Below are 72,089 nucleotides of genomic sequence, written 5' to 3'. Positions count from 1 at the left end.
ATATAATTTGTTTTGAAATCGGACCTCAAATCGAGGTCTAAATCCCCAATTTTTGGAAAATCTAGGTTCTACCCAAAACACCCAATTTCCCCCATGAAAATAATTGATTGGAAGTTGAAATCATGTTAAAAGATGTTAATGATTGAAGAAAACTAGTTAAAAATGACTTACAATTGATTTGGAGAAGAAAGGTTGTTTGAAAAATCGCCTCTTATGTTTTTAGAGTTTTTGAAAAGTGCAAAATAACTAAAAATCTCGTCTATTTATACCCATCTTAGACCCCCGGTGCAGACCGCATAAAAAGGACAGCGACCGCGGAGCTCCACTGTGGACCGCAAGAAATCGAGCGCGACCGCGAAGACTTGGCCTTGCTCACCGCGAACGCACAAATCCCACCGCAGTCGCGAAGTCCCCACCGCAGCCGCGAAGCATCCACCGCGGACCGCGAGACCTGGATTCAGAGACCTGCAACTTCTCTAAATCTGCAATATTTTTCCTATGTGTAGAAACATCCCGAAACTCACCCGAGCCCTCGGGGATCCAAACCAAATGTCATACTAACTAAAAAAATCATATGGACTTACTCGTGTAATCAAATCATCAAATAACCTCATGAACATCAAATTAAATCTCGAGATCAATGAAATTTTCTCAAAACCTCTTTAAACATAAATTTTGTAATTTAAGTCCGAATCACGTCACATGACATCCGTTTTTCACCAAATTCCCCAGAAATGTCTTAAATCATATATAAGACCTGTAATGGGTGCCGGAACCAAAAATACGGGCCCGATACCATCATGTTCTAATCAAATTTCATTTCAAATTTCTTTAAACAATTCCAGAAAATAATTTTCTTTAAAAAATTCATTTCTCGGGCTTGTGACCTCGGAATTCGATTCCGGGTATACGCTCAAGTCCCATATTCTCCTACGGACCCTCCGGGACCGTCAAATCACGGGTCCGGGACTGTTTACCCAAAACGTTGACCGAAGTCAAATTAGCTCATTTTATAATCAAAACTTATCATTTTTCACAGATTATCATGTTTACGCTTTACGGCTACGTGCTCGGACTGCGCACGCAAATCGAGATGACTCTAAATGTGGTGTTCAAGGCCTCAGAACGCGGAAGTTCGTTTTAAAATAAGTGATGACCTTTTGGGTCATCACACTAAGATGAATAAGATTAGGAATGAAAATATTTGGGAGAAGGTGGGCATGACCCCCATGGGTGACAAGCTGCGGGAAGCAAGGCTCAGATGGTTCAGGCAAGTTCGGAGGAGAAGCCCAAATGAGCCAATGAGGAGGTGTGAGCGACTGGCTTTGATGGATACGACGAGAGGTAAAGGGCATCCAAAGAAGTATTGAGGAGAGGTGTTCAGGCAAGACATGACGCAACTCCAAATTACTGAGGACATGGCCCTAGACAGGAAGTTGTGGAGGTCGAGCATTAAGGTCCTAGGGTAGGATGTAATTATGAATATTTCTACGGAGCTTTAGAGAGAGACTAGTCTATTATGACTTAGTCTTAGACTGTTAGTGGTTAATGTTGAATCACACTATTCGTTCCTCTTAGTGTCAGACTTTATCTATTGGTTATTGTTTCGCTTTTCATCTATTTTTGGGTTCTGGCGATGTTGTTAACTGTTCCATGGTTTCTATTGATGGTACTGATATATTGCCTCTTTTTGTCTTCTTGGACCGAGGGTCTTTTGGAACAGTCTCTCTACCCCTCGGGGTAGGGTTAAGGTCTGCGAACTGATATATCACTTCCAAATCTGTCTCGTTAGCAAATCATGATGTTCTCTATTATCCACACCCGAAATCTCCACTCATATCAGTGTAGTTTCTAATAATACACACTATTGAGTTACAATGATGTTACAAGCCCCAATGATGTGATTTGGAAATTCAAAATTCCAATAGAATTGCTACCTTTTGAGTATGTGTTATTGAAACCTGTTAATGGTATACTTTATATTTGTGGACCATTATATTCCTATGTTTCTTATGTTTACTTGTGGAACCCTTTAACTAAGGAATTCAAAGCTATACCTAAGCCAAAAACTCATTTGGGATATGTTGCTGTTGAATTTGGCGTTGGTTATGTTCCTAAAACCAATGATTATAAAGTAGTAAGGATAATAAATCATGAGAGAAAGCCCGATAGGCGAATTCATGAAATTTACTCTTTGAATCGCAATTCTTGGAGAAAGGTTAATAGTTCACGCCCAAATAGTTGTGCAACTATTGATTTGGAGAAAGAAGTGATCATTGAGCCGAGTTATTCATATAATAGAAGAAGGGATCTATAATGTGAAGATCAAATAACTTGGAGAAATGAAAGAGCTAATTCTATGTTATTGACATATCCTGAAGATGATCTGATTTTATGTTACAATGGATATGAAGAGATATATTCGTATTATTATACATTATCTGCAAGAAAATTCGCCTTTGTTGGGAGCCTTGTTTCACTCAATAGAAATCATGACAATCTTAGTTAATAGGTGGAAATCCTTTGAATATTCTTGGTATTTGTGATTTGAGTTATATGAATCGACTGCATATTTTTTTTATACTGTCAGTGTATAGAACATAAGTTCTTTGCGTTTTGCTTTTGTTCTCAAAAGTTTTTGGAACGTAGTGAAAACATGGCATGTTAGGCCTTGAAGAGCTAGCATAATCTTTGTTATTGAGTAAGAAAGAAGCTTTTAGTGGTGGTTTTCCGTTTGGCTAATGTAGCTAGTGATCAATTACAATAAATAATGGTAATGTTTTTCCTACTAAAAAGATTTTAATTTAATTATAATTTTTAATACATAATTTACCAATTATATATAAATAAAATTATAAATAAGAATCTCTTAACATTAGAGATTTAATAGGGAATAACTTAGGGAAAATGCATAAATACCCCCCTAACCAATACCCGTATTCTCAACTACACACGTTTTCTTTGTGGGAATCTTATTACCCCTCCCTCTCCAAACTTATTTTAAATGGAATTATTTGCACCCTTAACGTTGACGTGGCAGAGTGTGTGAATTTCACTCTCCTAAGAAAAAATAATTTTCAAATTATTTTTTATTCTTTTTTACCATTTTTTTTCTTACTTTTTTTTTCCTTTTCCTTTTCCTTTTCCTTTTCCTTTTTCTTTGTATTTTTTCTTTTACTTTTTTTCGTTTCTTCTCTAATTCCGGCGGATATTCATTCACCGGCGACTTTGTCTAACCGTTTTTCTTCCATTTTTTCTTTTCACACACAAATTAAACTCTCAAAAACAAGATAGTTGTCGGCGTTCGCAGGCCTTGATTCTCCTTCATTATCTCTATCTGTATCCCAATTTTTATTTCCATACACTGTAGTAGATTGTATTCCAGTATAAATACTCATGTATTCAGTGATACTAGGTTTTGGGAGTGTATTGTATCACTATTTATGAATGTTCTCTTAAAATGAATTATTTGGTTTTCAAACTTAAATAAGAATATAGGTTAATGGGGTTGTCAGCTTGCCTAGTTTTGAGATAGGCACCATCACGACAGGTGAGATATTTGGGTCGTGGCAGTACAACAGGTATGTGCGGCAATAATCTCTATGCCACAAAAATAATATTTATATCTTTTACTATTCTACCTCTTCAGGAGGTGAGTTGTTATATTTCTTCATTCACTCTAAGGAATGAAAATGTGCTTCAAAAATAATTTTGAATATCTCATTATTTTGTTTAAGCACAGAAAGACACTGCTTCAAAATATTTTCCTACTTCAGGAGAAAATTTCAATTGTCTTACTACTTCAGGAGCAAATTTAAAATACAAAATATTGAGTATATATTCTCTCAATCATATTACCTCTTCTGAGGTGAATTGTAACATATTTACATCTAGAGCGCACTCATATTTACGAGCTTTATTAATATTGTCACATTCACTTTAGGGAATGGATTAATATTTATCAAAAGTTCTCATCCTTCAGGGAACGGAAAAAAATTATCTGAACGTGCATTAACTACACCAAATAGTGTGACGGCTTAGAACCTCTTTTAAGATAGTGCTACTTCTGGAGTAAATCGAGGCATGCATGTAATATAGAGAATATATTCTCTAGCTTATCTTCAATTGTAACCATAAAAGGCCTAAATTATTACTTCCGGTAGTCATAGGCATGTACCACTTCTAATGGTTAACAAATTTAGTTATGAAACATAGTCACTTTTGATGATCGTACTCTGATAGAGTTCAGATGAACCATGAAATTTAATCATAACGAGATTTAAGAAATATTGTCACTGCCGGTAGTTAAATATTTCGTGCAAAACTCTGCTGGAATTAGAAACCAAAGAAAAGTTTGAGCCAAATATTGCATATATGAGTCATTGCGAACTAACCTTCCTGCAGAATATTGGTATCATGCTTTTGATGGCTTTGGTGCCAAAATATTTTGTGAAAATGAGATTGAAGTGCTATAAATCACATTCCTTACCATGATGTACAGTAATAAAATTTTCACGATTAACAAGAAAGTACACAAGTAGTTGCTTGAAAGGTTAGCTAATAAAATTGCAAAATCAAACCTTCTCCCAATAAAGGATTCGTGGGCAGAGAGTCCTGACCAGTAGCTTTGTAATACTATGCCGTTTCAACAGGAAAACAACATCTGCATCTCTTGCTCTCAACCGATGCATTGGAAAAAAGGATATCGTGCCTTTGAATTACTTCATATTCCTGAAATGGAAAGTTAAATTCAAAGTAAGTATTTTAGAGGGTATAGTCACGTGCTGATAACGTGTTATAAAATAAAAACTATAAAGTAAAGAAATTAAAGGCAAGTATAAAGAGAGATTGATATATTATTCATTTTCAAACTGATGTACATAATGAACTAAAATCTTTTCTATTTATAGAAGAAAGGAAGTAGCTGTGAGGCTGTTCAGGAAGCATCTTCGAGGCTTTTCAGGAAGCAGTTGCAAGGCTTTTCTGAAAGTAGATACGAGGCTTTTCTTCAGCTACTTGTAAGCTGTCTGCATGAGGTACTCGCAACCTACCTGTTTAATAAGAAGCTGTTGCAAGTCATTTTATTGAGTTGCTTGCAACTTACCTGCATCAACTGTTTGGAGATAAACTTTAATGGAATACTAAATGGATAATTTTCTTCAGGAAAATTATTTACATCAAAGTAATAAATGAACATCCACAATATGTGACGAACCGATCGGCCGTCTTAAGAATTAACGTCATGATCCCCTATTAACTACTTTTCCCAAGTTTATTTATGCTATTTTGATTTGCCAGGGTGTTCGATTTTGAGTTTCGGAGAGTTTTGGGACACTTAGTCCCTAAATGAGAGCTTAAGTGTTGGAAAGTTGACCGTAGTCGGAACAGTATGAAGACGGACTCGAAATGGAAATCTGATGGTTCTGTTAGCTCCGTTGGGTGATTTTGGGGTTAGGAGCGTGTCCGGATTGTGTCTTAGAGGTCCGTAGCTAATTTAGGCTTGAAATGCCGAAAGTTGAATTTTTGAAGTTTCCGGTTCGATAGTGAAATTTTGATCCGAGGGTCGGAATGGAATTCCGGAAGTTGGAGTAGCTCCGTAGTGTTTAATGTGACGTGTGTGCAAAATTTCAGGTCATTTGGACAAGGTTTGATAGACTTTTTGATTGAAAGCGTGTTTTTAGAGTTTTTGGGATTCTTAGGCTTGAATCCGATGAAAAATAGGTGTTTTGATGTTGTGTTGAGCGTTCCGAAGGTTGGAACAAGTTTGGATGATGTTTTAGGATTGGTTGGCAGGTTTGGTTGAGGTCTTGGGGGCCTCGGGTGTGTTTCGGATGCTCAACGGACCATTTTTGGACTTGGAAATGCATCGGAGTTTTGCTGGTATGTGTTGCAGACATTTCTTCATCGCGATCGCGGGGAGAGTATCGCGATCGCGAAGGCTTAGGTGAGGCTGAGGGAAATTTTGCTCTTCGCGTTCGCGTGAAGAGGGATGCGAATGCGTAGCTTTGGGGCAGTGTCGAATCACGAACGCGTGGACTAGGCCGCGTTCGCGTAGAAGAAATAAGGCGACAGTGGTTGTTGAGTGTTTCTCTACGCAGTCGCGTGAAGCCAACCGCGATCATGTAAGTCTGAGGGAGCTAAGCATCACGTTCGCAGACGGGGTTCCACGTTCGTATAGAGTAACCTGAGGCGCATGAATTTTTGTTCTTCGCGATCGCGATTAAGGGAAAAGCTGGGCAAAATATAAAATTTCAAAACGAGGGTTTAGCCATTTTTGAGAAAACTTAAGCTTAGGAGCTCGGGTTTGAACGAGAATTTGAGGGATTTTCAGATATATCGATTGAATAACGATTCCTAACTCCTTTTTGCTTATAACCTATTAATCTAAACATGAATTCATCCTTTAATTTCGGAAATTGTATGAAAATTGGGGAAAGGTTCTTAGACCAAGAAATTGAGTTTTGATTGGGGATTTGACATCGGATTTGGATAATTTTGGTATGGTTGGGCTCGTAAGAGTACGAGTTTCTGAAAATATAAATTTTACCCGATTCTGAGATGTTGGCTCGAGAGGCATTTTGGTCATTTTACATAATTTCGCATATTAGCTTAGAATTTAATTGTGGAATCAGTTACTTGAGGTGTTATTTACATTATGCAATTGAATTGAATAGATTTGGGCCATTTGGAGTTGAGTACTCATGGCAAAGACGTGGTGTCGGGTTGATTTTGAGATGATTCGAGGTAAGTGGCTTGCCTAACCTTGTGTGGGGGACTTTCCTCTTAGGAGATGACATATTTGATAATTGATACGTGAGGTGACGAGTGCATACTTGAGCTAATTGTTAAAAACTGGTTTTACTTAAAGTATTTAAACTGAGTTCCTATTTTTCCCGTTTTATTCTACTTGCAACTTAGCCTGTTGTTAGTTTAGAAAATCATGCTTAGTTGACTTAATTGCCTATTTGCTTAAACTGCCTTAATTGCTTTACGTGAAGCATGTTAGGCTAGAATTAATTGTTTACTTAGTACGAAATTAGCATTTAATTTAATATTCTTGTGTTGCTACTGTGTGTTTTAAATTGGAACTACGGGACGGTATCCCGGGAGATCCCTTGTTCGTATTGATGACCTGGACTGAGGTGCGGGATACCAAGAGATTCCTGGCAAGTAGATTGAGGATACCGAGAGATCCTCAGGATACCAAGAGATCCCTGGCATATATTGAGGATACCGAGAGATCCTCAGGATACCAAGAGATCTCTGGCATATATTGAGGATTCCTAGTATACATTGAGGATACCAAGAGATCCCTAGTTATCATCCTTGCTATAAGTGGTATTTCCTTGTGGTTTGCCCTTTTATCTCTGTTTCAGTTATCATACTCTTATTATGCTATATAGGTTCTTAATATAGATTCTCAATTTTACTGCTTATCTTATCCTGTCATTCTATTATTTATTTAACCTCAGTAGGGCCCTGACCTTCCTCGCCACTATCAGACCGAGGTTAGGCTTGGCACTTACTGAGTACCGTTGTGGTGTACTCATGCCCCTTATGCGCATGTTTTTCATGTGCAGATCCAAGTACCGTTGCTCAAGCCTACCATCCTTGAGGGAGGCGACTGCTTTAGAGACTCCGAGGTACATCTGTCGCATCCGCAGACTAAGGAGTCCCTTTCTATTCCTGCCTTTAGTATTTAGCCCCTCTGTATTTCTCTATTCTTATTAGACACTCCGGAGTTAGAGCTATGTAGTATTTATCTTAGCTTGTGATTCGTGAGTTTCCGGGTCTTGGATTTAGATATTGGCTTTTGAGATCTATATATGGTGTATGCCGAGCGGCACATTTAAATACTATTATTGCTTTATTTCTGTTTTTAAATTGTTTTACTTCCGCAAGTTTGGTTATCTTCCGCAATTTAGACTTACCTAGTCGTAGAGATTAGGTAACGTCACGATGGTTCACGGAAGGCGAACCGGGGTCGTGACACAATAATATTTTTATAGCAGAACTATTATCTGCCATTTCTCTCCCTATATCTTTCAATGATTTATTTGTAATTTGGTTAAGTGGCAATGGCGCAACATTTGATGTGTAGATTAGGTGTAAGTCATGAATTTTTTGGAGATTTTGTTATATTTAGGGGCGCTTTTATTGCAATTAGTGGCGCTTTGGTAAAAAGAATTTTAAAAATAAAAAATTAGCGAAATGTAGAATAGTGGCGCTTTTGTTGCATTTAGCGACGCTTTAGTAAAATAAAATTTAAAATAATGGCAATTTTTTTGCATTTAGTAGTATTTTTGTTGAATGCGCATTGGTAAATCAATTTGAAAATAAAAAAAAAAGGTCAGAATTTATTTTAAAATAGTGGCGATTTTATTGCATTTAGTGGTGCTTTTGTTGCATTTAACAGTTCTTTTGTACTATTTTTTTAATAATAAAGTTAAAAATAAATTTTAAATAAATATTGCCACAAACACTTAAGAGCGTCATAAATTCCTTATGGATAGTGACTACATTATCAAAACCTTACTTGTTTTATGCATATTTTTCCAACAATTAAGCTACACTTTCTTGCAATTTTTACTATCTAATCTAAGCTATATCCTTTTTGGTTTTATTTCACGTTCAACTTGTTAATAAAATCCCTATTCTTAAGCGTCCCTACCAAATCTCTCTCCATATTCTAACGGAAAAAGCGAATCAATAACACTCCAAATTTACAATAAAATACTATAACTATTAGAACATATTTACTTTGGTATCTAATTTTATTAATGGGGAGATTTTCGCTTTTAGATCCTAAAATATTGACGAATTCTGATTTTGATACCTTGATATAGCTGGTTAAGCATACTTAACCTTCGATTAATAAAAAAAATGCACTCTTGATCCTTGTGCTCGTGAATCTACATTAAAGTTAACAAATTATTAACAATTAAATCATCTAATTATCCATACGTTATGCTAAATTTGTATAATTACTCCATATTTGGGTAATGTATAGCCTTTAAAAATAATCTAAATATAACATATTTTCTATTATATAGAAACGGTAAAGAAAGAATTGCAGCCCATGTCACTTGGCCTAATAGCCCAACCGAAAATGGCCCACATTTGAAGCTCTTACCCTATTTAGCCCATGTTTTACATAACTTGAAAGAAATTTTTCAGCCTTTAGCCCACTATTAAAGACATAGTTTTAGGGTTTTTGTTATTTTCTTCTTTCTTCATTCCCTTGTCTCTCTCACCGCCTCTCACTTCTTTCTTTCTAACACACATAGATCTCTCATCCTCTCTTAAAATTGGCCATTAGCAATGTATTATGCTTCTCTTACAAACACACAGCATCTGCTACATATCTGCCTCCCCCTTTTCCGCAGATTATCTTAGTCAATAGCTGAAGCAACTTCAATTTGTAAGGAGCACAGCAGCTTTATTCCCTCTCCTCTACCCCCCAATAGTTCTGCCATTAATGGCTTAAGAAGGCTCGGGCTCCTACTCCGTCGTCCATGGTGGCAAGCAAAAGGATATTGAAGATTTTTGAAAGAAACATGAAAATACACACAGATCTGAAAATAAATAGCTCTCAAACTTGATTTGCACCAAAAAATAACCACTAATGTTGGAAGATTTTGAAGTTTGAAGTTCTGGTCATTATTATTATGACCTTGAAGTGTCAAATCTGAAATTGGGTTTGTATAAAAATCATAACTATGTAGCAGTTTGTATCAACATTGTATACTAGTGATAATTGTGTATATGGATATACAAACACCTCTTATACACTATTATACATGTTTATACAAAGTTATACAGTATTGTATAATTGTGTATAAATATGTATATTTGTGTATAATATTGTATAATTATATATTTTTCAGTTTATAAGGATGTATATACATTGTTAGTGTGTAAGAGGCCTTTACAGAAGTTTGACACTTCTTTCTCATCTTCTTTTTCATGTAATGTGTTGTATGAGCGTTGGAGGGATTCTACAATTCATTTACCAAGTTTTTATTTTTCTTTTATCCTGTTGGATTGCTTCAGCAATTGCACATAAAAGTGTTTGAATTATGATTCAGCAATTGCTTCAGCAGTTTACAGAAGTATGTGCTTTTTTAAAAATCACAAGGACAAAATATGATTAAATATATACATTTGATGAATTATACATATACCTCAAATGCTGCTCTAGTCCTAAGATCAGTAAATTATGGCCATGGGAAATTATTTTCTTGAGTTCAAATTCTTGTTGCACCTTTCATTGTCTTATGGCATTTAACTGTAGCGAATAAACGTAAGAATCTCATAGTTTCTTCTTCGTCTCAAAAGCAAAAGAATCTCACGGATCTTCCATTTGATATTTTAATCAACATCATCAAAAGATTGCCATTCAAATATCACTTCCAAATCTGTCTGGTTAGCAAATCATGGCGTTCTCTATTATTCACACCCGAAATCGCCACTCATATCAACATAGTTTCTGATAAAAACTACACATTATTGAGTTACAGTGATGTTATAAGGCCCAGTGATGTGAAATGGAAATTCAAGATTCCAATAGAATTGTTATCTATAGAGTATGTTCTATTGAAACCTATTAATGGTATACTTTGTATTTGTGGACCTATATTGTCCCATGTTTCGTATGTCTACTTGTGGAATCCTTTAACTAAAGAATTCAAACCTTTTCCTAGGCCAAAAACTCATTTGGGATATGTTGCTGTTAATTTTGGCTTTGGTTATGTTCCTAAAACCAATGATTATAAAGTAGTGAGGATAGTAAAACATGAGAGAAAGTCTGATTCGTGGATTCATGAAATTTACTCTTTGAATCGCAATTCTTGGAGAAGGGTTAAGAATTCGTGCTCGAATAGTTATGTAGCTATCGATTTGGAGAAAGAAATGATCACTGAGGTGGGTTATGTGGGTTATTCATATAATTATATAAGAAGGAATCAGCAATGTGAAGATAAATTAATTTGGAGAAATGAAAGTGATAATCCTATGTTGTTGGCATATTATGAAGAGAGATATTCGTCTTACAATGCTGTAAGGAAATTCGCTTTTGTTGGGAGCCTTGTTTCACTCAATAGAAATCATGACAATCTTGGCTAATAGGTGGGAATCCTTTAAACATTCTTGGTATTTGTGATTTTTTAAGTTATATGAACCCACTATATAATTCTGTTTTATACTGTCAGTGCATAAAACTTAAACTCATTGCGTTTTGCTTTTCTTACCAAATGTTTAGTAGAGTATAGTGGGAAAATGGCATGTTAGGCCTTGAAGAGCATAATCTTTGTTATTGGGTAAGAAGCTTTTAGTAGTGTTTTTTTATTTGGATATTAAATGTAGCTAATGATCAAGAGCAATAAAGAATGAATCTTTTGGGCCTTTTATTTTCAACTTTTCAGTGTGGATTGATGTTTTTTAGGCAATGCCAAAGAAGCTTCTAGGAATGTGGATGCTGAATATTCGATAGATTATAATAGAAATTTATATAATCAACATTTTCACTTTTAGGAAGCACGACACTTCCCTGAATCCTGCATAAATGCGGAATGCTTTATGCACTGGACTGTTCTTCTTCAACAAATACTAGACTTATTTAAACAAATGACGCCCGAATAAGATGAAGTGTCTTATGAAGACATTCATGTGTGCTACTATGAAATTGTTCAATAATCGCCTTTAATGAAGGAGATTCCTCGTCAAGACAAATACGTTCTTTAAAATACAACACTCCATCTCAAAACTCCAGGAATCAATAGCTTCACCATCTTGTACTAAGCGAACCAAATGTTGAACATTTGGGGCTAGTCGAATGTTCGTTCTTTATTGTTTCTAGCCACCCTGGAACTAGTAAAGTAATCGGCTTCAAACTGCCAACAACCTCATAATTTCTCACGAAAGGGGTGCTCTGATGGTAAGCAACCTCCACTTCCAACCAAAAGGTTGTGAGTTCGAGTCACCCCAAGAGCAAGGTAGGAGTTCTTGGAGGGAAGGATGTCGAGGGTCTATTGGAAACAGTCTCTCTACCCCAGGGTAGGGGTAAGGTCTGCGTACACACTACCTTCCCCAGATCCCACTAGTGAGATTATACTGGGTTGTTATTGTTGTTGTTGTTGTTTTTTGCATTCCGCAACAAAGTCAAATCCCATAAGCTTAAATAACCTTTGGCCTTAATTGTTGGAAACTCTGATGATCCGTCTGAACAATAAATTGCTTACCAAAAAGATAAGGCCTCCATCTTTGAACAGCTAAAACCAAGGCAAGGATTTCCGTATCATAAGTGGAAAGCAACAAATTTTGAAGTTTCACTAAAGAAAGCAATAGGTCGATCTTGTTTCAAAACTGCACCAATTCCTGATCCTGAAGCAGCAGCAACAACAACAAGCAGCCCAGAAATTTCCCATAAGTGGGGTCTGGGGAGAGTAAGATATAAGCAGCTTTACCCCTACCCTGAAAGGGCAGAAAGATTGTTTCTGATAGACCCTCGGCTAGAGAACGGAAGAAAAAAAGTAATTGCAACAAATAGGAATAGCAATAAGATAAAATAAGACTGAAGCCTAGAAAACAGTTAAACTCGAGGTAGTAATAGCAATCTATAAATAAAAGAATATCATACTAACACGAATGCTAGCGAATTGAGTAGGACAAAGAGAAACGCTGAACTGCCTACTAGCCTTCAATTACAATTTTTTTTGAAAAATCCAGCAAATCAAGAATAGGAGCTTGTCTCATTGCTTTTCTCAATTTGGTAAAAGCTTTTTCAGTAGTAAAAGTCAGCAAAAATCCATCCTTTTTGAGCATTTGTGTAAGAGGATCAGATATCTTCCCATAGTGTTGAATGAATTTCCTGTAATAACCAAAGAGTCCCAAAAACTCCCTCATAGCTTTAGGAGTTGTTGGTTTTGGCCATTTGGCGATAGGTATCACTTTTAGCCCACGCTAAAAATTATTTGCATTCGATAGCCGAAAAAGTGTATAAAATTTGTATAATTTTTTTTATATAACATACATAATATGTATATGTACATATATATATATACAAAAAAATTTAAATATATTTTTTTGGTTATTATTTTAAAAGCGGCTATACAATGTCATTTTTCCTTAATATTTTCAGGATCCACTGCAACACTGTTGTTGGCTATAATATGACCAAGGTACTTAACTGACCTCAAGCTAAAAATGCTTTAAATGATCCTCCGAGGATCTACTATAGATTAGAATTTCGTCAAAGAAAACCAAAATAATTTTTTGGAGATGATGTTTGAATACTTCGTTGATAAGAGAGTGGAAAGTAGATGAAGCATTTGTAATGCCGCATAACATCACCAAGAATTCATAATGTCGTGCTATCTCGACGTCAGATGGATGATCATTGCTTTAGCAAAGATTTAACTTTGAAAAAAATTGTGCTCCTTACAACACGTCTAGTAGTTCATCAATAACATAAATGGGAAATTTGTCCTTCATCGTGACTAGATTTAAGGTACGATCATCAATACACATTCTTATTTCCACCAGGCATAGAAAGAAAAAAAAGTGTATATAAATAGGCCTACAATATTACAATAATAACAAAATTTACTATAATTACAATATTAACATTTATTAGAATTTAGAACTCATAACGGTTAGCACCTGTATTATCCTGCACAAAAAAACAAAACAACCACAAATCAACAATGAAAAATGAAATGTTAGATTTCCCAAATAAAGAAGGAGAAAAAATTATGGCAAGAATGAGCACCAGGCATTATTGGACGGATTTAAATTTTACACAATTACAATGTAAAGAATTTTACACTATTGGTGCAATTAAACTTATTAAAGCAAGTTATTATTCTAATATTTAATCAACTGTATCGAGCTTGCTGTGGAGAACTATATATTGTCAATTTATCATAGATCCTTACAACAACGTGCTTGAAATTACTAAATTATTATACTAGACATGCCTAGTGAAAGTATGGCTTACATAATAAGAATCATGAACATTTAAGAGAATTATAACCTAAACATAAGACTATTTTTTTCCAAAAAAAATAAAAAAAAAAAAGAAAAGAAGAAAGAATCTAGCTTAAGACTATATTGTAAAAGAAGACAGAGCAAATGGAAGAGTATGAATAGAAATAGGGCACTATGGTGCACAAAGTATCTCATTTTTACGCTGGGTCCGGGAAAGAGCCGCACCTTAAGGGGCAATGACTGAGCCAGGATTTTTACCAAGGCGTGTCAAAATATAAACAGCTAGATACATTGAAAAGTGAAGGAAAGTCAACGTATAGTAAATATACATAAAAGAAAAAAATTTATCTAGAAATACAGTGTAATTTTTCGGTGAAAGGGTAGCGATTGACACCCCTTGGTTGAATGTGGCTCCGTCATTACTTAGGGGTGTGATATAGACAGCCTACCCCGATGCAAGTATTAGTGGCTAGTTTCACGATTTGAACCCGTGACTTATAGGTCACACGAAGATAACTTTACCGTTGCTCCTAGGCTCGTTTTATGGAAAGCATGAATAGTTACAAGTTAATTACTATATTTCATACTTGACCTCAAACATATAGGACCCGAAGAAAGAAGTAAATCAAGGAAAAGATGTCTTACAATCTCAGAGATATGGACCTCGACCGAACTTGCATAGTTGTCTTGCATGTCCTGCTGAATTTGCTTAGCAGAATTCCCAACAGATTCTTTACACCTCCTTATATCAATTAGAGAAAGTGTGATTATATCTGCAAAATCTTGAGGAATTGAATCCAAGAACCTGCAACGTTCAAGAAATAGTCGTTCAAGGCACGGAAAGTGATCACAACTGGCTCTCCAGTACTCAAAATCCAAATCTTCCAGGAGCAAGAGTTTCAAGCTAGGAAATCCTTCATCTACTACTTCCCACGCCTCGCCTATGCAGGCACGATATGTTAGTTTAAGGACCTCGAGTTTAGGCAGCTTACCAACAATGCTCAAATCATTCCATCTCAAAAAAGTCCGACTAAAAGCTAACTTCTTGAGGTTTTGTGGAAATACATCTGCTGGTGGAAGGAGCAAAGGTCGCAAAGTACCTGAATGTGGTCGTTTTCGCCCTGTAAACCTTAAGTAATCTGAAGGTCTGCTTTTCAGAAAGAAAGGACGAACCGGAAGATAGTTATAATACAGATGAAACTCCAATTCCTCAAGCTGATCTAAGCAGCGAAAATCATAGATGTTCCTGCAACTATAAAAGTCTTCCGCGATGCCATGTATTTGCAACTTCTTTAAATTGGGAAATAGTCTAAAAACAGAACTAGTACAATACCAAGGATTCCATCCGGACAGATGTTGCAAATTTTTCAGGACCAAACTTTTCTCTGTAGGCTCATGATATCGCAAGTAATTCCAATCCAAACGGAGGTGCCTCAATTGCTGCATCGCCAAAATTTCTGATGGTAATATGAAAGGATATGGCCGCTCCCATTGCCAACGCTTGAGATGTGGAAAATTAAGTATAAAAGTTTGCAGATAGCATAGGCTAGATATTGATGGAGGAATGTCTATTGATGAGGGAATTTCTTTTCCTATATACTTCTCCACGGCAGGAGAAAGAGTCAAAGCAAGGTATCTCAAATGAATTAAATCAAGTATTCCGCTGGGGAAAGTACCACATCTCACTAAAGCAAGATCTAGTATTCTTACTAGCTTGAAACGCAATGACTTTTGAACAAACCAGGTCCCTTTAAAACAGATAATGGAACGGACCTCATTATTAGGATACATATCCAAACTTTTCTCAATTATACCGTGAAACACTTGGTTCAATTGGATACTGATCCGGCCTTGACCGTTAGATGAAAAATGCATGGATTGCTCTAATGGATTTTGATCATCGTTTTCTCCAATAACATTCACAAAATTCACATTTCGAGCTTCCCTTAAGCAGAGTTCACGTGTCACATCATGCATTCCACAACTCTCGATTTTCCCATCAAAATTCAAATTGTGGATGAAAATTAAGCTTCTATCTATAAGATCTTTTATATATTTTTCTGCCACTTCTTCTATGCTTTTCATCTCTTCCACCTTTAAAAATCCCTCTGCTGCCCATAATTCCACAAGTTTATCTACAAAAATTAGTTCATCCTCTGGGAAGATTGCAAAATATAGAAAGCACGGTTTTAGGTGATTAGGCAAGTAATGGTAACTCAATGCCAACACCCTCATGCATTGGGCATCAACATCTGTGCTTACCACTGAACTTACATTGTCGGCAACACTTTGCCACTCATGCAATGCTTTACCAATTTTGGAGAGAAGTCCAGCAATCACAGTAATTGCTAGAGGTAATCCTCCACATTTTAATGCAATTTCTTTCCCGATTATGTCAAATTCAAGAGAAAAATATTCTTTCTCAAAGACCTTTCCGCAGAGTAAATTCCAACTTTCATTAGAATTCAGAAGGCGCATTTGGAAAGGAGGCTTACCTGAGCTAGCATATTCAGCCACATCCACATTCCGAGTAGTCAGGAGTATCCGGCTTCCATTATTACAATCTGAGAAACATAGTTTTATATCATCCCAAGCTTCTGTAGTCCATATGTCATCAATGACTACCAGGTACCTCCCGCCTTTTAGAAGCTTTTGGAGTCGATCTGCTAGTTGCCCAACATCTTGCTGATCATAAAATTCATAAGTCTTTCCACTTATAGAAAAAAGAAGGCCTAGGAGTACATTTCTCGCACGATACTCTAGTGAAACAGTAGCTTTTGCACGAATGTCAAAGTGAGACATAATGAACGGATCACTGTAAATTTTGTTAGCCAAAGTTGTCTTGCCTATGCCACCCATCCCTACAATCGAGACAACTTCTAGTTCACTTGCTCCTCTGGTAAGTTGATCCTGCAGCATCTCGAATTCAGTTTCATGACCAACCATCGTATTCTCAAGCTCTAAGGCAGGTTGAGATACATCGGCAAGAGACAAATTTTGTGCTTCCAGATCTTTGCTATTGGTATACATGTTCTGCACTGCCATCCACTTGTTCATCGCGAAACCAATGTGTCCTACTGCTTGTTTCAAGAGGGAAAAAAGTTCCCAAGAATCTATTCTTCGTGTAACTGCGTTTTTTGCTAAGAAAACTTTCCTTGATACAGATTCAACCATACCTTCCGCGCTACATGCTAGCTCTATGATTTCAGCTTCCAAACTTTTCAATACCTCAATATCATCGCCTATTACTTTCAATGGTTTCTCCAAAATAGATCTCAAGGATTCAAGCTTTTCGTAGAACGACTGCAAATTACATCCAGTAAACTGCATAGATTGTTGTATGGTGCTCATAAGGGAAGTAACAGCAGCATAAGCCATGTCCTTCTTTCTCTCTTATGTGTGTGATAGAAGGCAGAATATCACTTAGTATGATTACTACAAATTGCCAAAAGTTCCAAATTTCTCAATTTAAAAACAGAACAAACAAAGGTTTTTCTTTTATTTCTTGCATTATTTAACATTTCCATCACATCTCCAGCTTGGTCCACTCTGTAGGCCTGTTGCGGAAGCCAAATGTATAAAGTGTGAATAAGTCACAACTACTATACCAAAAATTATGACAGCCACCAAATAATAAATAAGACAATAAAGCAATAATAAAGGGAACACCAGAATTTACGAGGTTCGGCTAATTTTGCCTACTCCTCGGACACAACCAATATTTTATTCCACTCCAAAAATACAAGTGAAATAATACTAAAGAGAGAAGATACAAATGCCTTAAACAGATGAGAAGGCAAATGAGAGGTGTGTTTCAATCCTAAACATTAGGCCTTCTTTTATAGGGGAAAAATCCCCCCAAACTTAACTCCCAACCAATGTGGGACTTTGGCATTTTGCCAAACTTCAACAAATCTCCACCTTGGCAAAATTCCACATTTTCAATTCTCTCTCAATAACAAATTTTGGTTGTTGCAAAATATTTAAGAAAATCTATGATATTAAAGTGTTAATAATCTTAAATGTTTGTCACTTTTCGCTTCTCATAAGTCAAACTAAGTAAACTTTAACGAATATTTTCTAGTTTATGCATTCAGCATAAGTTTTACTGGTTATTAGCTTATGAAGTGAAACATATTCAGTAGTGAAAATGATAAAGTTACCAACAGGAAAAAGAAGAAAAATTCCAGGTCATTATCACATCATAAAAATGTCCCACTAATCTATCACGTAAACCAAAGGTCTCTCTCTTTTTGTCCAACTTTGTCTAAAGATGATAGAATTCTATCAGGAAAAAGTAGAAAACAATGTGATCGTTAATTATCTTTGTTACTATTATTAAAGGGAGCCTTAGCGTAACTGTTAATGTTGCTGCCACGTGACCAGGAGGTCACGGGTCCGAGCCGTCGAAACAGCCTCTTACAAAAAATACAGGGTAAGCCCTCATACGATAGACCCTTGTTGTCCGACTCTTCCCCGGATCCCGCGCATAACGAGAGCTTAGTGCACCCGGCTGCCCTTTTGTATTGTTATCTTCTTGCTTCTTCCTGCACTTTGTTCAATAGGATGAATTCGGACCCCCAATGCTGTGTTAATAGATGTTGTTAATCTTAGTTTAATGTGCAAGTCCTTGATATGCTATTCTGCAAAATACTATTCTGCAAAATTTACTTAAAACTTTGTGCTTATTACCTTCAATGTGGAGTATAGTGCCAAATCTAAGTAATACTTTCAGTATATTGACCAAAAGAAAAGGACAACAATACTTGTTCCTTGAATTAAAATTCTATAGCTCACCAGAAAAATGCTGCTCAAGGGGGGTTATTTGTCCTATTCAAAAGGAGAAGCGGGTATCCATTAAGCGTTAAGGGGATTTAGTGGTATTTACTCTAATTTAATTGCATATTTTCTGAATTTATTCACTAGTCATTTTAAGCAAAAATGAGATCCATTCGGTTCAAACTTATTATTTTTGGCTCGAACTAAATATATATATATATATATATATATATATATATATATATTTCCTTCAATTTATATGGAGAAATCACCTCTGGCGCACAAGTTAGAAAATTTAGATAGTATGAGCCCGTCCTTCACCCTCCACCCAACTATATACCAAGCTTTGTTCGCAGCAGAAACATGATTCGAACTCAGGACGTGCGCTTAATCCACACATCATATGTTGCATTCTACTGGACCATTAAATAAGGAAATCAATATATATATATATATATATATATATAGAGAGAGAGAGAGAGAGAGAGAGAGAGAGAGATCCTCGAGAGAGAGAGTATTCTATTGTCCAAAAATGAGTCTTGATTCTTGAAAATGGCAGATACATAGTTAGTTCTCTTTAGTTTCAAGCTATAATTTGTGCCCATGATGTGAAGCCATGGTCCACTAGTCTTTTGATGTGATGACCAACAATCCCAGCGCACCAATCAATATATACTGCATAAGTGGAAAAGAAAAGCCTAATATTAGAAATTCATCGCACCTGTCGACTTAATCTAATAAAATTGAACACTTCATTGCATTTAGAGAAAGCAGAATCAGAAGTTTGATCCATAACAAACCTTGATAATTGGCTTTTCAGTCATGATTATGGTCACCCACCCAACATAAGGCAAGAACCTGAAATGGACAAGCCACTGGTTTAGCATGGAAAGGATAAAAACAGGTAATGCACCAAGGGCTGACTTAACACACCCGCCAAAAAAAGGATCAATATATGAATGTATGTGTGTCTATACCAAGTTTATCATAGTGGTAGAAAATAATGATAAACATCTATACCAAGTTTAATTGAAGAGGAAAGCTTCATATTGAAAATGGTTAACAGCATGGATCCTACAAACTTATTAGGGATTGGTTGTTCCATTGTTGGAGTTGCAATATTGCATCAAGTAGAATGGAAAAGAAAGGGTGCACATTCAAATAAGATAAAGCTAAGAAGGCAATGAGCACCAAGGCAACACCATCAAAAGCAGCTCGATCCAACCTAAGCACAGATCTCACCAGATGAGAAACCAAAGATATAAAGAGCACATTGAATTGTCAACTCACCCAACAGCTCTCCCCATAATGTGATGTCGTTGCAGCCACAGTTGACCGTGGGCATAGAGAAGTCTGTCATCACCAAAGTTGTTGTCTCCTAAAGATATGAATCATAAACAAACAAGAAAATTAATAGTCTTCATCGAGGAAAAGTAAAAACGGAGGCATTTTCATTTAAATAAGTACAAAGAAACAGAGCACCATCAAAAGTAAACTCTTTGATAGTTGGAAAACTATAAAATGACTGATGTGCACCTCATAGACCGTAATTAATTTATGATCAGAGAGAGAGAGAGAGGGAGATCCATATAACACATCCCTGACCTCGACCTAATATGCATCATACAATTGAGTACCTTTTGTAAGGACATTAACTTCTCCAGTGTCTTGGCGCTCATGAACCTACAATGGGACACACAAAAGATTAATGGTTTTTAATTTACCTAGAGGAAGAAAAAGTGGGCAGACAACAAGTGCAGCTCAGAAGCAAAACTAGTCAGTACAGGATTCACATTCCTTTTTATCATTATGATTCAACAATGTTTTAGTTCCTTCTCCCTTCTCCTTTACAGGGTTCGTACTTGGATCGGGTTGGAGGTAATAAACCAAGTGTTACTACAAATTGAAGGAGCAAGTGAAGAAAACAATAGGAAGTTACTGATAGTATTTGCCAAATGCTATTGTCTGTTCTCTGGTAGACTCATTTAGCAGTTCCAGAATTTACTTTTTACAGATGCACTTCTCTCAATTATCAAGAAAGAGAAAAAGGGCAAAACACCAGCCAGACTCTATACCAATCCTACTTGGATTGGTTACATGCATAAAAAAGGAAGAGGGTCATAAGTCACTTGATTCACTTCAGAATGTCACTTCAGTTATCAGTCCCTTATTCTTCTTTTCCTTGTGAAAGTTTGATAGTCATTTGCACATTCCTTGTTTTACTACCAGTACACATAAAAATTTGATGCAGGCAATCAAGATCCTATAATGAAGCACAACCAGATGAAAGAACATTTTGTATAGAGAGACTACTTCCCACCATACCTTTATGACGCGATGAACAATTGGAATTTCACGTCCCTGTGCAACATAAAACATGCCATCAGCAGAAGCAAATATCAAAGGTCAATAATAAATAACAGCACAGATTTCAGCTAGATGATTTTGACAGATTGAAGTCCAATCGACGAAATAGAAAGCAAGCATGAGCAAAACTAAATGGGATATCCCTCCCTCCCTCTTAAATTTTTTTCTCCATTTTTGCTCATTTCTTCCACTAACTTCTCTCCTATCTCCTATCTTAGTACTAAATCATCATCGGAAGCCTCTCAAATAATTGTTGCCAATTTCTGAGTATCTATTGATTCAGGTCTATCATATCCTATTTTATGATCATTTATTCCTAGCATCAGATTCCTAAATTTCTATTCATCCCAAGTCCCCAAACAAAAATTTGTATATTGATTTCATTAACTTATTTCATTAGTATATCCTCAGCAGCCATCATAACTATATCTAAGCAAATATAAAACGGAATGAATAATAGTCTACCATCAGTTAGGCTTTTAGATAAGGAGGTTCGCACAACTTAACATGGTATCATAACAATGTTGAGCTCCTGATTTCAAGTCTCACCCCTATAACAAAATATCTCCACGTGCTTGACCCAAGAGAAAAGAATCTTCACGTGAGGGGTGTGATGCATATCTAACTGAATACATATATGTGTCCTCTCTAATAAACTAAACTTTTGTTTTGTACGAAGCGGTTCACACATATCAACAAAATGTACATAAAGACCAATCCTATCAAATTTTCATCCTACTAGCTCTGAACCCCCCACCCCCCCAAAACCCCCCTTTAAAAAGCTTGATCATTAGCAATAGAATCTATGTATTCTCCTGTGGGTTTGGACAAAATAGAATTGTTGACAGGTGTCAAATTGTTCCTAGGGAAATATAAGTAACTCCCAAGTCATTGAAAAAGCTAACACAAAGAAAACTTGTTTATCGTGTACGTGTAACTTTTCAAAAGCCAAAGTAACTCAAGCAGAAAATAGGTCAAAACAGAGGACGCTGTTAAGCACTACTTACGTCAACATTAAACACGACAATTTCTCCTGCACGAATAGGATCCTTACTCATATGCAAGAAAAGAATGTCACCCTGCAAGAAAGTAGATGATGCTTTCAGTAATACAAAATCGAAAGAGAAACTAACACTCCAATTAAAGAAGTAATTTCTTTCCACAGCATTGGATATAGGAAGGCTCATTATATATTTCAATAACAAGTTGCTACTGAACCCTGAAGTCTATATCTGCAATAAGCCGTCCGTAAGAAGATAACTGGCATAAATCATGCATGTTTAGGATATATACCAGATAGTTAAGCCAGAAACTTTTTTAATCTTCTTTGACTCCCTTCCCTTAGTTTTATAACTTAATTTCTTCTAGTCTTTTACCCTCTGCTAAAGAATCTTAAAGCAAAGGATAAAATAGGAAAGGCAATAGCCAGTAGCATGGAACAAATGAAGTAGAAACAACTTAAGCTATAGCTTGGAACAGTGTTGTTAAAAGCGACCGCTTCCTCGCTTAAAGCGAGAAGCGAGGCATCTGGCGCTTCTCTGATCTGAAGCGTATCAGGGACACAAAAGCGATCGCTTCCCCTGAAAAAACGAGAAGCGAGGAAGCGAACAAAGCGACACAAGCGAGCGCTTCTCTTTATAACTGGGCTACCAATGTTAATTAATTAAAAAGGCTCTCTTTCTTTAACTTCAAGATCATCAAGTTTGATCCCAGGTATGTGGTTTATTCTTCTTCCTCCTCCTCCTCCTCCTCCTCCTCCTCCTCCTCCTCCTCCTCCTCCTCCTCCTCCTCCTCCTCCTTCTCCTTCTTCTTTTTCTTTTTCTTTCACTGTTTCAGTGTCCAAATAGCAGCGAAATGCTGGCGAAATTTTTTTTCCCCCCTTCAGTTCTTTTTCTCAATCTCCTCCTCTTCTTCTTCTTCATTTCCTTACACTGTTTTCAGTGAAATGCTGCCCATTTTTCGTTTCAGTTCTAGAGCCATTTTTTGGCATACTTACTGCCATTTTTTCAAATCATTTATTCTTAGTTGTCTATGCAGTGTTTATTTTATTGTCATTCTCCTCTTCTTCTTCTTCATTGTCTATGTAGTATTTTATGATATATTTTTATTTTAAATTCCGCTTCACATCAAAAAAGCGAGCGCTTCGCTTCTCGCTTTAAGCGAAAAGGGGCTTGTCGCTTTTCCTCACTTCACAACACTGGCTTAGAAAAGCCAATGTTATTCGTAGTTTAGTTGTCTATGCAGTATTTATTTTATTGTCATTCCCCTCTTCTTCTTCATTGTCTATGCAGTATTTTAAGAATCTTTAAGCAAGGATAAAATAGGAAAGGCAATAGCCAGTAGCATGGAACAAATTAAGTAGAAACAACTTAAGCTATAGCTTGAAAAGGCCAGTGTTATTCGTAGTTTAGAAACCCCTCCCTGTGAACAAATTTCTTTAACTCACCCTTTTAAAGCCAGGTTCCATACTTCCAGAGAGCACAACCACCACAGGTGACTCGCTGCCAGTTACACACATCAATGCTTTCCATATTATAAGTGCTGAAGTAACAATCATCCCTGAAAGTGATTATGTGAAAGAGGGTTAGTGTAGAGCATAATAACCTTTAAAATAAAGCAAAGAACACAATCTTTCAACTTCCACTTTCGAACTATTTCTCACGACAAACAAATTGATTATAGATTTCACATTTCATAATGAAAAATTTTTAACAAGAGAGAGCAAGTGAGAGAGAGCTATTTTAGAACATAATCTGCATTTAATGTTGTTTAGCATTTGATTGGAACAAAGTTGAAGAACTCCGTTTGAAACTTGAATTTTCAATTCTTTTTCAAGTGTTGTTTGAACTGTTTGAGATCTCAACACAGTTTCTCAAATCTTTTAAAGACTCTAAAACTCAGTTCTTCAAGTTTCTTTCAAGAAGCCAATTTTGAGTTGTTGAAAGATTTGAGAATTTGAGTTTGGAATTTTTTTTTCTTTTAAAGGATAACTTTATTTAAGAAAACAGCTCAACAAATGCTTCCTGAAGAAATTGGAAAACTGAACTTCAAACTCACTTCTTCAACTTTTTCAAACAAACACCACCTAAATATTCCCTCTGTCCCAGACTAAGAGAGAGGAGCTATTTCATGTTCTACAATTTACCTCCACATAGTGAGTAGGTAGTTAGATCCTTCATTTCATTGTATTTCGTTAACTAGATAAAGAAGAATAAGGTATAGAGCTTTGGGGTAAGGTATAGACCTTCTTGGGGACCTAATTCTCCGCAAACTGCGCAACTCAAACAAGCAATAGTACAAGACACACTTAGCGTCCAAATTAAATGCCTGACGAGTGACGTCTCAGGACAATCCTATGGACCAACTGGACTTGGTGAATGGACCCGGAACAAGCCTAACAATCCTAAAATAGACATCTAAATTCGATTCCTTTGGTACTAAAAGCTAAATCGAAAATGCACATGAAACTAATGAAAAGATACAACCTTTTTATGCACTTAAAACAAATATCAAGCAAAATGTCAAATTGAAATCTCTAGCCAAAAAAAATGCTTATACACATAAAAAGCAGCCTACATTGACCAACATGAAAAGAATCAAATTATGATGAACCGTCCGAATTCTAAATTCCTCGGAACATTCCCACCCAAATGGGCCTGAATAGATACAAATGCCCTAATTGACTGATTAATAAGCCCGACAACATACAAATGAGTTCAAAAAATCAAACAATTCCAGCAAGGGATCAGTCGCACATGTACAAATTTTTATACATATAAGCAGGGGATATACATATAAAAAGATCAATTGAACTGTGTTGAAACAACAAAAAATAAAAGATGATATAAAAAATTAAATGATAACGAACCGAGACTAATAGCTTGGGTAACAAGTTGTCTGAATTGAATTGACTTTATTGAATCGATTTGCTCTCCGATCCATCCCATTTTCCTTGCTCTCTCTCTCTCTCTCTCTCACACACTCTTTTCTCTGTGTTCTCTTGGTCTGGATTCAGAAAAGCGAGGCGGATACAGCGAAAGGGGGTTTTCGTTTTATATATGGTGCAAAGTTTGGGCCAGATTTAGAATTTTTCGAAAAATTGTTTATGAACGTATCTATATGTATTATATATATATATCTATATATATATATATATATATATATATATATATATATATATATATATATAAAAAGCACGAATACAATATCAGTTTACAAAAATAATCTTAAAAATATATTTTATATTAGACAAAATAGTCATTTTACTATTTTCTTAATATTTAGGATTTTGAAATCAATTAAAATTATGCTTATAAGTCTTTCCTTATTTGATTAATATTCCTTTTGGTTTTGGTAAGTTACATTCTACGTTGAATAAAACTATACCGTAAACTTAATATCATAAACTTTTGCTTGACAATAAATATTTATTGTTTGAAGTTCTCCCATCCACAGAGCCGGATCCAGGATTTAAATCTTATGAGTTCAATTTTAAGGCTTTTAATATTGAACCCATTGTATTTTTAAATTTATGGGTTCATATCTATTACTTTTGCAATTTTAATGAATTTTTACATATAAATTTTTACTCCGCGTCGAAATTTATGGGTTCAATTGAACCCGTAGGTTATACGCTGCATTCGCCACTGCCCATCCAATGAAACTTCAATTAAATTACCCTAATTATAGTTAACAAATTCTTGAGTCAACAAACGATAAAATACCATTCGATAGCTGTATTTTTTCTTTAAAAGATAATTCCGTGTTGGAAAAATTAATTATATTTTGCTACAATATATACTAGATAAAATTATAATCACCATTAATAATTTAAAGTTTAGATGAATCGATAATTATCCTAACATTTGTTATAAATTAAGAAAAAATAAGATCTATTTCCTTCTAACAGGAAGTTTCTTTTAAAGTTAAAGATCACCCAGGAAATCTACTTCTTCTGAAGGAAAAAAATCCTTATCTTAATTTGAAATGATTCTTTTTTAATTTTCGCAATCAAAAAAATTGATAAAGTATTTTTAATACAATAACAGTAATAACTATGCCTCGGTCCAAAATAAAAATAAACTAAACAACTTTAAATTATATATTAGTTATCAACAACCAAACAACTTTAAGTTATATATCGATTATTACAATCAACTAAATAAATATTTTCAACCAAAGAGTAATAGTTTTCACAATATTTATGCAAGTTATACATAGTTAAATTATTTCTTTAATCTTGGTAATAGTACTTGAAAACTGAAAGTTCTAAACCGAATAATAGAGAAAAATGAGAATATATGTCAAAATTTGTTGCATTAATAAGAAGTGAAAGAGAACAAATAATAATTACAAGTAATAACTAATATTCAAAAAGAAGTTTATGGCTTTGGGGACTTCTCGAAAACTTAGACATCACAACTACTTTCAAGTTAAGAGCTATTTGAAAACTACTATTCATATTGAATAAAAATGTACTAATATTTAAGATTTTGCTTAATTTTAGAACTTTAAATCCAACCAAAACTGTTATTTGACTATAGTAGTAACATTAAAGTCCTAAAATTTAAAAATCGAACTTTCTCCTAAGCCACATGGCAATTCCACAACGTGGCAATATTGTATTAGAATTGGGAAAAAGAAATTAATTAGAGCTAAACCTCAATCATCTTAGACTAATTCTTTTTACTTCTAATCTTTCATAACTATATTACAAAAAGTTAACTATAATATTGTTGGATTGTTCTTTATAGATAGATAGGATGAATCGAAATAATATTCTTATATTGTACATAACTTGAAACACTAAGAGGCATGATAATGTTACATATAATAACAAGTGGTATATATAGCAATAACGAATTTATCAAGAAGTCATATGGTTCACTCTAAATTTGACATACCTCTTTAAATAATCGAGATAACCATCATAAAAATATCAAAGTATAGTGAAGATATGCTATATCGATAGAAAAGAAAATTTAATCTGGGATAAACCACTTATATAGAGAAGCGCCATATCATCGACACCGACGGCATGAGCTTTAAGATATAATGAACGTCGGGGAATTATTGGGCAAAAAGATAATTTTTGAAGGTAATTTATGTCAAGTACTATTAGTAGTTCCAAATCAATAAATACATAAATTGTAAATGCAACATGGTAACTTCATATTTACGGCATCAAATTGAAAAAATTAGGCTAACAAAAAAATATAAGAGTGTGAATGAATCTGATATCCAGTGATATTTTGTTTCTTGTCAAAACAAAGAAGAGCATAAAATTAAAGATAATTGATCTTTTTTCCAAACCAATTGATGTCAAGCCCAATGGTGATAGCTGTATTGAAGATTGCTTAACAAGAAAAATATGTTCATCATAAAAGTAAAATAAAAATTACGAAAAACACATGATAAAAATATCTATCTTAGCTTAGGAGAAATAAACATACTTCGAACTAGATGTTGATGGCCAAGTTTCTTGTTGAGAGCAGAGCATTTATTTATTTTGATTTCACACAAAATGATACCAATAACTATTATAAAGAAAAATATTTAAAATACTTAGCACCAAATGATTTTCACTATACAGGTTCATTGTCTAATTTAATTATCTATCTATCTCTCTTTCGCTTGGTAACTATCTCTCAAATTATATAGTTTTGAATTCAAGTATTATGTTTATATATAATAACAATTGCATTTTTCACATCAATTGCATTATAACAAATATTTTGCTTCGTACAATTTTTTGATAAATGTAATTTATTATTCTTTCATTCAAAAATTGGCTAAATACACGTATATAGAAACTAGATTGCAGAACAATCTGTATGTTGTACTTTCAAGATGGATATTTTGTTTCTTGTCAAAACAAAAAAGAGCATACAATTAAACATAATTGGTCATTCTCCCAAACCAATTGAATGTCAAGCCCAATGGTGATAGCGGTATTGCAGATTGCTTAATAAGAAAAATATTTTCATCATTAAATAAAAATATAAATTATGAAAAATACATGAAAACAATATCTATCTTAGCTTAGGAGAAATAATCATGCTTCGAACTAGATGTTGATATCCAAGTTTCCTAGTGAAAGTAGAGCATTTATTTATTTTGATTTCACACGAGATGATACCAATAACTATTACCAAGAAAAATATTTAAAATACTTAGCACCAAATGATTTTCACCATACAGGTTCATTGTATAATTTAATTATCTATCTCTCTCTCTTTCACTTGGTAACTATCTCTCAAATTATATAGTTTTGAATTCAAGTATTATGTTAATATATAATAAAAATTACATTTTTCATATCAATTGCATTACAACAAATATTTTTGCTTTGTACAAATTTTTGATAAATGCAATTTATTATTCTTTCATTCAAAAATTAGCTAAATACACATATATAGAAACTAGATTGCATAACAATCTGTATGTTGCACTTTCAAGAGGGATATCAAGATCGGCAATCAGAGTTCTGGTTAAGACAGAGCAACCAAATCATTAGGAGGAAACATACACACAAAAAAATATCGTCAACAAAGAAGTGTTCGGTAAGATACCATCACATTAAATACTTTTAAACTATCCCCTCTCATGTCCACTTTAAGGTTAATATGGTCAATTATATTGTTAATTAATGCTAAAAAGTCGATTCCTTAATATGTGTGAAAGCAATCAAAAATCACTTAAAGTGGATTAGAGGAAGTAATACATAATTATCTAACTAACATGACAAAATTGATCATTTTTGTAAGTTTTGATGATGTCCTTTTATTTTAAATTCATGTATAATGCAAATGTAATAATACTTTTCGGCATTTAGATGATTGTTGTATTATTATACATAAAATTTCTTTCATTAATTAAATTTTAATGTTCCTTCATATAAATAAATATTCAAACTATCAAGTACCATTATTAACGTGCAACGCACGTTCGTAGATACTAGTAATATATAATGCATGTATAATATGTGCATTATTACTTAATATCGGTGTATAATATATGTATACCAACTAGAAAAAGTAAATAATAAATCTAGCAGGCTATTTGCATAAAGATCTTCTTTTCTTAGATTTTAAACAATTGAATAGTTAAATAATTTTGAATTCTTGCAAATAGTATGAAATAATATCGAAATTTCCAAAAGGTTCGAAATAGAAAAAGATTATATAAATGGAGATGTAGAAGGCTAAGAAATAATAATGACTAAACTGCATATTACTGTAATTTCATCACAATTCAATCACCACAGAGCCACATCCTGGAGTATCAAAACGGTCATATATTTTGGGTATGCTTGATAGATCAACATGCTATTATTCTTCATTAAAAGTCCATTACTTTCCTGTGGCATATTTAACGGAAGACTGATTTTAATATCTCTATTTTCCTTTTTAGCTCGCTTAGCTACTACTTCGAAAAATATTATTTCTCGTAATATATATTGCTTCATTCTTACCGACAAACTTTATGGTTGTTGAGTATGTTAGGGATATAGTAGATATGTCCTAAATTCAATATATATTTGATGATTTGAACATATTTTTGTGAACGCCATTTGATATAATATATATGTCATTTGATATTCTTTTATCATTTTTATTAATTGCTTGATTAATTTGATAAGGTCCTTGATTAAATTTTGAGATTTGTCATCGTGATAGAGATCATGATAATGAGAGCAAAGTCTCTTACAATTTAATCTAAATTTGTTCTTGATCGTAGGATTATTAATTTGGACATTAGTAATCCGGTTAGATCAATATTTATGTGATCGTCTTTATGGGATAAAGATTAGTTGATCTCATTAACTAAATCACATAGATAGATGATGCATATAGAGATATGATCATTGAACCGACTCATTGGATAATTCCTAATGGTTAGAATTACCATAAACTGTCAATAGGATATTCTCTTGAAGAATGTGATGTAAGAGTTTCCTTTGACCTGAGATCGTCATAGTAATTGACAAGTTATTTGTTGTGCTTTAATACTAGACACTTATGGCCCTAGGGCGATAGTTGAAAGGATATTGGGTACGATTGAATACTTGTAGAATTAGTGATTGATCAAGATGGAATCTGTCAACTCTTGGTAATGAGTTTAAGCTCCATGTTGTCATGAATTATAAACGACCAAATTAAGACCTTGGTCAGGGCAATTGAATGAAAGAAGAAAAGAGTTTCTTAGGTCATTCAATGGTCAATTATACTTGACATGAACACATAGTTGGTCGCCTATTAGGATTTGACTGTTGAACCAATCCTAGGGTGATCCAGAGCTATAAGGACGGAAGGAATTACTACATTATTCTTCTACTGCTTCTTGAGAGTAAAGTGTATACTTCATTCTATCCGGTCGTTAAGGAGTGTTGCTAGACGCCGCCCTTGATTAGTATATTGATGTGATCAATTTACTACCAATTTAGTATTGAACCTATGGGGTCGCACACTTGCGAGTGTTCTGATCTTTGCTAAAGGATTAATTAACTTATTATTTAATAATTAAATTAAGAAATTTAATTAGTCAAATAGATTTAGTTATTAGTCCAAATGAAATATTATTATATTCTTTGCTAGCATAGAGGATATAATTAATATTGTGAATAAATTGAACTTTTCTATTTGAAATAGAAAATTGAATTATATCTCTTGGTTGAAATATATATATATATATATATATATATATATATAGTGCTCATAATTAATATTTATATATATAATGATGTGTATAATATTAATAATTATTTTTTTATCCAAGTTGGAGTTGGACATGGAAAGTCCATGAAGGACACACACTTACGTATACCCATTTTGAATGGGATTTGCAATTTTCCATAAAATTCAATTGTGGATTGGATTTGAAAAAATGTAAACTACTGTTTCTAACTTTTTCATAACCTAATGGGAAGGTGTTGGTGATTTGCAATATATATACATGTATCATCAAAAGAAATAGAGGCGTACAGAATATTCGGGAGAACTGAAAGACCAAGAGAACAATATTCATTACAAGGAAAGATACTATACTTACATTAAGGCTGAAGGTTTTTTAGAAAAACTTAGCACTGTATTTTTCATTTAATTTGTTCGCGGGTTTTATTGATCAAAGAGTTGATAGCAAGGATCGGTCTCGGTGTGGATACGCATAGAGTCTTCGCGCAATCGAAGAAATTTTGAAACGAGACTCTCTTTACCAGGTACATCTTAGATCTGATCTTTGGCATGTAAATAAATTTTAAACACGACAAGATCTGCCTAAGATTGTTATTGTCTTCCGCTGCGTGTTACGAACACCTATACGCAATCCTTCAGTGGTATCAGAGCAGTAGTTTATTGTGTCTAAAATTTATTTATGAAATATTTTAAGATTATATTTGAAGAGTTCAAACCATAATTCATGTGTATTGTGCAATAGTCAAATTGTTTGAATGCATATGGATTGATATAATTTTATTGTGAATAAAATATATATACATATATGTCAAACTATTGAGATAATTCGTAACTTGAATTTGAAATTTATGTATTAGATATGGCGGTAATCCATAATAGGTTATTGGATTCTAGTGTTATTTTAATTGTTATTAGTTCATGAGATGTTAATTAATAATAGTTTTCTGGCATGAATTATTTTTATGTGATATATAAGATATACATGTTGAATTTTATTTTTATGTCACGTGCTTGTTCATTACCTAATTTTGAATTATTTATTACATGTGATGTAAATTAATTTAGGACTAAGCATGTAGATAATTTGAACTAAATTCACATGCTATAAAAGATTTGATCTTCATGTTATTAAAAACTGTTTTAGTAATAATTTCCTCTTACTAAAATTTGAGTTCTTAAATAATAAAATATAAGATATTTTATTATAGAGCTATCCATCAAGGTAAATAATTTTACTTATTTCTTGTTTATAAGGAGCGGCCTGACTACCAGGTGACTTATAGTTCGAGAATATGTTAAAATTATTTATTGCATTAGATGTATGGATTGAAAGAATTATTCAATTTTACACTAGACGCCTGGACCACCGGGGAGGGGGGGTATAAAATTTAATAAGTTCTTTGCTATCATGATGGTTGAACTCAACTATGCCAATAGGATCGACCTGACTACCAGGGGACTATTTGACATAGAGCTATTTAAGGAAATTTGTATGGGAATATAATTGGTAAGAGTACCTACCTTTAAAATATATGTGAGAAACAACTTGACTTCCAAGGGGCTCATACATATTGTTAAAGGATTCCTTTACTCCACTAACAGAAATAAAGATTTCGTAAATTATAATGAGGGTAAATAGTTTAAAATAATTAGTGGAAATATCATTTAGATAAAAATTCATGTTTTTATGATATATGCAAATATGTTCTTATATTATTGCCTTTTCTTTTTTATATTTTAGATTTCTCAATATGTATGTTATATCACTACGTGGAATACTTGAGGCCAACAAGTTGGTAGGATCAAACTTTGATGATTGGTACAGAAATTTGAGAATTTTTCTCATGCATGAAAAACTTATTGATGTGATCGATAAGCCTGCCAAGGAAGTCCCAAATGAGGATGATGATGATGCCGCCAAGATTTATCAAAAATACTTGGAAGAATGTCTTACTACCAAATGCATCATTCTCGCTTCTATGAATTCTGAACTACAGAGGAAACATCAGGATATGGATCCAATTGCAATCATTGAACATCTTAAGAAGATGTTTGGTACACAAAGCAGGACAGCTAGATACCAACTATCCAAGGCTTTATTTGGATCCAAATTGACTGGAAACTCTCCAGTTGGACCATATGTCAATCATATGATTGATCTCATTGAAGAACTTGAGAAGGTGGGGTGCAAATTGGGTAAAGAGCTTTCTCAAGATTTAATCTTGAAGTCACTATCAGAATCCTTTTCACAATTTGTTATTAATTTCAATATGAATAAAATGGATTGTGATCTTCATGAGATGCTTAACATGTTGATTGATTATGAGAATCAACTTGCATCTGAGAAGAAGAAAGGAACTGTCATGTTGATTGGAAACTCTTCTAAAAAGAAGGGTAAGCGTAAAAGTAAACCCAAGAAAAAGGCCACTGCGCCAAGGGTGGTATGACCAAACCCAAAGGCAAAGAAGGCAAAGCTGACCAATCTGATGTTGTATGTTTCCATTGTAAGAAAATAGGACATTGGAAGAGAAACTGCCATGAGTATCTTGCAACTTTAAAGGACAAAAAACAAGGTAAGACTTTAATGAAAAATGTTTTCAAGGTTTCTTTAACTACTACTAATTCTTCATTGTGGGTATTAGATACTGGAAGTGGTTATAACATCTGCAATATGTTGCAGGGGTTCCAGATAAGTAGAAAGTTGAAGAAAGGAGAAATTAATCTACAAGTTGGAAATGGTGCAAAAGTTGCGTCCATAGATGTAGGATCAATTTCTTTAATAATGCCCGCGAGCAAAGTACTTACGTTGGATGATTGTTATTACGTTCCTAAATTTGTCTCGAACATAATTTCAGCTTCTATGTTAGACAAACGTGGTTTTCGCATTAATATAGGCAATGGTATTTGCTCTATTTATTATAGTGATAATTTATATGTGAATGGCTATCTCCAACATGATGTTTATGTCTTGCTTAATGTGAATGCTAATTCGATTGTGCATGTTTCAAGTCTTAAGAGGAAAAGAGATGATCATGTAAATTATACATGCCTTTGGCATTGTAGGCTTGATCATATTGTAGAGAAAATAATTAACAAGTTGTACAAGGAAGGGTACCTTGACAATTATGATTTTGAATCATATCCAACTTGTGAATCTTGTCTCAAAGGAAAAATGACCAAATCTCCATTTACTGGAAGTGGAGAAAGAGCTTCTGAATTATTGGGACTAATTCATACAGATGTTTGTGGGCCCATGAAAATTCAAGCTAGAGGTGGATATTCTTACTTCATCACCTTCACTGATGATATGTCAAGATATGGATTTGTGTATCTTATGAAACACAAGTCTGAATCTTTTGAAATGTTCAAAAGGTTCCGTAGTGAAGTTGAGAAGCAGACTGGTAAAAGTATCAAAGTACTAAGGTCTGATAGAGGTGGAGAATATCTTAGTGAAGATTTTACCAGATATCTCAAAGAGAATGAGATTCTCTCACAATGGACACCTCCAGGAACACCACAACACAATGGTGTGTCTGAAAGGAGAATCGAACCTTATTAGATATGGTGAGATCTATGATGGGGTTTACTGATCTTCCAATAAATTTATGGGGATATGTTTTGGAAGCAGCAACATACTTACTTAATAAAGTTCCCACTAAGTCAGTCTCTACAACACCATATGAGATATGGAAAGGATGTAAGCCTAACCTTAAACATATTAAAGTTTGGGGTTGTTCAGCTTATGTTAAGAGACTATAGTCTGATAAACTTGACTCAAGATCTGATAATTGTAGGTTCATTGGGTATCCCAAGGAAATAATGGGATATTATTTCTATCACCCTTCTGACCATAAAGTGTTTGTGGCCAGAGGAGCACCCTTTTTGGAAAGGGAATTTCTTTTAGAAGGAAATTATAATGGAAAAATAGAACTTGAAGAAGTTCAAGAAACTAAAGAATTAACACAATATAAAGATCATGAGACGCAAGTTGAAGAACCTTTATTGGATGTTTTGAAGTTGCCAAGGAAGTTGCCATCTTCAACGGTTAAAGTTCAAGAACTAAATGAATTTCAAGAACAGGTTAATGAACCAGTTCCAAACCAAATTGAACAACAACCAAATCCAGCACAAGGTGAACAGGTTGTACAAGTACCTCTTAGAAGGTCTACACGAGAACTTCATGTACCAACTAGATTAAATTTAATAGTACAAGATGATGTATCAAATGAGGTTGATCATAATGATGATGACCTAAAGACCTATGAAGCGGCTATACAAAGTTCTGATTATGAGAAGTGGCAAAAGGCCATGGAATCCGAAATGGAATCTATGAAGGAAAATAAAGTATGGACTTTAGTTGAACCTTCAAAGGAAAACATATAGGTTGTAAATGGGTTTTTAAGAAAAAGATTGGAGCAGACGGAAAGGTGGAGACCTACAAAGCCCGTCTTGTTTCCAAGGGATATCGTCAGAAAGAAGGAGTCGACTATGACGAGACTTTCTCTCCCGTGGCAATGCTCAAATCAATTCGGATTTTGCTTGCTATAGCATCATACTATGATTATGAAATATAGCAAATGGATGTGAAAACAACTTTCCTTAATGGTGAGCTAGAAGAGGATGTGTCATGACACAACCTGACGGTTTCACATCTTCGTCTGATCATAATAAAATTTGTAAGCTACAAAGATCCATTTATGGACTAAAGCAAGCTTCTCGAAGTTGGAATATTCGCTTTAACAAGACAATTGAAAAGTTCAACTTTGTTATATGAGAAGAAGAACCTTGTGTGTATAAAAAGATTAGTGGGAGCGCAACTATATTCTTAATGTTGTATGTTGATGATATATTGCTCATAGGGAATGACATACCGGCATTGCAGAGTTCCAAGATTTGGCTATCTGAACAGTTCTCCATGAAAGACTTGGGAGAAGCACCTTATATATTAGGAATAAAGATCTATAAAGATAGATCTAGGAAGCTGCTTGCACTTTCCCAATCTTTATACATTGATACCATCTTAAAGAGGTATAACATGGATAGTTCCAAAAGAGGTTATCTACCGATAGGCACTGGAATTACTCTCCGTAGGGAGGATTGTCCTAAAATACCTGAAGAGAGAGAACGCATGAGTAGGATCCCATACGCTAGTGCAGTGGGAGCTATCATGTATACCATGACATGTACACGTCCTGATGTGGATTATGCACTTGGAGTGACTAGCCGATATCAGGCAAATCCTGGTGAGGAACATTGGAAGGTGGTGAAGACCATTCTTAAGTACTTAAAAAGGACTAAAGACCAATTTCTCATCTATGGAGATTCTGAGTTCAAACTTGAAGGTTATACTGATGCAAGTTTCTCTTCAGATAGAGATGATGGCAAATCTATTTTTGGTTATGTATTTACCTTAAATGGTAGTGAAGTGAGTTGGAAAAGTTCCAAATAAGCTACAGTAGATGATTCAGTGACTGAAGCAGAATATATAGTAGCTAGTGAAGCTGCTAAGAAAGCTGTATGGACGGAAAAGTTCTTAACTGAACTTGGTGTGGTTCTTTCAATAGAAGGTACGATTCCATTATTGTGTGACAACATTGGAGCCATTGCTCAAGCAAAAGAACCAAAATCACACCAAAAATTCAAACATGTTTTGCCAAGGGATCACTTGATAAGAGAAATCATTGGACATGGAGATGTCTAGATTCAAAAGATTGATGGAAAGGAAAATGCTCCATACCCATTCACTAAAGCTCTTGGTGCAAAGGAGTTTTACTAGCACAAGTAAAAATTGGGAATGAAGTACAAGAGCGATTGGCAAAAGGTTAACGAAGATATTATTAGGGATATAGTAGATATGCCCTAGATCCAATATCATATTTGATGATTTGAACATATTTTTGTGAACGTCATTTGATATAAAATATATGGCATTTGATATTCTTTTATCATTATTATTAATTGTTTGATTAATTTGATAAGATCCTTGATTAAATTTTGAGATTTGTCATCGTGATGGAGATTATGATAATGAGAGTGAAGATTCTTATAATTTAATCAAAAACAATTTCTTGATCGTAGGATTATTAATTTGGACATTAGTAATCCGGTTAGATCAATATTTATGTGATTGTCTTTATGGGATACAAATTAGTTGATCTCATTAACTAAATCACATAGCTAGATGATGCATATAGAGATATGATCATTGAACCGACTCATTGGATAATTCCTAATGGTTAGAATTACCATAAACTGTCAATAGGATATTCTCTTGAAGAATGTGATGTAAGAGTTTTCTTTGACTTGAGATCATCATAGTAATTGACAAGTTATTTGTTGTGCTTTAACACTAGACACCTATGGCCCTAGGGCGATAGTTGAAAGGATATTGGGTACGATTGAATACTTGTTGAATTAGTGATTGATCAAGATGGAATCTGTCAACTCTTGGTAATGAGTTTAAGCTTCATGTTGTCATCAATTATAAACGACCAAATTAAGACCTTGGCTAGGGCAATTGAATGAAAGAAGAAAAGAGTTTCTTAGGTCATTCAATGGTCGACTATATTTGACATGAACACATAGTTAGTCGCCTATTAGGATTTGACAGTTGAACCATATCCTAGGGTGATCCAGAGCTATAAGGACAAAAGGAATTACTACATTATTCTTCTACTGGTTCTTGAGAGTAAATTGTATACTTCATTCTATCGGGTCGTTAAGGAGTGTTGCTAGACGCCACCCTTGATTAGTATATTGATGTGATCAATTTACTACCAGTTTAGTATTGAACCTATGAGGTCGCACACTTACGAGTGTTCTGATCTTTGCTAAAGGATTAATTAACTTATTATTTGATAATTAAATTAAGAAATTTAATTAGTCAAATAGATTTAGTTATTAGTCCAAATGAAATATTATTATGTTCTTTGCTAGCACAGAGGATATAATTAATATTGTGAACAAATTGAATTTTTCTATTTGAAATAGAAAATTGAATTATATCTCTTGGTTGAAATATATATATATATATATATAATGATGTGTATAATATTAATAAATATTTTTTTATCCAAGTTGGAGTTGGACATGGAAAGTCCATGAAGGACACGCACTTACGTATACCCATTTTGAACGGGATTTGCAATTTTCCATAAAATTCAATTATAGATTGGACTTGGAAAAATGTAAACTACTGTTTCTAACTTTTTCATAACCTAATGGGAAAGTGTTGGTGATTTACAATATATACATGTATCATCAAAAGAAACGGAGGCGTACAGAATATTCGGGAGAACCGAAAGACCAAGAGAACAATATTCATTACAAGAAAAAATACTATACTTACATTAAGGCCGATCTGTATTTTTCATTTAATTGGTTCGCGGGTTTCATTGATCAAAGAGTTGATAGCAAGGATCGGTCTCGGTGTGGATACGCATAGAGTCTTCGCACTATCGAAGAAATTTTGAAACGAGACTCTCTTTACTAGGTACGTCTTAGATCTGATCTTTGACATGTAAATAAATTTTAAAAACAACAAGATCTGCCTAGGATTGTTATTGTCTTCCGCTACGTGTTACGAACACCTATACGCAATCCTTCAAAGTAAGTGTTCAATCATCCTTAATTAGAGGTCTCATAGCCATGTGTATGGAGTCGCTTTGTTTGGGAATGCTTTACCTCAACGCAGGACTTGTTGGCACAAATATGAATTTAGTCAAGATCCAATATGGTAGCAAACACCGGGCGGGAATAAAGAAAAATATTGTTTCATTCTCGTCTTGAGATGTTACTGAGAGGTGCCAAATTCTCCCTCTAGAGTCTAGCCTAATAATCTTAATCTTTCTCATACCTTACATTACAGTCTGCATTTTTCGGATAGCCGGAACCAGGTGCGGATTTACCCTTGTGACACCGCTCGCTGAATTTTTTATTAAATATATATAAGTAATATGCAAAAGAAAAAAGGCACAAGCCCTTACAGAGTGATTGACACTCACATCTCTCTCATTTTCAGTGATTTCACTATTCGAGCACGAGTCCCTAACCCTTTTCCAAGAATTGCAATTCAAAGAGTAAATTTCAATCTGTGCATTGTGTTTTCTCTCATGTTGTAATACCCTCACTACTTTGTAATCATTACTATTAGGAACATAGCCAAAGCCAAAGTTATCAACAACATATCCCAAATGAATTTTTGGCTTAGGCAAAGGTTTGAATTCTTTAGTTAAAGGGTTCCAGTTCCACAAATAAACATAAAAAATATGGGACAATAAAGGTCTACAAATACAAAGTATACCATTTACAGGTTTTAATAGCATATAATCTAGAGAATGCAATTCTATTGGAATCTTGAATTTTCATATTACATTACCAGGGCATGAAACATCACTATTACAAAGCAGTGGGTAAACTTTATCAAATATTACATTGATACGCGTGGTGATTTCTAGTGTGGATAACAGAGAACGCCATGATTTACAAATGAGACGGATTTGGAAGAGAGATTTAAATGGCAATCTATTGAGGATGTTGATGATAATGTCAAAAGGCAGATCAATGAGATTCACTTCCCTTTGAGATGAACAAGAAATTGTGTTATTTTTCATAGCCTTCAATGAAGGATTCTTAGGTTTATTTGCCATAGATGATTTCCATATGACAATAAAAGGTGCAATAAGAATTAAGAATTCAAGAAAATAACTTCCCATCTTAGAATTAGAGAGGATGAGTTTTTATCTATATATATATTTATATCAAATTAAAAAAATTTAATCATAAGTAATTTTGGAGCATGATTAGCTTTTTCCTTTAAAGTAGTTAACAAGAGAGTGAGTGTTGAATATGCCAATATCCCACATCGGTTGGGAAGTAAAATTGGATTGGTACTTCACTCTATAAAGGAAGGCCTAATGTTTAGGATTTAAATACACCTCTCATTTGCCTTCTTATCTTCTTAAGACATTTGTATCTTCTCTCTTTAGTATTATTTCACTTGTATTTTGAGAGTGGAATAAAATATTGGTTGTGTCCGAGGAAGTAGGCAAAATTGGCCGAACCTCGTAAATTCTGGTGTTCCTTTTATTGTTACTTTATTGTCTTATTTATTATTTGGTGGCTGTCATAATTTTTGGTATAGTAGTTGTGACTCATTCACACTATATACATTTGGCTTTCGCAACAATTGGTATCAGAGCCAAGGTAATGTCTAAGTATGCTCTGTGGTTGCAGCATAGTCCGATCTTCCGTATCAGAAAAGATTTATCTTGGTACTGTGTCAAGGTTCTGTCTTAGTATGCTCGGTGGTTGCAACTTAGTCTGATCTTCCACACCAGAAAGGAAATAATCTTGATTTGTGTCGTCAGCTATTAAATAATATTCGTGTCAAAATGGGAGACAATAATCAAGAAGAATCTACATCAAGTGTCAATAATATGTCATCGTTGGCATCTCTCTTATGACAAGAATTGTGTCAAATGCGAAATTTGCGGTAAAATTTTTTGACAGATCAGGACATTTTGGGATGTGGCAAGGCGAGGTTCTAGATGTCTTTTTTAAACAAGGGCTGGATCTTGCCATTGAAGAAAAGAAACCAGATGTTATTGGAGAAGAAGATTGGAAAATTATCAACCGTGTTGCTTGCGGTACCATTCAATCCTACCTTACTAGAGAGCAGAAATATCCATATACAAAGGAAACTTCTGCAAGTAAATTATGGAAAGCACTGGAGGATAAATTTTTGAAGAAAAATAGTCAAAATAAATTGTACATGAATAAGAGATTGTTTCGCTTCACCAATGTTCCTGGTACCACAATGAACGAACATATTACCAGTTTCAATAAGTTGGTCACAGATTTGCAAAAAATGGATGCAACTTTTGATGATGGTGACTTGGCCTTGATGTTGTTGGGGTCACTTCCTGATGAGTACGAGCACCTTGAAACTACTATACTCTATGAGAATGACGAAATTTCTATCAGAGAAGTTTGTTCGGCTTTGTACAACTATGAATAAAGAAAGGGAGAAAAACAAAAGGGCGGAGAAGGAGAAACACTGGTTGTGAGGGGTCGTCCTCAAAATCAAATGAGGAAAAGAAGGGAAGATCCAAGTCAATATCTAGACCCAACAAAGATGAATGTGCCTTTTGTCGAGAAAAGGGACACTGGAAGAAAGACTGTCCGAAGTTGAAGAATAAGGCCAAACATAACAATGGAAAGGCCATTATGGATTCAAATGTAGCTGATTGTGATGAGTTAGACTTCTCATTAGTTACAACAGAGCCATCAACATCATCAGACATATGGTTGATGGACTCGGCTTGTAGCTATCATATGTGTCCCAACAGGGACTGGTTCATGAATTTTCAAGAAGGAGAATATGGAGTAATCCACACAACGGATAACAGCCCTCTTACCTCATATTGCATTGGTTCAATACGATTAAGGAACCATGATGGAATGATCAGAGCATTAACAGATGTTCGATATGTACCGGATTTGAAGAAGAATCTCATTTCTGTGGGAGCCCTAGAATCAAAAGGTTTCAAAATAATTGCAGAAAATGGAGTGATGAGAGTATGCTCCGGTGCACTAGTGGTAATGAAGGCTAATCGGAAGAACAATAATATGTACCGCTATCGTGGAAATACAGTTATTGGGACTGCGACAGTGACATCCAGTGACGACAAAGAGGCAGAAGTAACCAGGCTATGGAACATGTGCTTGGGACATGCTGGAGGAAAATCCTTGAAAGCTCTATCAGATCAAGGATTCTTAAAAGGAGTAAAGGTTTGTGATCACGCTCAACTAAGCCTATTAAAAGACTAAGCGGGCGTTGCAAATATAATCCGGGGTATTATGCCCCGAGTCAAATCCCACAGGGAATTAACGTATCAAGAGAAGTCTTTGAAGTAATAAATTCTTATTAGTCAACCTCCTCAAACTTTGTGAATACAAGTGGTGTTATAATTACTACGACAACTATTCGAATCAATAAAACAAAGGTTAATTAATACGTAAATGTAGACAATTGGAATAAAGGCCTAAGGTAATGCCTTCCCCCATTGTAGATTTCCTTAGTCATATATTTCTTATAGCTATGAATTAGTTATCTCTATCAATCATGAACTCTCCAACTATCATAACTCTCTCTCAAGTAATTATGATAATTTACTAGACGCACTCTCTCAAGCTACGCTAGCCAGATTCGCATTACAATTCACTTAGATTGCACCCGAGGTATCGTTATCTCTACTCCAACCTCTAAACCATCGGTTATGACTTCGCCTATACTCCGTGAGTGATGTTGTTCAAACAATTACCTAAATATGCATTCTTTCTCAGGTAGCTACATAATAAATAGGCATGGCTAATTGACGATCCTTTCAACTAACCAAATATCAAAACATAGTTGAACAAATAGAGATTAACAACTAACTCAAAACTATATTAATATCACAATAAGTTCATCCACAACGGGTTCGACCAAAACCTTAGGTTAAAAGCATTAGCTACTCATAACAATGAAAACATCATAATAAATAACTTCATTACAAATCATAAAAACAAAAGGAAGAGGAGAAGAACTTGATGTAGAAAACTCCTCTTAGCTCCTTGCCTTTCCTATTCTTGTTCTTAGCTAATAAAAGCTGCACACCTCTATTTTTGGGCGAGCTTGACTTTCTATAGGTTAAGTGAATTTGCCCCCAGACTTCCAAAATTACCCCTGACGATTCTGTTCTGGAATCTGGACTAGCGCGATCGTGCATGTGGGCGCGCTACTGGGCGCGCTAGTCCAGGTCTCATTTGTTTGGTTCTTTTATTCTCGTCTTCTCGCTCATTCAGCTCCTAGGGGTCTTTCTTGCTTTAATGTAGCTCCAATCACAGCTTTAAGGCCTCATACAAGCTCTTCATTCCTGCAACACAATTTAGAGCTCATTTTTCATCATTTAATTATATTAGAGCATTGAAACATAATCAAGTTGGGGCAAAAACCATTGTCAAATGACATATATCTAGCCTAATATCAACACCCCACACTTAAATCCTTGCTAGTCCTCTAGCAATCCACCACCCTTGATAGAGGTTCCTTCACTAAGCATTCTTCCCTAACACATTACACCAAGAACAAATCACATGAGTTACACCTAGTAGTGAACAATCATATCCTCAAAAGTTGACTCTCACATGCCATGCAATATTCATACTTTCTCAAGCTACTCTATACCGAAGTCAAGACTTGCCTTTCCTTCATGAATCACATGCATTCACATTCACACAAGAGATTAGTTCCACATATAATAATATTTAGAACAATTGGGAACTTAAATAACTGAAATTCACTCACTCTTAAGAAAAGAACATTCACATGTCACAAAGATGCGCCATAAGCTTGCCCGTAGTGTACTACTCTACTAATTGAGCCACTCAGTCTAAGATCAATAGGACTTTACTTGGTTGTAATGTAGGCTAAGGGACGGGTAGGGTACATTTGGATATAGTGACTAACCTCCCTAAGCACTTTTAGTACAATTACATCAACATTCAAAACCAAACTTTTTGTCAACCAAACATTTCACCACCGTTCTTTTGTTTACAACAACCCCATTCATTAGGTGTAATTATAGCAAACCACCACTTCTCAACCACTATATTAATCTCTTCTTTTTTTTGTGTTGCTTCATCTTTTATGCAACAGAATGCTACACCTATTTTTCGATTTATGTGGTTCCACTCAAAAACCAAACCACCACCCCACACTTTTGTCTTTGCATAATTTTCAATACCATTCAAGTGCTTATGTGAGGAAAGAGGGTTCAAACAACAGGCTATTCAAACAATTGGGTAAGGTTCGCAATGTGGTTGCCAAAGAAATAGGCTTATAAGCACAACGGGGTTAACTAAGATGTATTGCAGTTAGGTGGGTTTATTTTATAAGTCTGGCTCAACAAAGATTTGCATATATCACTTCTAAGACTGAATGAACTACTATTTCGCGTTGCAAACACACAGGGCAAGTTCTAGGCATCAAATGTGAATCATGGAATACAGTAAAACTCACACATATGGCACATGACTCATTCTGGATTGGCTTATCAAGACACTCTTTTCTGAGTATTCAAATCAGTGACAAATATATAGTTTAAGGCACTTTAGCAAGAATCAACTACTGAGAATAGGCGTTACACTCTAGTGTCTATTGTGTTTAGGTGTAATAGCGCTAAAGGCTTTTCTTTTCGAACTCCGCTCATTAGCCCATTAATCCTAATTTTAAAAACTAAAGAGAAAACAAAATGAATAAAAACTACCTATACACGGTTCAAGCTAAACCCTTGGAAAAGAACCGTGGCCCAAAGAAGGAGGGAGTTACTACATTACCTAAAAAGAAAATAAATAAAAAAAATTTATGGAATTTTCTCTAGACTAATTTCCCTCAATAAAATTATCTAAAGGATCCGTCATCAGGAAGAGTCCGCATTTTTTTTATATGCTCGACTTAGTCCCAGCTATTTAACTACTTTAAACAATACCAAAACTAAATCACAACCAAAACAACCAAAACAAAATAAAATCAACCAAAATCAAATAGTCAAATAACAACTACATATGTACAATGAAGCATCCCCCACCCCACACTTATAATCAAGACATGTCCCCATGGCTGTAAAAATTGTAAAGAATAGTGAGGTCAAGGTACTTCCCTGAAGGTCACTCCTGGTCGGAGACGGTTTCTGGGCTCACATTGCATGCACGACCCAGAGCTCTTAACCAGCCCAAGAACTTCTTTTCAGACTTCACTTGTCTGTCAGCAACCACCTCCACTCGAGTACCTAAATCTGTGACGGAAGTACGTAACCCAGCCATCTTTTGTTCCAAAACGGTCATGTGTGTGCTCCTTCATGGCTGTGAAGATGTGGATGCCCTAGATGGTGCTGGAGCTGCATCCTCGTGCTCTGGGGCTTGGTGTTCGGCACTCACATTCTCCTCTTCTTCATTCTCGTCATCTGAATCGTCAGAGCTACCCCTACTTTCCACCTCCGTTGCTGCTGGTTCCTTTCCCGTGGTTACCTTGTCCGCGCGGAACTTCCGATCCTTTCTTACAAGGCCATCCGCAGCTAGATTTTCGAGCACTCGAGCATTCCTACAAAGTTGAGTTACTAAAGAAGAGAAGAAGAACCCATACCTTTTTACTCGGCTACGGATGAACATCTCGTCATATATTACTTTTGCCACATCAAAGTTGTGCCCATTGACGAAGCACCAAATCAAAGCGGCTCTGGGCCCATTCACCTCAGTAGTATTGTGGGATGGAATCAAATGGTTGTTGATTAGGTACAACCAGTATTTTGCTTCAGAGGTGAGTGCGGAGGAGTGGAACTCCTCACCATATCGCATCCAAACCACTTCTTTTCCCGGTGCACAGATAGTTTCAATGAATCGCTGCCACTTTTCCTGTGTTGGGTTGCGGCCATATTCATAGAAGTCATCATAATCAATCACAGGTGGTGGTAGCTGGTATGCCGCCCTTATAGCCTCAATAGAGGCATTCACCGCTTTGCCCCGTACTATGACGATGCCATTGTGATGCTCAGGCGCGTTGGCATAAAATTCCCTTACAACCATAACATTGCCTTCACCGGGCTCATTAATGAAAGTTTGGAGCCTACGTCTCATCAGCTCTTCATACATGTGAGGGCAATTTCGTTGGAGTAATCGGACTTCAATGCCCCTTTCAGGAATTGGCTTCTTAGAAGCCTTCTCAGCAAAGCGGTCCTGAGCTTTAGCTGAGACAAATTTTGTATCATCAAAAGGGCGTGCAGGTGCAACCACTCGCGACCTGGAGGTTTGTCTGCTAGTTGATGGACCGGTGATGCGGCATTTCTTTGATGGAGCTATGGTACCTGCAAATCGGGAACAAATAAGTACCTCCCAACACCAAAAAGTGTGACGCACTGCGGTTACTCTGACTTCACGCGCATACGTGGTCACCATTATATAATTTCAGTCATTGAGGCCTTTTTACAAACACCTTATGGGTGTTAGGTAGACACAACCCATTGCAAATCATTTGCAACATGAACCCACCACCAAATCTCCCAAATGTTACCAATCAAGTAAACAACACTCTATAATTCTCACAACTCATAAATACTACAATAATTACTACCAATTCTACTATTAACCAAACAAAAATAAAGAAAAATATCTAAAAGAAAACGTGCTTAAACACACCAAAATCTGCAGGGATTATTTGAAATAAAGAGAAAAAATTTGGAGCAAGATGAACATACCTTTAGTGAGTGAAGATTAGAGAAGAAGGGGAAGGGGAAAGTGTGTTGGAGAATTGGAAAAACTTTGAAAAAAAATGAAAAAAAAATTCTGAAGAAGGTGAGTTAAAGAAGAAGGAATTGGGTAGGGTTTTCTTAAGTGTTGGAGGCTTGTGTGTTTGTAATGGGAGGGGTTTTGGGCGTTGGGGTTATTAGAATGGGGGGGGGGGGGGAGAATGAGTTAGACTAAAGAAAAAATAATTGAAAAATAAAAAAAATCAGAGCAAAGAACAAACAGTCGGGTATCAAGGGCAGACCGCTATTAGCGCGTTCATATACACGATCGCGCTAAATTAGCGCGTCCAAGACAGAATGTTTTGCCAAGTAGTGCGTCCATTAGCGCGTTCAGATGCGCGATCTCACTAGATGCGCGTTCAGTAGTGCGGCCCAGGCAGAATGTTTGCGCCATTTTAGTGTGTTCTTAGCACGCCCAGATGCGGTCGCACTAGTAGCACGTCCATGAGCGCGCCCATAAGTGCGGTCGCGCTAACTGGGCTTCAAAATCCTAAACTTTCACCTTTTTTTGTTTTTTTTCATTTTCGATTGCCTTATCATCCGCCCATTGTTACCTGCATTGGTTAGCATTTTCAAAAACTCACAATTAATTACTACTACGACCGTCGGGTTGCCTCCCAACCAGCGCCTTATTTAATGTCGTGGCACGACATAGATTAAGCTCGTTTAAGGCTCACTCGACCTTTGCGGTTCAACAAGAATTATTACGGACAACTCTTTCGTTTCCTCCATCCCCGCATACAGTTTTAGTCTTTGTCCATTAACTTTGAAAGTGTTATTTCCATCTTCACTGGTTATCTCCATAGCCCCAGACGGGAACATTTCGGTCACCTTGAATGGCCCTGACCATCGGGACTTAAGCTTACCCAGAAACAATCTCAACCTTGACTTGTACAATAATACCTTGTCTCCAGGTTTGAAATTTCTGTCCACAATGTGTTTGTCATGCAATCTCTTCATCCTCTCCTTGTAGAATCTCGTGCTTTCAAAGGCGTGATATCTGAATTCCTCCAACTCATGCAACTTTGCTAGTCGAGTTTCTCTAGCTTCATCAGGGTTCATGTTCAATTGTTGTAGTGCCCACCAAGCTCGATGTTCTAGCTCCACAGGTAGGTGACAGGCCTTCCCAAATATCATATGGTGACATACCAATAGGTGTTTTGGATGCAGTCCTATAGGCCCAAAGTGCGTTGTCAAGCTTTTTCGCCCAATCAGTTCTTGTGGCATTTATAGTTTTAGTGAGTACACTCTTGATCTCATGGTTTGAGACCTCTACCTGCCCGCTTGTTTGAGGGTGATATGGGGTTGCTACCTTGTGGTGCACATCATATTTAGCCAATAACTTTTCAAAGACACGATTGCAAAAGTGTGTGCCCCTGTCACTAATGATGGCCCTCGGAGTCCCGAATCGGGTGAATATATTCTTCTTCAAGAATCCGACCACCACTCTCGAATCATTGGTGGGGAGTGATGCAGCTTCCACCCATTTGGATACATAATCCACCGCAACAAGTATGTACTATTGCCATAAGAACTGACGAAGGGACCCATGAAATCAATTCTCCAAACGCCGAACACCTCAACTTGCTGAATTGGATTCATGGGCATCTCATGTCTACGGGATATGTTTCCCGTTCTTTGGCATTCATTATAGCCCTTTACCCATTTGAGAGTATCCTTAAAGATTGTTGGCCAGTAGAACCCTGCCTCTAACACCTTTGCTACTGTCCGAACTCCTCCAAAATGTCCTCCATAAGGTGATGCGTGACAAGCCTACAAAACAGAACATTGTTCTATCTCGAGGACGCATCTCCGGATCATGTTATCAATGCAAATTTTAAACACATGTAGTTCATCCCAGTAATAGTTTCGACAATCACGATAAAATCGTTTCTTTTGAACATAGGAGAGTTCATATGGTTCAATGCCGCATGCCAAATAGTTTGCAATATTAGCGTACTATGGCACATCTTCCATACTTGTGGCTAGCAGCTGCTCATCTGGAAAAGTTTCCAGAATATCCTCAGACTCAATTGCATTTTCAGCATCTTCAAGGCGCGACAAATGATCAGCGACTTGGTTCTCCGTTCCCTTACGGTCACGAATCTCCAAGTCAAACTCTTGCAAAAGCAGCACCCAACGAATTAGGCGTGGCTTAGACTCTTTTTTATCAACCAAATACCTAATAGCTACGTGATCTGTGTACACTATCACCTTCGACCCGATCAAGTAAGACCTGAACTTATCATAGGCGAACACAACAGCCAACATTTCTTTTTCAGTTACCATGTAATTCAGCTGAGCACCACTCAATGTCCTACTTGCGTGGTAAATAGGGTGCATTACCTTATCCTTGCGTTGTCCCAACACGGCTCCCACAGCGTAGTCACTAGCATCACACATGAGTTCAAACGGTTGCTCCCAGTCGGGAGCAGCTACAATCGGTGTTGTGACTAGCTACTTCTTCAGTTCCTCAAAAGCTAACCCTCAATCATCAAAAAACACAAATGGGTTATCTTTTTCGAGCAACTTACAGAGGAGATTTGCGATCTTGGAAAAATCCTTGATGAATCGCCGGTAGAAGCCGGCATGTCCCAGGAAGCTACGAATAGCCTTGACTGATGTTGGAGGTGGAAGTTTTTCTATCACGTCGACTTTGGCTCTGTCCACCTCAATCCCTTTACTCAACACTAAGTGCCCCAAGACAATTCCTTCTTGTACCATAAAATGGCACTTCTCCCAATTTAGCACTAGATTCATTTCGATGCACCTTTTTAGAACACGAGTTAAATTTGCTAGGCATTCATCAAACGAATTTCCCACCACTGAGAAATCGTCCATGAAGACCTCCATAATGTCCTCCACTATGTCTGTAAAAATGGCCATCATGCATCGTTGGAATATTGCAGGTGCGTTACAAAGGCCAAATGGCATTCTCCTAAAGGCAAACACTCCGTAAGGCAAGTGAATGAAGTCTTTTCCCTATCCTACGGGGCAATAGAAATCTGGTTGTACCCCGAGTATCCGTTGAGAAAACAGAAGTGTGACCTTCCTGCCAATCTATCCAACATCTGATCAATAAAAGGAAGTGGGAAATGGTCTTTCCGGGTAGCCAAGTTCAGCTTCCTATAATCCATACAAATTCTTCATCCTGTGATGGTTCTTGTAGGAATCAATTTGTTGTTATCATTCTTAACTACCGCCATGCCACCTTTTTTTGGTACACATTGAACTGGGCTGACCCAGCTACTCTGCTACTGTCAGAAATTGGGAAAATAATTCCCGCATCTAACCACTTGATCACCTCTTTCTTCACTACTTCCTTCATATTGGGGTTCAGCCTTCTTTGGTGTTCTATGGAAGGTTTGTGTCCTTCTTCCAGCAGAATTTTATGCATACAGTATGCAGGGATGATTCCCTTTATGTCTGTCATGGTCCACCCAATAGCAGTCTTGCACTCCTTAAGTACCTGCAAGAGTTGTTGAGTCTGCACATCCAAACTAGATGAAATAATAACAGTTAATGTGGAGTTAGGTCCAAGAAACTCATACCTGAGATGGGCTGGCAATGGCTTTAACTCCAACTTTGGTGGTTCTTCGATTGATGGCTTGGCTGGAGGAGCTTCTCTGTTCTCCAAGTGCAAGGGCTCAAATTCAAGTGTTCTATCCCAGAACCCTCTACCTTCTAATGCCATTACCCATCCAACCAGTTCTTCTCCCTTTACCTCATCAAAGTTCATCAGACACGCAGCAAGGGGGTCTTTACTAGTCAGCAGTTCATCATCAATCTCTACAATTACCTCCACGGCATCTATAAAAGAGTAATTGGCGAATTCACTTGGTCGCCTCATAGATTTCTGCACGTTGAATGTTATTTATTCATCGTTCAACCTCATCTTTAATTCCACAGTTTCACAATCGATTAAAGCTCTCCCCGTGGCCAGGAATGGCTTCCCAAAATTATGGGAATCTCTTCATCTACTTTACAATCTAAGATTACAAAATCTGCAGGGAACACAAATTTCCCTACCTGAATCAACACATCATCCAGAATACCAGAGGGTCGCTTTACCGTCCTGTCAGCCAGCTGCAACAACATAGAGGTGGGTCTAGCTCTTCCAATACCCAGCTTTTTATAATTTGCCAGGGGTATAAGATTAATGCTGGCCCCTAGATCACACAGTGCTTTAGCAAAGGCAAAATCACCAATAGTGCATGGGATTGTAAAGCTCCCTGGGTCAGATAGCTTTTTCACAATTGGTCTAGTCACCACTACACTACAGGTCTGGGTGAGAGTAACTGTGGCTAAGTCTTGGAAATCAAATTTTCGGGACATTAAGTCCTTCATCATTTTTGCATACCCAGGCATCTCTTTCAAAGCATCAATTAAGGGAATGTTTACCTGGATTTGTTTTAGCATTTCCAAGAACTTCTTGTATTGCTCCTCTTTTTGGTACTTAGATAGCCTTTGAGGGAAGGGTGCAGGAGGTCTCTTCTTCCCAATCATTTGGGATCGATCTTTATCAGCCGCTACATCAACCACTGGTTCCTATGCTATTTCAGCTTCTTTCTCAATCTCAATTTGAATGCTACCTTCTTCCTGGGCAGGCTGGGCTGTCACTTCTGTTAGTTTCGTTTATTTATCCAACTCTATAGGCACTGATATAAGTGTCTCAGCTTCGCTGGCTTCTCGATCCCTTTCTTGCTCTACATCCAAATCTCTGCCATTACGTAAGCTCACCGCCATCAACTGCTTCGGGACTTGATCTTTTGGATTTACCTGGGTATCTGCGGGTAGTGTTCCATGAGGGCGATTGTTTAGAGACATCGAAATTTGGCCCATTTGCATTTCAATATTCTTGATCGCCGAGTCATGTGCATCTACTCTCTCACTAATCTTTGCATTAGACCCAATGATCTGTTGCATCATTGCTTCAAGTCTAGCAAACACTTCTTCCTGCCTTCCAATGTACTACTGCTGAGGAGGGTGATACCCCTGTTGTTGATTCTGATTACTGTATCCTTGTGGCCTTGGGTAAGGTGCTATATTGTTGGGGGGTCTCATGCCTCCCATGTTTCCACTGTTGAACTGTGATTGGGCTGGCCTGTATTGCTGATTTTGCTGACTCCAATTCTGACCACCCTGTCTCTGGCCTCCATAATTAGACACATAGTTCATATCTTTAGGGTAGTGCTGATGATCGTGTCCTGCAGGCCACTGATTACCAATTGGCTGACTAATGCAAGATGTGCACAAGCCCCCATTAGTAGTATCTACAATATGTACCTGCTGTTTTTGCCCTGACTCTTCACCCTTTTGGTGAGTATGCTCATTTGTGTCAATAAAGTGGCCATATTTTCAGCCATTGAATTGGATGGATCTAAAGGCACTGAGTGCACCACTGGAGTGATAGGTGCATTTTTGGTTATCCATCCTGAATTCTGTATCATCTTGTCAAGCAGACCTTGACCTTCTCTCCATGTTTTACTCAAGAATGCTCCACCCGCTGAAGCATCAACAATGTTCTTCACGTTGTCTGACAATCTTATGTAGAACCGTTGTCCCAACATCAAATTGGAATGCCATGGTGCGGACATCAAATTTGGAATGCCATGAAAATGCTCCCATGTTTCATGCAATATTTCCATTGGCCTCTGTTTAAAACTCAAAATGTCATCAATCTGTTGCGCGGTTTTGTTGGGGGGGGGGTGGAACTTGTTCACGAATTGCCTGACTAACTCCTCCCAAGTTGTTATGGAATTTATGGGGAGTGAGTTTAACCAGGTATGGGCAGCTCCGGTCACTGAGAATGGGAACAATAGCAACTTGATTGCTTCTGGAGTTACATTGGGCTGTCTTTGGGTCTTACAGATTGACAGAAAAATTTTCAAGTGTTGTTGAGGATCTTCGACTTATGACCCCGAAAATAGCCCCTTGTTTTGCAACAAATGCAACATGTTATTCGTGATTTGGAATGATTCAGCTTGTATCTGCGGGACTAAAATTGAGGTGGCCAAATTTTCAGTTGTGGGTTGTGCCCAATCAAAGAAAACCGCCTCGGGCACAAGAGGTGCCATTGGTGCTATTGGTACAGTTGGGTGTTCTTTGTGATCTCCCATTGCTGTTTCGATTGGATCAGTTGTTTGTTGTTGTCTATTTCTCCGGTTGGCCCGGTTCAAGGCCTTGAAAACTTTCTCGGTATCTGAAAATGCTTCAAATACTTCACCAGTTCTCGATGAGTTTGTAGGCATGCACCTGTGCAACCAAGTCAACAAACGTTAAAAATTTCAATGTAAAAATTGGGTGTAGAGAAAACTAACTACACTAAGAATTTTTTTTGTACGTCTTTCAATCGCAATTGATAATACCGTTAACTCCCCGGCAACGACGCCAAAATTTTATCACGCTCAACTAAGCCTATTAAAAGACTATGCGGGGGTTGCAAATATAATCCGGGGTATTATGCCCCGAGTCAAATCCCACAGGGAACTAACGTATCAAGAGAAGTTTTTGAAGTACTAAATTCTTATTAGTCAACCTCCTCAAACTTTGTGAATACAAGTGGTGTTATAATTACTACGACAACTATTCGAATCAATAAAACAAAGGTTAATTAATACGCAAATGTAGACAATTGGAATAAAGGCCTAAGGTAATGGCTTCCCCCGTTGTAGATTTCCTTAGTCATATATTTCTTATAGCTATGAATTAGTTATCTCTATCAATCATGAACTCTCCAACTATCATAACTCTCTCTCAAGTAATTATGATAATTTACTAGACGCACTCTCTCAAACTACGCTAGCCAGATTCGCATTACAATTCACTTAGATTGCACCCGAGGTATCGTTATCTCTACTCCAACCTCTAAACCCTCGGTTATGACTTTGCCTATACTCCGGGAGTGATGTTATTCAAACAATTACCTAAATATGCATTCTTTCTCAAGTAGCTACATAATAAATAGGCATGGCTAATTGAGGATCCTTTCAACTAACCAAATATCAAAACATAGTTGAACAAATAGAGATTAACAACTAACTCAAAACTATATTAATATCACAATAAGTGCATCCACAACGGGTTCGACCAAAACCTTAGGTTAAAAGCATTAGCTACTCATAACAATGATAAACATCATAATAAATAACTTCATTACAAATCATAAAAACAAAAGGAAGAGGAGAAGAACTTGATGTAGAAAACTCCTCTTAGCTCCTTGCCTTTCCTATTCTTGTTCTTAGCTAATAAAAGCTGCACACCTCTATTTTTGGGTGAGCTTGACTTTCTATAGGTTAAGTGAATTTTCCCCTAGACTTCTAAAATTACCCCTGACGATTCTGTTCTGGAATCTGGACTAGCGCGATCGCGCATGTGGGCGCGCTACTGGGCGCGCTAGTCCAGGTCTCATTTGTTTGGTTCTTTTATTCTTATCTTCTCGCTCATTCAGATCCTAGGGGTCTTTCTTGCTTCAATGTAGCTCCAATCACAGCTTTAAGGCCTCATACAAGCTCTTCATTCCTGCAACACAATTTAGAGCTCATTTTTCATCATTTAATTATATTAGAGCATTGAAACATAATCAAGTTGGGGCAAAAACCATTGTCAAATGACATATATCTAGCCTAATATCACATAACACTTGGAGTTTTGCGAGCATTGTGTCAAAGGGAAATAGACAAGGGTTAAATTTGGTACAACGATCCATAATACTAAAGGCATTTTGGATTATGTACACTCTGATGTTTGGGGTCCTTCCAAAACACCTTCATTGGGTGGGAAGCACTATTTTGTAACCTTTGTTGATGATTTTTCCCGAAGAGTGTGGGTGTATACAATGAAGAGCAAAGATGAAGTGTTGGGAATTTTTCTCAAATGGAAGACGATGGTGGAGAATCAAACAGGCAGGAGGATCAAGTGTATTCGCACAAACAATGGAGGTGAATACAAAAATGATCATTTCAATAAGGTCTGTGAAAATGATGGCATCGTCCGATACTTCACTGTTAGACATACACCACAACAGAATGGAGTGGCAGAACGTATGAATCGGACCTTGCTGGAGAAGGTACGGTGTATGTTGTCCAATGCTGGCTTGGGCAAAGAATTTTAGGCGGAGGCAATTACATATGCATGCCACATCATTAATCGTCTACCATCTGCTGCTATTGACGGCAAGACACCATTTGAAAAATGGTATGGAAATCCTACTGTAGATTATGACTCTTTACACGTGTTTGGCTCAACTGCATATTATCATGTGACAGAGTCAAAATTGGATCCAAGCGCAAAAAATACTATTTTTATAGGGATTACTTCTGGAGTCAAAGGATACCGCTTATGGTGTCCTATGACAAAGAAAGTAATATTCAGCAGAGATGTTACCTTTGATAAATCTGCTATGGTAAATAAGGTAACAAAAGATACCAAACAAAATGAAGGTGCTTCTAAGCAAGTGGAGTTTGAGGGAAAATTTATTTTTCCTACACAAGAAGTAGGGGAGGAAACAAATGAAGATTATCCTCTGGAAGAAGAGCCAGTAGAGAGGGAGATTCCAATTCAGGAACCTCAACAACAACTTGAATCAATAGCAACCAGCAGGCCAAAAAGGACAATAACAAAACTTGTTCGTTTTATAGAGACCGTTGCTTGTGCCACCTCAATTATAGTTGATGATGTTCCTACCACTTATAAAGATGTAGTCCAAAGTTCAGAAGAAGATAAGTGGAGGATTGTCATGAATGATGAAATACAGTTCCTTCATCAGAATCATACATGGAGATTGGCCAATCTCCCGAAGGGAAAGAAAGTAATTGGGTGCAAATGGGTATTTGCAAAGAAAGAAGGATTTCCTAACCAAGAAGATGTTCACTACAAAGTAAGATTGGTAGCCAAAGGATATGCTTAAAAGGAGGGAATTGATTACAATGAAGTGTTTTCTCCAGTTGTAAAATATTTCTCCATTAGAATTATGTTGGCTTTGGTAGCACAGTTGGATTTGGAACTAGTTCGGATGGATGTAAAAACTGCGTTTTTACATGGAAACTTGGAGGAGGAAATCTACATGACTCAACCAAAAGGATTCAAAGTTGCTGGAAAAGAAAATATGGTATGCAAACTTGAAAAATCATTGTACGGATTGAAACTATCTTCTAGACAATGGTACAAGCGATTTGACAAGTTTATGTTGCGGCAAGGGTACAAGAGAAGCAAATACGATCATTGTGTGTATTTGCGCAAGCTTGAAGATGGTTCTTTTGTATATCTTCTCCTATACGTTGATGATATGTTGATAACTTCCAAGAATTCAGAAGAAATTGATAAGTTGAAGATTCAACTGAATAAGGAACTCGAGATGAAGGATCTGGGTGAGGCAAAGAAATTCTTGGCATGGAGATAATAAGAGATAGATGTTCAAATAAACTTTGTTTATCTCAAAAGGAATATTTGAAGAGAGTACTACAACGTTTTGGCATAGATGAGAAGACTAATCCAGTTAGTACTCCACTTGCTCCCTATTTTAAGCTAAGTAATACTATGTCGCCAAAAGATGAAGCTGAACAGGAATATATGTCAAGGGTACCTTACACAAATGTTGTTGGTAGCTTGATGTATGCAACGGTCTGTACGAGACCTGACATTTCACAAGCTATTGGAGTTATTAGCAGATTTATGCATAATCCAGGAAAGGAGCATTGACAAGTTGTGAAGTGGATTCTACGGTATATTCATAATACTGTAGATGTTGGGTTAGTTTTTGAGCAAGAAGGCAATCAATCTATAGTTGGATATTGTGACTTAGATTTTGCGGGTGATCTGGACAAACAAAGATCAACTACTGGTTATGTGTTTACTTTTGCAAAGGTACCAGTTAGTTGGAGGTCTACTTTGCAGTCAATAGTTGCTTTGTCTACAACAGAGGCAGAGTACATGGTTATTACAGAGGCTGTGAAAGAGGCAATTTGGCTTCAGGGGTTGCTAAAGGAGCTTGGTATTGGACAAAAAAGTATCACAATTTTTTGTGATAGTCAAAGTGCTATTCAATTAGCGAAGAACCAAGTTTATCATGCAAGGACGAAGCACATTGATGTTCGGTATCATTTCGTACGAGAAATCATAGAAGAAGGTGGAGTCACAGTGAAGAAAATTCATACTACGGAGAATCCTGCTGATATACTGACAAAAGTGGTGACTGCGGTCAAATTTCAACATTGTTTGGATTTGATCAACATTGTTGAACACTGAAGATTGAAGATGAAGATACAACCAAAATTTGTTATTGGGAAGTAAAATTGGGTTGGTACTTCACCCTATAAAAGAAGGCCTAATGTTTAGGATTTAAATACACCTCTCATTTGCCTTCTTATCTTCTTAAGACATTTGTATCTTCTCTCTTTAGTATTATTCCACTTATATTTTTGGAGTGGAATAAAATATTGGTTGTGTCCGAGGAAGTATGCAAAATTGGCCGAACCTCGTAAATTCTGGTATTCCTTTTATTGTCTTTTTATTGTCTTATTTATTATTTGGTGGTTGTCATAATTTTTGGTATAGTAATTGTGACTCATTCACACTATATATACATTTGGCTTCCGCAACAGTGAGGTGCTAGAAAGATAGACTTTTGGTAGTGAAGACATGAAAGCAAAAAGGATATCTACTTAGATATAATCAAACCAGTAATTTCAGGTTCGATTCTTGAGAATAAAGTTATATTTAGTAAGGAACGTTTTATCCCCGAATCCGAATTAGTTGGGCTACAAAACAAAAACCAAATGGAATTTTATCCGTTTTTAAAATTTTGAATTTTTGATGCTTTTAATACGCAACGTTCTTTATCCGAACAGTGCTTTTTTGTATAAATAATGGCTGATATAGTATTGAAGATAGATTTATTTTTCTTTTTTCATAAAGGGCCATGTACTAGATATATAGACACTTCTTTTTCTTTCTCCGCCTTGTGGAAATGAGGACGTGTGTTGATTATTGTGCCTTAAACCGAGTCACGAAGGACAAATTTCCCATTTATGTTATTGATGAACTACTAGACGAGTTGCACGGAGTGCAATTTTTTTCTAAATTGAATATTTGCTAATCAATAATTACCAGGTTAAATTTCATCCATCTGATGTCGAGAAAGCAAGACATTATGAATTCTTGGTGATGTTATGCGGCATTACAAATGCTTCATTTACTTTCCACTCTCTTATCAATGAGGTATTCAAACATCATCTCCGAAAATTTATTTTGGTTTTCTTTGACGAAGTTCTAATTTATAGTACATGTTTGGAAGATCATTTAAAACATTTGGATCACTTGTAAGAACTCATATATTGTCAACCCAAAAAAAAGTCTTTTTAGCTTGAGGTCAGTTAAGTATCTTGGCCATATTATAACTAACAATAGTATTGTAGTAGATCCTGAAAAAATTAAAGCTATCACCAAATGGCCAAAAGCAACAACTCCTAATGCCATGAGGGAGTTTTTGGGACTTTGTGGCGATTACAGGAAATTCATTCAACGCTATGGAAAGATAGCTAAACATCTTGCACAAATGCTCAAAAAGAATGCAAGAATAAGGGAAAGAAAATATCGCGGCTGATGCACATTTCCTAAGAAATTCTGATGTTGATGGCAGTTTGAAGGTCATTACTTTACTAGTTCCAGGGTGGCTAGAAAGAATTAAGGAAGAGCATTCGAATAGCCCCAACGTCCAACATTTGGTTCACTTAGTACAAGATGGTGAAGCTATTGGTTCCTGGAGTTTTCGAGATGGAGTGTTGTATTTCAAACGACGTATTTATCTTGACGAGGAATCTCCCTCACTGAAGGTGATTATTGAACAATTCCATAGTAGCAACCATGAAAATCTTCATAAGACAGTACTTCATCGTATTCAGACAAGCTTTTATTGCAAGGATTTGAGGAAAAAGGTTCAAACAGTCATAGAAACAGCATCTTGCAGAAATAGCAGGGTAAGATTGCGTACAATAAACTCTTGTGGTCCGGCCTTTCCCTGGACCCCGCGCATAGCGGGAGCTTAGTACATCGGGATGCCCTTCTAAGGAAAAAAGTTCAGCAATTTATTCGTGACTATGATGTTTGTGAAAGATCATGTTGAGGGAACTGGCCTGCTAGAATGGCCTCTCCTAGAATGATCCCGGCCATATTTACTATGACATAGAGCCAGACCATCTTCAGGATATGTCAATGACATAGCATTATCCACTTCATTTCTCCAAGTAGTTATTTCTTCACTATGTTCCCTTCTTCTGTTAGATAATCCCACCTCAGTGATCACTTCTTTCTCCAAATCAATAGTTACAAAAATATCCGAGCACGAATTATGAACCCTTCTCCAAGAATTGCGATTCAAAGAGTAAATTTCGTGAATCCACGAATCGGGCTTTCTCTCATGACTTACTATCCTCACTACTTTATAATCATTGGTTTTAGGAACAAAACCAAAGCCAAAGGTAAAATCCCATATGAATTTTTGGCCTAGGCATGCAAAGCTTTGAATTCTTTAGTTAAAGGATTCCATAAGTAGACATAAGAGACATGGGAATATAAAGGTCCACAAATCCAAAGTATACCATTAACAGGTTTCAATAGCACATATAGAGATAGCAATTCTATTGGAATCTTGAATTTCCAAATCACATCACGGGGGCTTGTAACATCATTGTAACTCAATAGTGTGTAATTTTTTTGAGAAACTACGTTGATATGAATGGCGATTTCGGGTGTGGATAATAGAGAACGCCATGATTTGCTAACGAGGCAGATTTGGAAGAGATTTAAATGGCAATCTGTTGATGTTGTTGATTATAATGTCGAACGGCAGATCAGTAAAATTAACTTCCCTTTGAGATGAAGAAGAAAACGTGAAATTCTTAGGTTTATTCACTGTAGTTGATCTCCATATGACAATAAAAGGTGCCATAAGAATTAAGAATTCAAGAAAGTAATTTCCCATGGCCATAATTTACAGATCTTAGAACTAGAGCAGCATTTGAGGTACATATATATTTTCATCAAATCAAATATATTTAATCACATTTAATCTTGAATTTATTAAAGCATATATTCGTTAGAAAGATTCACAAGAAAGTGAGGTGCTAAAAAAATGGAGAGATTTGGTGGGGAAGCTTAAAAGGAGGGATTTTGTTATCACTTTGGAAACAAAAAGAATAACAGCTTAATTTAGATAAAAATGGCAAGAAATTGTGGCTTAATAGTTGGAAGAATATAAATATATAAATAAAACAAGTAAGTTTGTGATAGTGTAGTCACTATCCATAAGGAATTTATGACACTTACTTTTTATTCAAAATTTTCTGTTATGCTTGCATCAGGATAGATTGTCTACATCACACACCCCTTGATGCAGTCCTTCCCCGGACCCGGGGGAAATGCGGATATTTCGTGCATCGCGCTGCTCTTTTTTTTACTTTTCATTCAAAATTTTGCAAAGTCGACTGATATGCAAGACGGTAAAACCTTTACCATTCCACGATACGCTTCGGTGATATCTTTCGTTCTCTTAGCATGTAGTAGTACATTATTACTAACTAATTTACTAAATAATACGTAGTAGTAAGAGGTGGGCATAATTAACCTAATGTTGAGCAAACCATAAATTGGAAATGACACCAGATGGCCACTTTTAAGCATGCTATTTTAAATATATTCACAATTTACAATGTATTTAAAGATTAGCCAATTTCGCTCAAACTTCAGGATACGACTTCCTAGGGTTTCAACCACAAAACTCAAACTTCAGGACATCGTGTCCTAAAGTTTGAAAATTGTATCCTGAAGTTCAAATCTTATGTCCTGAATTTTAAATTAGTATTTCAGTAATTCAGAACACTTAGTCCTGAAGTTTGGGTGAATTTGCTAATTTTTAAATATATTGTAAATTGTGAATATATTTTAAATAGTTGGCTTAAAAGTGACTATTGTTGCACTTAGCCCAATGTGAAGCAAAAAAAAAAAAAAAGGAGGCGAGGATGAAACAAGAGCAAGGCAACTTTTTTTTTCTTTGTAATATCCTTTATTCACAAATTATGTATACAAAATAATAACATTAGCTTAGGCTATGAATTTTTATTTTTTTACATCATTTATATTAACACAACAAACAATAAAATACATTCTTTTGGGGGGTAAACAATAAGGACCAAACTATATTCTATTAAGCAGATTTCTGTCATATCTCTCTCTTTTTGAAGTAGGCTGCAGTCAAATCAAACTATTTAGTTGTTTTGTAATGGTGATAGGACATTTTTGCGGTATTCAGCCAAACCCCATAATGGATATATATTTCTGTATGCTGCATAGTGTAACATGCAATTCTTCATGAAAACACCAGTAATTTCCTGCACATATATATTAAATACAAATAAGATAATATTTCGATAAGACCATTTTTTTTAATAATCGAGAAATTAGAAGCACGGATGCCCTCGTAAGGATTTGGTGGGTCTTATGAGAGGTAGAAGTAAGCCAAAGAAGTATTGGGATGAGATGATTAGACAAGATATGACTTTGCTTTAACATGATCCTTGATAGGAAGGTGTGGAGATCGAGGATTAAGGTTGTAGGTTAGTAGGTAGTTGAGTGTGTTTCGAGACGATTCCAGTGTTATTTGCGGCAGTCTTGTATTCAAATATTGTAGATTTCTAATCACTACATGTTGTTCTTTTTGCCTTGTTTTCTTTTATCTTATTCTTGTTACTGCTTGTTGCTACTGCTCTATTCTCATTCTTGCCAAGGGTCTATTGGAAACAACCTCTCTATATTCATTGTAGGGGTAACGTCTGCGTACTATCTACCCTCCCAGATCCCACTTGTGGAACTATACTGGGTTGTTTGTTTGTTGTTGTTGTTGTTTAATAATCGAGAAATCCCCGAGGGCCTTTGGTGACGACTTTTATCCTTTGTTTAGCTTTTAATTTGTAGACTAATTACCTGCTGTGGGAAGTCACCATCTTCCATCTGAGAATTAATCAACAGCCTTGCTGCGCGGTGGAGCGGCCTTGGATCTCTGCCAACCTGTCCAAATGGTAAAGATGGTAAATTACTATTTTGAAGAAGAAAATGTTTTACTATGATTTTGGAATAAATTAGCATTTACTAGTAGTAACAAGGAATTTACCTGGCCAGAGTGAATCAATCCCATCAATGCCCATGCAGTTTGTACCAGATTTGATTTAGCTGTTTCAAGTTCTCTATATACCTGTTATGATCAAATACGAAGTTGAGTCACAGTAGTCTTTTCCACAGTTATCTTTAATTTTTCCTCCTCTTCTCTAAGGGGTACGCGAATTAATAGAAAATATAGAAAACCTCCAATGTTAGAAAACTTGTTCTAAATTATTGAATGTTGGCATGAAAGGGTCGGAAACAGCCTCTCTACCTCACAAGGTAGGGGTAAGGTCTACGTACAAATTACCCTCCTCAGACTCCACTTGTGGGATTACACTGGGTGGTTTTTTTTGTTGTTGTTGGCATGAAAGGGATCCAAAATGGACCGGTATGATTATTGAGAATTCATATGGTCGACCCTAACTACATAAAGATTGAGACGTAGTTGTTGTAACTGTTGTTTTACATAGCTATTTTGCTTTTACATTACCTTGTCTGGGCAAGAACGGTAGCTTTCGCCCCAACCACCATCAGACCTTTGTGTTTGTAACAGAAATTCAACGCCTTTACGGACAGCTGCACAGTTGCTGTAACTTTTGCCTGCTGCAGCAAGCCCTCCAAGCGCGAACCAGGAACCATATGTGAAGCACACACCCCAGTTACCATACCTGTTAACATGATTGCTCGTGTCATATGTTGTCGAACTATCTGTTGTAAGTTCAAGGGGTTTCGGAAGAAAAATGTAATATACCATGAGCCATCAGGCATCTGTACATCTTCAAGATATTTAACAGCATTAGCAACAAAATTGTCTATCGCTTTTGTTCGGTGTCCAGGGTACAGCTTCTTAAACAGAACAAGTGCTTGAATTGATGAGGCAGTACATTCGACGTACCTGGATTGACATTTAATTAGCGGCATGTAAAATGGAGACTAACAAGGAAAAGGGAAAGAGAGGAACTAGAGAAAGTACACTTACTCGTGCTCAATCACAATGTCCGCGAAAAATTCAGTAGGATTGAGCAGCTGTCGGTGCATAAAACAGAACAAGAAAGTTAAAGCACGGAGATAGAATTCCTAAATCATGAACTTCAAACTCAAACGTAACGATAGTTTTACATGGCAGAAAAGTTACCTCCAAATATTCCGAGGCCCCTGCAGGCTCCCACGCTGCTAAACCCCCATTTTTGCTCTGCGATTTCATTTAAATTGGATCTTATTACTAATGTAAAGTATAGGTTTCTATTGGAATTTTTGAAGAAGTAGAATAACTTCAGCTTAAATGACTAATGATTTGAGGACACATTTTTCAGTGTTTACCTGTAAGGAAAGAATGACATTCACTGAATCATACAGTCGAGAAGGTTCCATTGCCTCACCAACTAATTCAGGAGGCATTGTAGAGAAGAGAAGGCAACACTAGAGAAACAAACGAAAGAAGAGTTCAGGCAAATTTACGAGCATTATCTGATCACTTTTTCTGCAATTACAAGAAGTGGAAATTTTATTGCATGGAAAAGTTAGATACCTTTAGTGCTTCAGCAGTGCAATCAGAGACTTGCCATCCATGATCTTGATCTGAAAACGTCCATGATCCTTTTGAGATATGCCGATACATTCCTTTGAAATCACCAGAAGGATCGTCCTTCACCTGCAAGAAGTCGCTTATATTAATAAGGCTCAGTTGAAAAGGAATTTTTTGAGAGAACAGTCAAATACAAAGAACAAAAGTTCATGATTTAAACATCCAAACCTGAGATTCTTTTATAAAGTTGTGTCCTCTTTTAAGAGTATCCGCTATCTCATCATTCATCTCACTGGCCAATAGTGCTTGAATAGCAAAACCAGTATCCCATTCTTGACTACCAAAACTCTGCAATTCAACAACAAACACTTGGAAATTTCAGCAACGATTCTTTGCATCAGTTAAAAGAAGTAAAAAAGGAGACTAGATTTTTATTTTACAAACACGCGTTAAGTGCAAAAGAGATCCTATTTTAACTTACTGTGGTTTGTGACATAGTATAATTCAGATCTACCAACCTGCATTTTCATTCCATCTTCAGCTACCCATAAATAATCTGGGATTCTAGCAAGATGTTTTTTGAAATAATCGCCGTTGGGATCCTCAACCCAACAAGCAAGCATGCACAATACCTACACCATCCAAAGTGTGACATCAGTCAAGGCATTAAGAAAATGCATGTAGTTTTGTTATCTGATAAAAATGAATTAGTTGCCATACTTTTTCGACACATCCAATGGTGATGTATCGACTATTCTCGTCTTCATAATGTATGTGTTTCATGGTCACTTCAAGAGCTTTATTTCTAAGCTTGTTGAAAGGCCAACGGGTCAATAGAGGCTCGGTACATATGTAGAGACTGTCCCACATCAAATCTTGAACCAACGGATGAGGGTAATAAAGATCCTCCTGCAGTAACAAGTTTGTGCTTGAGCATTTTAAAGGGATGTTGATGTACATATTATCTTCAAAACTGATGCAGTGTTATACCTTTGCACATGAATGGCGTACTTTTCTCCAGTTAATTTCATTGTATGGTTGATCATATAACTCTTCCCTCAGTTGCAAAATGAGAGGTGTGATTGGACCAACAAATCTCTTCCCATAGAGATAAGACATTGGCATGTAGACCATTCGACAGTAACACCACATTTTTGCTGCATTTAAATTGAGAGTCAAAATACGAGGTAGATCGAAATGTAGCATAGCAAATCCTGAAAATTATTATGTGTACTAAGTACTAATGCATGAGCAATAAAGAATTAAATTGACCAACCTGGATGCATGGGAAGAAAAGATGGAAGAATCCAAAACTCAGGGGGCATTGGGTTGGTTCCTAACCACTCAAAAACTCCAAGAATCTATGAAATAAGGGAAGTTTCTCAGCAAAAAGAAGGCATATATACATGACAGTTGAAGGTTCACTTGACAATAGGAATGATACGTGACACGAAATGGCTACTTTACAATGGAGAATGACATAATTTACTGAGTTTAACTTTTATATACTAATTGTGTAAAAGAACTTTACACTATCAGGTCACATAAATGATAACTATAGTTAACTGTCCACAATAAGTGGGATTAGTAACATAGAAATGAAGGCAGGTTACCTGCTACAACAAGTTAAAATACACTAATAATGTAAAAAATTTCAGACCATCATGTATATAAGTTAAATCCTAATATATAATAAATATAACGACATGTAACACTCTACTATAAGTAGGAATCAGTAACTTAGAAAATAAGGCAGATTACAACAGGTTAAGATACACTAATAGTGTTAAAAAAGTATGTCCACGGTAAGTGCATATAAGCTAAATCCTAATTTATAATACTCTAAAAGAGTTCTTAGTATAATCATACCGAGAGCCATGTTTTACCCCAGGAAGGAATCGCGGTGATGCTACCATGATCAAGAATCCATTTCCTTGCTCTAGCACAAGCATTGTTTTCGCCACCATCCGGTCCTTCCCCGAGGATCCTCATGCAAATATAACTCAATGCTGTACAGAACATGGTACTATGACCTTCTATGTGCAAACCCCATCCACCATCTTCATTCTGAATAACCCAGGAGGCCGTTAGTATTTCAGAAATGAGTTTAACTTTTATATACTAACAAGTGTACATTGTCTAAAAGTGAAACATTTTATACTGTCTGCGTATATAAGTTAAATTATTTAGGAATCTGCAAAGCAAACTTTGGTAGAATAATATATATAGTATTCATTGGAACATTTTGTCAAGTACCTGGTGACAGTATATATACCGAAGAATTTCCTTCCGATGTTCAGATGGGAATACAGTATTAAGATGACCTGTGATATACATACACATAACCTGCATTTTTTTCCCCAAGAAAAAGAACAAAGAATTAGCTTTCTTCAATACAACGTACAGGAATTTTTTTACACTATAACCTAAACATAACTACAGATTCATAATGTGAGATAAGTGACGTAGACAAAGTAACATGTTACAACATACTTATTAAAATAAACAGAGACAATTTTAAATCCTTTTACATTGTTGATTACACTTGGAACATGTCAATTTCACACCGCTTTTCGCTTTCCATACTTCTTCTTATGTTCATCTTTCAGACCGAAGTGATTTAATTGGCTAATTATTCAATGTAAGGAGCGCTTGAAAGCACGAGCTTGAGGTATTCCAAAGCAGTGGTAAATGTGTCTGATTGGTACAATTTGGGCCTACTACATATGTTAAATCGAAACAAATCCTCGGATGTCTAAATGAAAAATCGTGACAATTTTAGGTGTCTCTATATATTCAACGAAATCTAAAACGAAACATACCAAAGGTGGAAGAAAGAATAAAGGACCAGCATTTTCAGCAGGCCAATGACCATCACTAGCTTGTAATGCTGAAAAAAAATGAACAGCTCTACGTAATGAAGTTGTGGCAACTTCATCTGTAATTTCTTCTCCTTCTTCTACTTTTACTGCTGGAATTGTCACTTTGAAATTCTTCTCTCGAAGAAACTGCATACATAGGAAAAATATGTCATTTAAATTATTTTTACAACATATTGCCTTAACAATAAAGAGTAACAGAGCCCGAATTTAAATTTTATAGGGTTCTGTAGTTTAAAATAACGACTTCCTCTGTCTGTTAACCGAGGTCTAAATTTAATATTACTACATAAACAAATAAGACAAGAGGGGTTGCTCTGATCGTAACCCCTACTTTCAACCGAGAGGTTGTGAGTTCGAGTCTCCCAAAGAGCAAGGTGGGAAGTTCTTGGAGGGAAAATGTCGGGGGTCTATTTGGAAACAGTCTCTCTGCCCTAGGGTAAGTCTCGTATTTGGAAATAGTCTCTCTACCCTAGAGTAGAGTAGGGGTAAGGTGGGGTTATTGGGTTCCCTCGAACCCACAGCTTTGGGTAGTCAAATGATATAATGGTATATAATTTCTTAAGTTTGTGAAAAATCACAAGTAGATGGATCAAAAGTGCATATCTCGTATAACTGAAGGTTAAATTTGCTTATCCAAATATCATGAGGACCAAAATAAGAATTTATTGATATTTCAGGGATTAAAAGTGAAATCTCCCTGTCAAAGTTATATGGTGATATTTTGATTGGACATAAAGTATAAGAAAACAATAAAGGACTTGGAAGCAAGTCAAATAAATACTCATAATTTGTTGAGAAAGCGAAGAGAAGATAAATTATTAACTCAATGTACAATTAAAATAAATTAATTGAAAGTCTTTCACAAGTATGTTGTGTTCTTGGAGACCACTAGAGTAAGAAAACCAAAAAATTTCATAAAATAAATTACTACTTAAAGTTGCAGACAACTTAAGTGATAATTACCGGGAGAATCAGAAATAGCCAGATTTATAATTGGTAATTGTAAAAATAGCCATAATTTTAAAAGTAATCGATATTTAGCTATTTTTTTATGTAAAGATAAAATATGAACAAAAACACACCTAAAAATTCGGGAAAAAATTCAGCATTATATGCTGGCGTTCGAGTTTTTTATATATGAGATTCCAACATAATGTACTGGAATTTCATAATATGTTGGAGTTCCAACATAATATACTGAAAGTTTATACGCAGGAGTTCCATAATCCAGCATATCAATGCTGGAAATTTTCGTATGGTGGAGTTCCAACATAATATGCTGGAACTTTATACACAGGAGCTCCATAATCCAGCATATTATATCGTAACTTTCCGTGCTTCAGTAAAATAGTGGTTATTTTCAACGACTTTGCAAATGCTGCTATTTTTTAATTACCAGTTCGAAAACTGGCTAGTATATCCTATTTTTACTAACTATAGCAATAACTATATATATAAAGATAGACGGTATATATTCATTGAGTTGGTATAAACGTCGTATTATTTACCTGCAGTCGCCAAAGAAGATCTCCACTAGGCTTGACTTTATACCTATTATTCCAAAATTGTTGACGAGCCTCTTCAATTTCCTTTCGTTGTTCTGGTGTTCCAGCATTTGGATCAAACTCCCACGTTTGACGTCCTACGTAGTTGTTTGTGCTGTATAAATATGGTCCATCTTGTCCTTCTGCAATCTTCAACTTCCACATTTTTATACTTTCTTCTAGCTTTTACTCTCCGAGTTGCTCTAAGAAAAAACCAATAAATTATACGTCAAGTTAGTGACGAAGTCAGAAATTTCACTACGAATATTTTATATATATAAGAAGTAACGTTTGACTTATATAAATAATATAATTTTCCGACAAAAAATGTTGAACTGACCACCCTTCGTTGGCCGTAACTTTCATGTGCATCAAGACAGTACAACATAGGGGCAGAGGCACAAGCCTTCCAATAGATTTTGCTCAAACAATGCATTTGTTATTTAAATTCATCAAATATGTACGAATACTAAATTTAGAACTCTAACACTTGAAATCGTATTCTAAAATCCAGAACTCATGCATAAGACTGAAATGCTGGCTCCGCCTCTGGTACTACCACATAATCAAGGTTTATAATCTAATAATATAAATTAGAATCTCTCACACAATAGTTGTGAATTCGGTCTTCACTATCTCCGATTCCCATGTATAACTACTACTATTGCTGTTATATCTCAATCCGAAATAAATTGATTTCGACTATATAAATTCTCACTGACCACGTAACGAAAGAAATTTAACAAAACCTACTACCCTTTTAATCAAACCCATGAAAAAGGTCCTACAAGTCTAAAAAAATATCATGCAAAATTAAGATGAAGTGAACCAAAATGCTTTGTGTGTGTGAGAGAGAGAGAGATTTCTATACCTGCACGTTATGTAGAGATTAATGGATATGGAAATAAAAGGAGATGACTCACTTAAATAAGAGGAATATTTGCTGAAAGAGTGTAGGTGTAAAAGGGATGAAATGAAATCTGGTAAATTTGTTAATTTTCTGTTAAAGACTCACCAAGTTTTTTAGGGGGAATTTGGAGAGAAAACAATATACGAAAAAGGATACCTTTGTTTGGTAGGTTTCAGGAGATAATAAATTAATTATGATTGTGTTGTGAAAAACGTGAATGATCTATGCAACTATTTATACAAAATTAAGGAAAGTAATTAGGTTATTTTTCATTATATTATGATAATGAATATGCCATTTATTGGCTTTTTTCCTCTTTCTTTTTGTCTTATCTTCTTTTGTTGCAGAATTAATCTTCGATTTTGTAGAGTTTAAATTATTTGATTTGGTGATAATATCAAGTGTAAAATAGTATATATAGGGTAGCCTAGTGCATGGCCGAATCACAAGGGTCTGTTGTACCCAGCCTTACCCAGTGCGGAGGCAGGATGTCCACGAAGGAGGTTCAAAATTTTTTTTCCGTAGCTAGTGGTAATTGAACCCATAACCTTATGTAGATTTTGAACCCCCTTGACCACTAAACTACACTTTTGGATTGTGTTAAGGGTGTTCAAAACTTAATATATAGAGATAAAAAACAGATTTTGCCTTATATATACAGTGTAATTTTTCGGCGAAGGGTGTTCGGATGAACACCCTTGCGCCCCCCTAAATCCGCCCCTGGCCTTACCCTGTATTTTTTCAAGAGGCTGGTCACATGACAGCAACTTTACCAGTTATACCAAGGCTCCCCTTCTAAATATATATGCGTATATATATATATATATATATATATATATATATATATATATATATATATTTGTAAGACACTTATAAGAATTGATTGAATTTATTTTCACTTTTCTTTTCAAGTCGGTAGTTCTAGATTTTGAAGCATGGTGCAAAGTTTGTTAATAATAAAGTGAAAGAAAAAGAGGTTTTTAATATAAACCAATGCATCAGTCTATCATTTAACCACCAACAAATATTAGATATTTATCATTTTCATGCTAGTGACAGGCCTTTAATTACTAAAAAGGCAAATTTTCGACATATTTTTCGTCGAAAATTCCTTTATGATAACTCAATTTTCGACGGGACGTTCGCCAGAAATTCGTTTTTTTTAGTAGTTATATAGACAACTTAAATCTAAAAAGTAAGCCAAGATAAAAGGAGACCAACATGTTTGTTTTAAAAGTTCCTATATTGGTACACTTCATTTAATTTCTCAATTAATACATTACCAAAATAATACACTTCATATAATCTCTTATAGATTACAAAAATCATATATAATTATTAGAAATATTAAGTTGACAGATATACACAACAATAATGGGCAAAAGTTGAAATGAAACTGTAGTAAGGAAAAACTTTATATATATTTGGTATATATGTAGAACTCTCTATTAATTTAATTTGAGTGAAATTCAAAAATAGTAAGATTTACATGTGGTAATTGAAAAATAGCCATAGTTTCAAAAGTAATTGAAATTCGGCCATTTTTCATGTGCAGATAAATCTGAACGAAAATACTGTTCAAAATCCGAAAAATATTCCAGCATATAATGTACTGGAGTTCGAATTTTTTACATGTGAACTTCCAGCATAATATACTGGAAGTTCATACACATATGCTCCAATCTCCAGTATATTATGCCGGAACTTTCCGTGTGCTGGAGTTCCAGCATAATATGCTGGAAGTTCATACACAGATGTATCAATCTCCAGTATATTATGCTGGAATTTTCCGTGTTACAGCAAAATAGTGGCTATTTTTTAATAACTTTGCAAAAGCTGGCTATTTTTCAATTATCAGTCCGAAAACTGACTAGTCCGTGTTATATTCACATTTAATTTATGTAGTATATTTTTCAACGTGCAAGATCTAAATTCCATTTTTTAGAGGCATTGGAATTTTAGATAAAACAAATTTGTAGCATATAATAACTGAAAGACAAGATTTATAGCATCTAGTCTAGTATAAAACAAGAGCAAAGAATGTACTGCGTGTATCCCAACCACTTACCTTATTAAAGAATTAATTAGATTAACTTGTTGTTTTGCGGATAATTTATTATAGTTTATTCCAAATTATCTTTCGCCGAAATTGACACGTGATCGCATTGATATTGTAAGATGAATAAGTAATATTTTACTTGTGATAGCAAGTACTGAAACTATTTTTCAAAATAAGTAATTGGTTACATATTTTGGGTAAAAATACTTAAAATAATTAAGTAGCCTAATAAAAGGGCGTTTGGACATAAAAAATGTGAAATTTCAAAAAAAAAAAAAAGTAAAAAAAGATATCAAGTGAAAATAGTATTTGAAAATTAGAATTGTGTTTGGATATAAATACAAACACAAGTAAAATTTAAAATTTTCATGGTCAAACACTAATTCAGAAAAAAAAAATGAAAAAAGTGAAATTTTTCCTATGGCCAAACGAGCCATAAGTGTGTGATAAGAAATCAAAAAAAAAAAAAATTGTTAAAAATATCCTAATTCCCTTACGTTATTTACAAAAAACATAAATTAATAATAATTTACATGAAAAGACACGAAAGCAAAAAAATATAAGTTTCACTTTCCTTTTCGTGGCTTCTTCGATATCCTTATTCTTCTTTGTAAAATGTATGTAGGGACCAAATTAATTTGGGGTATTATTATTTTTAGTCCGTGTTAGAAATTATTTATATTTGGTAGTCGAAAAAGTGTATAAAATTTATATAATTTTTGTATATAACATACAAAATATGTATATATATACAAAACAATATACATTCTTTTGCTATTATTTTTACAATGACTATACAATGTCATTTTTTCATTAATTTGTTTCAATCATCATTTAATCTATGTTTGACTATTTATATTTAAGTTTAGCTAATCGATCGTGCCATTATTATTTTTATGATACAAAGAGGAAACTTTTTTCATTAGTTCGAAATACCCAACCAATTTTGTTACTAAAAATATATATATTTTTTTGGGTAGAGGAAGGAGAGTACATTCTACTATTAAATACTTAGAAAAGATAGCATTAAATCATTCCTAAAATAGAAATATCCTTGTCCAATACACATGCCGTCTGATGCCAAAATTATTACGATGCAAGCGGAGGTAAATGCAACTTTATAGCACCGAGTCCATCTATGCGGTATATAAATTTATATTTAAAAATTTATTAGCGTTAAAATAAAAAGTAAGTATGAACTCGTAATAATAAATTAATAGGTTCACTGTTAAAATTTTTAGAAGTTGAACTCATAGAGTTTAAACTTTCGTATCTACCTCAACATGCAAGTTGCTACCAGTGGGGATCTACATTGTCAATTGTGTCTTTGACCAGATTGAATAAATTTGCATAAGCAATTATGATTTAGACAAATATTGAGTGAGCACCCACAACTTATTAGCGTTATCTTTTAGTCAATTAGTTGTATTAGGACTTTATTTGAATTATTCTTGTAATTATCTTTTTCATATATTGTTGTACTTTATCTTCTAAATATAAGTCTGGAAAGGTGAGCAAGACTCACACTTTGACGCTTCTCAGTTTATCAACCTTCATCTTGGTATCAAGAGTCCTAAACGATCCCCTTCAATGGCTCCAGAAAATTCTTCTTCCTCTTCTGCTCAAACCGCCATGAATCAATCTTCTCTTGGCATCCCCATCCCCCCTCCAACAGTTTTCAATATCAAAGGTTTTGTTCCTATCGAATTGACATATGCCAATTACCTCACCAGAAAGAGAGTTTTTCTCAGTCCTTAAAAGTCGCAACCTTCTTTTCTTAGTAGATGGAACCATACCATGTCCATCACCAGACCACGCTGATTACAAGCTATGGATTCAATGCGATAC

General features: G+C 35.6%; 4 protein-coding genes and 1 non-coding gene across 8 annotated transcripts; 2 read left to right on the top strand and 3 right to left on the bottom strand.

The window, feature by feature from the left end:
• Window positions 1-13,417: 13,417 nt before the first annotated feature.
• Window positions 13,418-17,489, bottom strand: LOC107775697 (putative late blight resistance protein homolog R1B-23). The gene is made up of 2 exons (XM_016595448.2): window positions 14,632-17,489; window positions 13,418-13,669 (listed from the first exon to the last, which is right to left on the bottom strand). The coding sequence occupies exons 1-2, from the start codon at window positions 17,362-17,364 to the stop codon at window positions 13,637-13,639; spliced, it is 2,766 nt and encodes a 921-aa protein (XP_016450934.1). The 5' UTR covers window positions 17,365-17,489; the 3' UTR covers window positions 13,418-13,636.
• A 1,783-nt stretch (window positions 17,490-19,272) lies between these two features.
• Window positions 19,273-25,176, bottom strand: LOC107775698 (uncharacterized). Its single transcript, XM_075220078.1, has 8 exons — window positions 25,001-25,176; window positions 23,579-23,691; window positions 22,140-22,211; window positions 21,091-21,126; window positions 20,403-20,448; window positions 20,056-20,143; window positions 19,566-19,623; window positions 19,273-19,440 (listed from the first exon to the last, which is right to left on the bottom strand). The coding sequence occupies exons 1-8, from the start codon at window positions 25,077-25,079 to the stop codon at window positions 19,390-19,392; spliced, it is 543 nt and encodes a 180-aa protein (XP_075076179.1). The 5' UTR covers window positions 25,080-25,176; the 3' UTR covers window positions 19,273-19,389.
• A 7,399-nt stretch (window positions 25,177-32,575) lies between these two features.
• Window positions 32,576-33,521, top strand: LOC107775699 (uncharacterized). Its single transcript, XM_075220808.1, has 3 exons — window positions 32,576-33,265; window positions 33,334-33,397; window positions 33,505-33,521. The coding sequence occupies exons 1-3, from the start codon at window positions 32,576-32,578 to the stop codon at window positions 33,519-33,521; spliced, it is 771 nt and encodes a 256-aa protein (XP_075076909.1).
• An 18,226-nt stretch (window positions 33,522-51,747) lies between these two features.
• On the top strand, window positions 51,748-51,855 carry LOC142163672 (small nucleolar RNA R71). Its single transcript, XR_012694617.1, has one exon. It is a non-coding gene; the product is annotated as a small nucleolar RNA R71 (small nucleolar RNA).
• Window positions 51,856-60,204: 8,349 nt separating this feature from the next.
• LOC107762781 (beta-amyrin synthase) lies at window positions 60,205-68,572 on the bottom strand. Of its 4 annotated transcripts, none has more exons than XM_016581180.2 (19): window positions 67,613-68,572; window positions 67,237-67,475; window positions 65,669-65,854; window positions 65,103-65,192; window positions 64,716-64,913; window positions 64,123-64,207; window positions 63,837-64,003; window positions 63,567-63,755; window positions 63,365-63,478; window positions 63,075-63,194; window positions 62,850-62,972; window positions 62,642-62,740; window positions 62,457-62,513; window positions 62,301-62,347; window positions 62,073-62,216; window positions 61,812-61,989; window positions 61,332-61,412; window positions 61,145-61,228; window positions 60,205-60,552 (listed from the first exon to the last, which is right to left on the bottom strand). In XM_016581180.2, exons 2-19 carry the CDS (start codon window positions 67,435-67,437, stop codon window positions 60,430-60,432), a joined length of 2,286 nt encoding a protein of 761 aa, XP_016436666.2. In that variant the 5' UTR covers window positions 67,438-67,475; window positions 67,613-68,572; the 3' UTR covers window positions 60,205-60,429. The 4 variants fall into 4 exon arrangements, with proteins under 4 accessions (XP_016436666.2, XP_016436651.2, XP_016436658.2 ...); XM_016581165.2 differs by having other exon boundaries at window positions 68,144-68,389; XM_016581172.2 differs by having other exon boundaries at window positions 68,196-68,386.
• Window positions 68,573-72,089: the final 3,517 nt, after the last annotated feature.

Source organism: Nicotiana tabacum, chromosome 8 (assembly GCF_000715075.1).
Source record: "Nicotiana tabacum cultivar K326 chromosome 8, ASM71507v2, whole genome shotgun sequence".
NCBI lineage: Eukaryota > Viridiplantae > Streptophyta > Magnoliopsida > Solanales > Solanaceae > Nicotiana > Nicotiana tabacum.
This window is presented reverse-complemented; position numbering and strand designations above follow the sequence as displayed.

Coding starts and splice junctions, on each gene's coding strand:
- LOC107775697 (XM_016595448.2), bottom strand. CDS start 17,364: ATGGCTTATGCTGCTGTTACTTCCCTTATGAGCACCATACAACAATCT. Junction 13,670..14,631: donor AGGTCCATATCTCTGAGATT/GTAAGACATCTT, acceptor TTTTTTGTGCAG/GATAATACAGGTGCTAACCG.
- LOC107775698 (XM_075220078.1), bottom strand. CDS start 25,079: ATGGGATGGATCGGAGAGCAAATCGATTCAATAAAGTCAATTCAATTC. Junction 22,212..23,578: donor TGGAACCTGGCTTTAAAAGG/GTGAGTTAAAGA, acceptor ACTTTCTTGCAG/GGTGACATTCTTTTCTTGCA. Junction 20,144..20,402: donor AGTTAATGTCCTTACAAAAG/GTACTCAATTGT, acceptor TCATATCTTTAG/GAGACAACAACTTTGGTGAT.
- LOC107775699 (XM_075220808.1), top strand. CDS start 32,576: ATGTATGTTATATCACTACGTGGAATACTTGAGGCCAACAAGTTGGTA. Junction 33,266..33,333: donor AGGCCACTGCGCCAAGGGTG/GTATGACCAAAC, acceptor TTCCATTGTAAG/AAAATAGGACATTGGAAGAG.
- LOC107762781 (XM_016581180.2), bottom strand. CDS start 67,437: ATGTGGAAGTTGAAGATTGCAGAAGGACAAGATGGACCATATTTATAC. Junction 62,973..63,074: donor ACTTTATAAAAGAATCTCAG/GTTTGGATGTTT, acceptor GACTTCTTGCAG/GTGAAGGACGATCCTTCTGG. Junction 62,514..62,641: donor ATGTCATTCTTTCCTTACAG/GTAAACACTGAA, acceptor ATGAAATCGCAG/AGCAAAAATGGGGGTTTAGC.